Below are 72,089 nucleotides of genomic sequence, written 5' to 3'. Positions count from 1 at the left end.
GGGCCCGAACCCTGCATTAGGCTCTTTGCTGACAGCTCAGAGCCTGAAGCTTGTTTTGGATTCTGTGTCTCCTTCTCTCTCTGCCCTCCCTCATTCATGCTCTGTCATTCTCTCAGTCAAAAATAAACATTAAAATTGTTTTTTAAAAGATGGGGCACCTGGGTAGCTCAGTCAGTTAAGGGTCTGACTTCGGCTAAGGTCATGATCTCATAGCTTGCGAGTTGGAGCCCCACGTCAGGCTCTGTGCCAACAGCTCAGTGCCTACAGCCTGCTTCAGATTCTGTATCTCCCCCTCTCCCTTCCCCTCCCATGCTCATGCTCTGTCTCTGTCCCTCTCAAAAAATAAACAAACATTATTTTTTTAATTTTAGAAAAGAGACTTAAAGTGCACATTTTAACAACTGATCACACCAGTAGATCATTCATTTTTTAATAGTCCATACAGATCTCTATTAGTATCCAGTCACTGTGTTATGAACCGGGGATACAAACTGAAATGATGTCTTCAATATCATTTTTGGGAAGTTCACTGTTTACTGGGAATGGTGAGCTCATATTATATCATATTATAACAAAAAGTTTTAGAAACTAGTAAAACATAATCAGAAAGTTATAGGGGTATTAAAAGTTGTAAAAGCTTTATAGGCAAGGGCAATTTTGTTTACTAGGACACATCCTGAAATAAACTTTGACTTTTGAGTTCTGGAGTAATAAAGTAGGGCAGACATCACTGAAGAGGGGTGAGGATAATCTTTGTATATTTTAGAGAATAAACGGTTTCTGATACATCATGCTATTGAATGAATAGATGAATGAACAAGTGAGTGTATGTTTATGGTTCTAAGCATTATTTGAGAGGTGAACCATGTAGTGTTATAAGTTAATTAAAATTATGCATATGCCTGCCTTACCTAAATAAGTAACTCTGATAAGATTTTTAAAGATATTTGATTAATATCTAAACACAAGTAGCTCTTAACATGCTAATTAGATGTCAATTGTTCTGCAAAAATAAATACAAACATTTGTAATGGTAATTGAAGTTGAACTTGCTGTGATTATTTATTAATTCTAATTTTCAAACATGTTAATTGCTGCAGGTAAGGAAAACCCCCATTCAATATTCAAGAGGTCCCATTAACCCATCTTCACCTGCTGATTATGTACTTCCTGCAAGATAGGCCAGTTTGAGCGTACTTACTGTTTACCATTGGATATGTTTAATGACTTGTTTCCAGAACAGGTAACTGAGTAGATGGCCACTTAGAGAATAGAGTTTTGAAGGAATTAAAATAAAAAGTAATTGAGCAAAGGGTTTTAAATCTACAATCAATAAAACGCTCATTCTAGGAGAATGATCGCTTACACTTCCTTTCACAGCCTCACAGTAAAGCTAATCCTCCATGATGATCCTTAGAGTTTTACCCAATTGGAACTAGCCATTTGCTTTTCTGGACTCCCATAGCAGATTGCTTAGAGTTCAGCCACAGGCTTGTCAGTCATCTCCTGAGTCATCTCCTGATTTCAGGAAGTTAGGCTAATTCAGATTCTTGAATAGAAAAAAAAATTGACATTTGGGTTACACCTTTTTAAGTATATATCTCAATCGTACATAGGGGGAGATAATAACCCGGTTAAAAAGAGGTGTTATTTTTCCAACTCTTTTTATAATATCAGATAAAACTTATCTCTAACCATGATTACATTTTCAATCACACCAAACCTAAAAAGACGTTCCTAATGAGTTACCAAGCCTCACCTACTGTTTTTCAGACACAGCTATTAAAATTGTCAACTCCTTCTCTCTCTCTTTCATGCCAACATCCTTCATTTGTCCAAGTCTGGATTTCCAAAAAGGACATTATCCTGAGTTTACTTCTTGCTATGCCTGGTTTTCCAAAGAGCAATACAGTTAAGAACTTGTATTGGAGTCGATAGAAGAAAAGCTGTTTCAGGCATATATTATCTGTGTAAAATTAGGCAAGTTACAATAATATCTTGAAACCAAATTCACCCATCTATAAAGTGAAGTTGACACTAGCCTTAATTCATAGTACTGACAGGGTTAAAGAGTAGTCATGTGGGGCGCCTGGGTGGCACAATCGGTTAAGCGTCCGACTTCAGCTCAGGTCACGATCTCGCGGTCCGTGAGTTCGAGCCCCGCGTCAGGCTCTGGGCTGATGGCTCAGAGCCTGGAGCCTGCTTCTGATTCTGTGTCTCCTTCTCTCTCTGCCCCTCCCCCCTTCATGCTCTGTCTCTCTCTGTCTCAAAAATAAATAAATGTTAAAAACAAATTAAAAAAAAAAGTATTATAAAAGAGTAGTCATGAAGTCCTTCATCTAAAATTTAGTGTATTATAATAAAGATTCAAAATCAGCCTTTACCACATTCTATACAGTGTATTGTTTTTCTTATATTAAAGACAATTTTACTCCTCACAACGATGTCATCTTAAATTTTTTTTTAACGTTTATTTATTTTTGAGACAGAGAGAGACAGAGCATGAACGGGGGAGGGTCAGAGAGAGAGGGAGACACAGAATCCGAAACAGGCTCCAGGCTCTGAGCAGTCAGCACAGAGTGCGACGCGGGGCTCGAACTCACATACCACGAGATCGTGACCTGAGCCAAAGTCGGACACTCAACCGACTGAGCCACGCAGGCGCCCCCACAATAATGTCATTTTAAAGAAGAGGGAACTAAAACATCTAGGAGCTAGACAGCTTTCCCAAAGTCATACTGATGGTAAGTGGTAGAAATAGGGCTCAAACCCAAAGACTGCATCCAGATTCTTGTTTTTACCTTCATATACTTTACTGCTTCCATTAGGGTCACTTGTGGAGGTTCTTTGTAACAATTAATTCTTGATTGTTTTTTTCTCCAAATACCCCCAACAACACTTTATTATAGCTAAAGTTAACTGTACACACATTCCAGTAAAACAATCAACTTCTGGACTTTGACTAGGTCTTCTTTTTTTAAGTTTATTTATTTATTTGGAATGGGGGGGGAGGGGAAGAGAGACAGAGAGAGAGGATCCCAAGCAGGCTCCATGCTGCCAGCACAGAGTCCAAGGTGGGGCTCAATCCCACGAACCTTGAGAACATCACCACCTGAACAGAAACCAAGAGTCAGATGCTTAACGACTGAGCTACCCAGGCACCCCTACGACTAGGTCTTAAATCCATTTTTTCTGAGGCTCTTGAACACCTGTGTCCCATATACAATAGCCATTAATAAATATTGTGAACAAATACATACATGGTATTCCTGGCAATCTTTACTTATATGCTATAAAGTTATGCTGCATAGTACTTTGTCTGGCACAACCCATGTGTGAAAACTGTCCCTTTGTCATGTGTTGGACTATGAAAAATCCTATAGGTACGTTGATCAAATGAATTATTTCAGAATTATGATGCTGTAAGTAACAGGAAGATCTGAAGCATGCTCAACTGGAAAGGCAGAGGCATATTTCATCCAAGGTAAGAATTACTTTGAGAATTACTCAAGAATTACTCTCACCACATAAGCCTGGAAACTGAGGCTTGAAGAGTTTATGTTATTGTTTCATCTCTATTAAACTATACAACAATAATTGGGACTCAGAGCTCTTTCTCTTTTTTTCCCCTACTTCACATGGAACTGTATGTTATTAAATTTCAAACCCCAGATGAGCCTTAAATTGAGTTTGAATCTGAAAGAGTCCTAAATGGGCATTTAATTTACTTAGTTATATCAAATAAAATAATCTATTTTAATGGTCTTAAAGTTACTTTTATTTTGTATCAGGGTTCACTTTATACTGTGTATTTTGTTGCATGTGCTGTACATGGAAAGGTATGAAACTGTGGAATCCCCAAAGAGTTCTATTTTCACATTAAGATAAGTTAAATGCAAACATAGACATTGTATATATAGGCAGACACAGAGACTATCTAATACAATGCACAAATAACTCTGTTAGATAATTGGATGTATGTAGAAGTCCACACTCCAAGAAAGCAACTACAGATTTCATTGTCTCTAGCTTTCTCTTCTTTGTATTCTTTATTTCTATTTATCGTTAAGTTGACCTACTTGTTCAATGTAGACATGGTCATAATCAGCATGTGGCACCATAATAACTCTCCCAGACTTTTTTAGGTTCTTACAATTACTTAGCAGGATGCTTTGTAATTAATTCACTTCCTCCTTCTTTCTACCTGACCTTTCCTTTCCCAAGAGTTAATACACACTTACAACTAGTAAGTGGATTCATAATTCACCCCCATCCCTAACCCCAAGTGCAAATAAAGCACTTCTTTCTCTAGATAAAAGCACTTCAAATATTATTTTGAAGAACTTTCATCACGTGGCCCAGAGAACTGACTGCTTTAAAACATTTTTTACAGTGTCCTCAATATATATATATAAAGGGATCTTTTATCAACTATCCCTTAAAAGTAAAATACAGCTGTTTTTATGTGTGTACCTTGGGTGTTAAGCACTGTGTTAGGGATTTTACTTATACTATTCCAACTAATCTTCAAAAAGACTGTGATTTTCATGCCCTTCTTACAGATATGTTGATAGGGCCCTACAGTAACCCCCCACTGACTTGTTTGTTTTGTTTCTCCACCTGCTCAGGGGCTAAGTCACAAGTGTCAAGGAGTTAATGGTCTCAGGAGTATGGACAGATGGAAGATTAGGACAGATGGAAGCTGGAAGAAAAACTCTAGCTTCTTTGCCCTTCTGGTGGGACAACACTGAGGGATGTTCTACACTTTCTGTTTCCCAATGGAACTGATCACCAGTTGTACACAACTGTAACCTGATGAGTAATGCATTCTTTGTTAATTTCTTACACTTCTCAGTCTCTCTTATTTACTTCCCTACTGGTACTTTCTGGGATCTCTTTTGCTCAAATCTTTATCTAGTGTCTGCTTCCACTCACCCACTCTAAGACAGATACTAAAAGGCAGAACTCATATACAAATCCAGATCTTCCTGTCTACTATGCCCATACCCACACCCTCTATGATTCCCCAGTACAAATTCAGTGCATGGGTTCTAGCAATTCTCCCTTGGCACAGAACTGGCACTGACAATAAAAGCTGTCATCCTAGAAAGTACTGATGAGATGATAGCATGTTGGAGTTACTTTTTTTTAAAATTAGTTTTGTGCCAGATTCTTGTCCTTGGCAACAAAAGAAAAAAAACTCTTCCCTTGGACAGATACTGAAAGGTCTTCCTTCCAAGATATAAAAAGAACACATATTTGGTTCCCATTTTTTTGCTTCCTGAGGTAACCTCTGTGGAGAGGCACCCAGATGTGTGTGAATGAGGTCTTAGTTGCTCTCTGCTGTGCACTGAAGCCCATACCATGAGAAGAAATGGTCTTTTGGTCGATTTAAATCGGCACTGAGGCAGCAGCAATGAAACTTTGCTAATATTACTATAGTAACATTCACTGGAAGCCAATGTTGCTTTCAAACTTTATGAGTTTGATGGCAAAATATAGACATCCAGGCACGCAGAGATGGAAATAAAGAAACAGAGGTAAGAATACAGGTATTTTCTTTTAGTCATTCATAATGGAGAACCTGCTTTTTAAGTTTCAGGTTATGCATTTAACCTGAAATGCAGGTTAAGCTCATAGAGCACATTTAAAATAGGTAATTTTAAGAATAACAGATAATAAAAATGTCTTTGAAGAACATCTGTGCCCTAACTGTATGTTTCTTAGCACCTAATATGTTTCTTATCACCTAATAGTGATAAACCTGGAGAGGAAACATACATGAGTAATATTTTTAATTGAATCAAAGATGGTGAAGAAAAGTATCAGCTGAGTTTGGGTCTCCCGATGGAGCAGGGGAAGCTGGTCTGGGTGGGAACAGTCTATGGAGAAAGGAAGATACATGGTGTGCCGCACCTACAATAGGGATAATAAGCCTGCAGAGGACAACATAAGATACTTGACCTTATTTTCAAAGGAATTTGAAAACTAGAACTATATAGTAACCATCAAAAGGATAGATTTCAAGACAGAGTGTCCAAATTCAAATTTTGGTAGCGTCATTTATGTACAACCTCTGTAGCCTTGATCCAATTTGCTAACCTCTCTGTGTTCACGTTCTTATTTAAAAATAAAGACAAAAATGCCAATCTCACAAGTAAAATGCCCCCAAAAGTTAAGTGATTTATAAAAACCTCTTCCTGGGGCACCTGGGTGGTTCAATCGGTTGAGCGACCGACTTCGGCTCAGGTCATGATCTCACGGTTTGTGAGTTTGAGCCCCGTGTCAGGCTCTGTGCTGACAGCTCAGAGCCTGGAGCCTGCTTCTGATTCTGTGTCTCCCTCTCTCTCTGCCCCTCCCCCTCTCATGCCCTGTCTTTCTCTGTCTCAGAAATAAACATTAAAAAAATTAAAAACCTCTTCCTTTTGATCTTGTTATTTTTTCCTATAGAGACTCAGACTATTTCCCAAGCTATAATTAATATCATTACTAATGCTAACAATAATGGAGGTAGTAATATACTCCCATTTAGACAATAGGAAATATTCTGTGTGAAAATAACATGAAGTTAATCAGGTAATATTATTAAAATTTTATAGAGCATATGCCCAAAGATCTCAAAAGTATTAAAATGTTCTCAACAGAACTGGATCAACTAGTAAATTGGAAAATGACAGCTGATAGCTACAGGAACTGATATATGCCATTTTCAGTTAAAAGCGACCCTAAGTAAAAGATAGTAAAGTCAAATAAGATGTACCTGGCCTACACCATTCAGGGAATGACAAGTAAATTTGATATGACATTTACTGGTTTCTGCTTGTTTGTTATTGTGTTTTGGGAACATACCGCAATTAAGATAAAAAAAAAAAGATTCTGTAAAGAAAATAGCAGTCAGGGCGCCTGGGTAGCTCAGTTTGTTAAGCATCGGACTCTGGAATTCAGCTCAGGTCATGATCTCAGGGTCCTAAAATTGAGCCCCACATAGGGCTCCATGCTGACAGAGTGGTCTGCTTGGGATTCTCTCTCTCCTCTCTCTCTCTGCCCCTCCCCACTTCTCAAAATAAATTAAATAAACTGAAAAAGTTAAGTAGCAGTGAACATTTTTGATCATTTCCTTTTAGGAATTTTTTTCTGTGTTAGCACACACACACATTTATATATATATATATATATATATATATATATATATATATATATATATAAGACTTTACACTTTGTAATAAACAGTATTTCTCAAATTTAAGTAATGCACAGTCTCTTCCAAAGGAAAATAAATAATTTTCCAAAATATTACTGAAAATATTTCCTTTGGATCCTAGGAACCTACTGTTCAGAAATAGTACCTTGAGAAAGTGAAGTCTTATATAATCAAATCATTTTCAACTGCAAATTATCACTACGTGAGAAATGCCTTTGCTTTATACAGATGAACTATTCAGGTAGTTGTTAGGCAGTCATGAAATGAACATATATACACAAACACACAAAGACTTCTTATAGAACACGAAGGCCATACTACATGGAATGTTTTCTTGTTTCACTTATTTTTAAGTAATTTATAAAATTATACCATTTTTTCAAAAATTTTTATCTTTGAGATTCTTTCTTCAAAATATGTTCTTATACAATGTAAAGAAACATGTACATTTACAAGCAATTTATCACATACTAACACATTTACTTACATAAGTATGGTTTAATACCCTTTGCTCCAGTCTATAGCATTTTACCAGTATCTTCCTCCTTTGGGACATAAAGCCATACTGGTGTAACTACAAGTGTCAAAAGTTGTAATTCAAAGTGCAGTTGTCACAAGAGTCATTTTTGCATCTTTAGAGTTCAATAAAACCACATGACCCTCTTTTGGGCTTGAAGACCAGGACCTTTCAGAGCTGAATACCCTCGTTCAGTGGCTTTCTCATGGTGCTTACCCATAATTTCAAGTCTGTAAACTCCAGGGATAAGTCTTTCCCCTAGAACTCTTATAATGCTCATAAGTCATGTGACAGGTGTGACTTCCTTGGGACACTGCCAACTATCCACTTGGTTTTGTACTGAGAATCACCCCAGAGGCTGAGACCAGTAAGAAACTGCTTCAGGTTTATTCATTTAGATTCCTGGATCAAAACTTGTGCGTTTTAATCTTTGGCAAATAGGTCAAATAGGGAAGAAATTTCCGGTGGAAATCCTGGGTTCCAGTCCTGGCTCTGCCAGTGATTAAGTATATGAACTTGAACAAATCCCTTAGTCTCACTTAGTCTTGACTTCCACATTTGGGACAAGGAATGATTGAAAGCTTTGCTACCCTATAGAATTTTATGACAATCAATACTGTTAGGCCCTTCAGGGCAGAGAACAGGTCAAATTCATCTTCAAAGTGACTGTGCCAAGCTAGTGCCTAGAATAAACCAATAGCTTTTTCTATAGAAATCCTGACGTTTAGTTCCACTAATCATTCAATACACATACATTGATTACCAACTATAGGCCAATTAATGTTTAAGGCACAGAAGATACAACAGTGAACAGGAGAGAAAAATATCACAGCCTTCATGGAATTAACTTTCCAGTAAGAGATCTTTTTTGGGGGAGTAAAGAGGGAAGCATTACATATGTACGTATACATACACACATACACACACATATATACACACACACACATATACATACACATATGTTATGGACTGTATATATTATATGCAATATATACAAATATATAAAATACAGACCATATATTTGAGTGTAATAGAAAGTATTAATATATGATACAATATATTTCTGGAGAATTTTTTATGTTAATACGTAATTTTTTTAATGATTTAAAAATGTTTATTTATTTTTGAGGTAGAAAGAGAGAGCGAGAGAGGAAAGGGCAGAGAAAGAGGGAGACACAGAATCCAAAGCAGGTCCAGGCTCTGAGCTGTCAGCATAGAACCCGACGCAGGACTCAAACTCACGAACTGTAAGATCATGACCTGAGAGGAAGTCAGATGCTTAACCGACTGAGCCAGCCAGGTGCCCCTAATAGGTAATTTTATATTGAATAATACCTAATTGTAATAAATTTGTTAAGTGCAGAAAATTCATTGTAATATTCTTTTAGATTGGAAAAATTCTAGACAATTGACCTTTTAAACATTCACTGATTTTTATTAGCAATTATCTACACATACCAAGGAATTCTTTAGTTAAATATTTAAAACACCCTTAAGGTAATTCTCTTTTCTCCCTATCTTTTTTTTTTTCATTGAAACTGAAATTTCATGGGAGATACTGTACAGAAAATGTCCTTGGTCTTGGTGTTAGTTGTGCTTATGGGGGTGGAAGATTTTTTAGAAGAAAAAATACCCCTATGGCCTTGTATTTTAAATGCTTATAACTGGAAAACGCTGTCATATAGAAAAAAAAAGGTATATATACTGCAATGATTAAACTCTATGTCTCTTCCACACAAGGTATAGGAAAAGGAATGGAAATTTTAAGGGACATCTCAGTTCATAATATTAAAACTAACACTCATTAGCCGTGTGTGTGTGTGTGTGTGTGTGTGTGTGTGTGTGTGTGTGTGCATATGCATGTGGGTGCAGGCACACTAAAAAACGGAAATGGCCACATCAGATGCCATGAGTTCACTGAGAAGTTTTTAAGCATGGAACACTTACTGGATTAGGCTGCTATAAGCAGGCTTTTAAAGTCGATCCAGTGTAGCAGGACAAGGTAATCATGGCTGCTTCATCCAGTTCGAACCTCCAGCCCCATGAAGTCCAACACTTACGGTGCAAAGGCAAATATTTAGTGCTAGAAAGAAAAGTTTGCCACACAGACAATTCAATATCCATTTACTAAGCACACACAACACACTTGGCACTGAGACTGCAGAGATAAAGAGAATCCCCCCTGTCTGTAATAAGATGATAACTAATCAGGAGACTCAGATTTATACAGCAGGAATGATTAAGAAGTCAGGAAGACACGGATTTGAGCGCCAGTCCTACCCTTTATTAATATGTGACCTGGACCTTTTAGTCTATCCCTCAAAGCTTCAGGTTTGCCAAGAGAAAGAGAGCACATTATTCACAGAGACCATTCGACTTACCAGATGCATAGACAGCTCTGTTTGTCTAAATCTGCATTTCTGATAAAGTTCCAGGCTGAGTATTGAAATAGCACCATTTAGAGAGAAACACTGCATTCTACATGTCATTAGTCACAAAACCTGAAACGATTATATATTAGCTACAAGAAACCAAGTGGTTTTCCCAGAACCTCCAACTCCGTATAATATATTGATTTTCTATGTGTCAACTTGTCATTCAGAAATACAGTATACCTAAGGCTGACATAGGCAATGGCAGGAGACTTTATTTATCTTAAGGTTTAAGTTGTGAGAAAGACATGTATTGAACTAGTTTTTTCTTTTCCTATGTGGTAAAACAAACAAAAAACCCTAAAATGAGTAGAGTTTTATTGGAAATAACATAAAATTTTAACAGATTATATCTAATTTCTGCCCATTGCTCAATTAAGGAATGAAGTGAAAATCACTTGGACTCTCCTATGAAGAGTTTCTTTACCTTAAAATTGGGCATCATCCATCTTTTTTACTGGAATATTACATGTGTTACGTGAGATAATCTCCATCAAAAGCACTTTATGAAATATATACACACACATATATTTATGTACCTATCTAGACAGGTATATAGATATATTGATATAGCAGTTACCATAGTATCTGGCACATAACAGGAACTCAAATAAGTTTTGAATGAAGGAATATTTTACTAAATATTATAATTGAAAATTTCCTTCAATTCTTACTTCCAACAAGCAACTTCAGGTTTGGAATACAAGCAGAAGAATGTTTAATCTACCAACTGCTTTCTTGTGCTAGAAGAATTAGTTATTTCTATGTCATTAGACTAGAAATTCAAGTTGGAAATACATTAAGAATGAAGATACTGTAGTAATTGGCAAAATGCTATATTGAAGTTAACTTTCAGATGAAAAACTGAGAGTTTAATAAGTCTGAGAAGTGAAACTCAAAGAACTTCAATATACAGTATTTCAGTAGTATTTCATAGTAACAGTATTTCAATTTTAGTACTGGAGAACAAATCTTTACACACATGGAAAAGCAAGGATTGGGAAGTTTAGGTACGTAACTTGAGATTTACATCGGTGGACAATATCCAAGACATAGAGACAGAAAATGCTATTAATGAGCTAAAGATTGTGTCAATTGTAAGGAAAAATATCTCATAGATGCCAAATCCAGCTATATGGTACACAGAAATGGAAAGTTTTTGTGTAACCAAGAACATTGTCATTTGAGATCATAAAAAATGTACTATTTCACTTTACATATTAGCTTTATAAGTTCCTGGAAAGAAAAGTCTGGTTTAGTGAGAAGTATATAGCAACTGTATAAATTTAGTGAATACTAATTATGCATCAAAGCATGCTGGTGTTTTGCACACATCGTGTCATTTAATTCCCCTTGTAGTCCAATGATATAAGAATTATTATTGCCATTTGACTAAGTAAGCAAATAAGTTAACAAAATGAAATCTGATGCTTTTACAATAACATGTCCAAGATTATGTTGTAGCAAAAGAAAGTACTAAGGTTTGAACTAAGGAAGTCTGGCTCCAAAACATACAGACTTCCTACTTTTTTTAAAACTATTTTTTTAATGTTTATTTATTTATTTTTGAGAGACAGAGAGAGAGAGAGAGAGAGAGAGAGAGAGAGAGAGAGACAGAGAATGAATTAATGAAGACAAGTGGGGGAGGGGCAGAGAGAGTAAAAGGAGACTCAGAATTTTAAACAAGCTCTAGGCTCTGAGATGTTAGCACAGAGCTTGACGAGAGGCTTGGACCCACGAAGTGTGAGATCATGACCTGAGCCGAAGTCACATGCTTAACTGACTGAGCCACCCAGGCACCCCCAGACCTCTTATTTTTATTGAGAATGCTATATTGTCTCTCCACATGCACTTGTAACCAGTCTAGGACTCAAAAAGGAATTAAGATGTGGGATTTTGTTGCTGCTGTTGCTAAAGTAAGTTCACAGTGATATAATGCAAGCCACAGAAGAAAGATAGAGTTGAACACATAACTAAGGCAGGTTGCCAAGGAAACTGTTGGCAAACCAAATGTCATAAAGTCCAAGGACATAAGAACACTTGTCTATGGCCATAATTATTTTCTTGATCAGTCTGCACAGCAAGGACAGCATCTTAGAAAAGCTAAGTCATGTAGTAACATATTTTCATGGCTTAATTTAAATGTGCAGGAATTTAGTGCCTATCCCTTGCCACCTCCTGGAGAAATTGGAAATCGTTAACTGGAACTTTCTTCTGAAATTTTAGAGAAAGCTGCTTTGAGATTTTTAATGTCAAGAATTCTATCAACCTCAAGGCACTCTTATACTCGAAGTCAAAAAAGAACAAGGTTCTGACTCTAACAGGTTCAGATAGGTATGAAAGTGTTTCTTAAAACCTAAGAACAGAATGTATGCAATGACCCAGATACCAGACTCCAGGTACCATTCAGCTGGAAGGAGCCACTGTACTGAAAGTAAAATGTATAGAAGAACCTGAGAAAATTTATTCAGGTTCCCCTTGCTATTTGCTATAGGCAATGCTTGTCTCATCTAGAAATTCCGCGCCCGGCTACATTGACTACAGTGAGATTTTTGCATATTTCTTGTTTGTTCATTGTAAATAGTTTTCTCTAGAAATAAATCAGGACATATCTTTCATGCACCATGTTAAGACTAACACCCAGTGTGATTCTAGTAGTAGCTCCTTATATCATGGAACTTTCAAAAACGTTATCCACCTATAATTATGAAAACATTTCTCTTCTGGGTCTTTTTAGATCTTTAAACTTCCCCTTTAATAACCTGAGACTTTTTTCCCCAGGTAATGCTGTGTGTCTCACTCTCTATTTTAAAGTGGCCTTTCTTTAAGTTAGTATTTATACTGACTGCAGTCAATTCTCAGTCTGTCCTTAGGCAAGTGAGGTGAGCATACATTTCAATTACGCTTAAAGCCAGTTCAGAATGTGAACTATGAGCTGCCCCTATTAGCTACTGTACACAAAGTTCTGGAATATAAAGTTTGTCCTTCTTCATCCTGTGCTTTTGCAGTACAACATTAGTAGTCCTTTTCTTTCTCTGCCACTGTGTTTCAGCTCTCATTTGGTGTTCTGTTTCTCTGAGTACTGAGTGCAGTCTCTGAGTTCTTAAGAGATCAGACACGAACTTTTGGGCTCAGCATTGTTTTCCAGAAGGCCAATTCTCCCCCATTTTTTGGTGACCGATTCTATGAATATTGTTTTTGATTCATTTTTAGCATCTTTCTCAGCTATCGTATCTTTGGATTTCCTGTTTAACTCTTTTACATCCATTTCAGTAAGTGCTTAAAAACAGGCACAATGTAATGGGAAACACAGTCTCCTGGTGGGCGGCATCACAACAGAAAAGGTAGGCAGATAGTACCTAGTTCTCAGATCTTCACAGAATGTGTTTCATAGTGCTTGCTGCACAATTGTGCATGCAAAATCTCATAGCCCAGAGCACATATATCAGCAATAATTTCATGGAAGCAGGCTCTGCCTAATATGTGCAGAGTCTTACATTACTTTATCAAACTGTCTTTGTGTAATTAGTCTGTCTGCAATGCCTGGCGTATAAATTAAGCATCTAATTTATCTTGACTGGCCTTCGGATCACTTGATCAGTCCATTCTGCCTCTGTGGCTCTTTAGTGAATGCCAAATGCAGAGAAGGACCCTCTGGCAGCAGAAGAGAGTAGGAGCAGAAACTCCCTGAGAGGTCACAGGCAATTTCACATTCACTCATCACTGACACCCGGGCAGAGACTATACCATTCCTCCCAATGACAGTGATCTTCACGAGGGGCATAATTGATGTCCCTGGTGGCAGGTTACTTTGTAACATGGCTGGTAAATAATAAATAGCTACAACTCAAGCTGTAAAGTCAGGTTTACTAAATGAAATCAAATTAAAAGTAAATTATATTTTCTTCCCAATTCAACACCATTTCTCATAAGCCACTTATCAATACCACGGCAATCTGTACAACTGTAAGAGACAAGTTACACAGCTATTCAATCCTGATAAAAACAAAATAACTCCTGTAGCCATAATCATTCCTCAAGAGCATTTAATTTGTTGGCTCTTGCATTATTGCTATCAAAACAAAATCTTGCAGCTTTATTGGAATACATAAATCTCTTTGATTTAAGGGTACTTTAGCTCTCTTTTCCTCAGATGAATTTGAAATGGTACAGAGTTAAATTTTTATGGAGTGATTTCTGGGGGGAAAGGCTGACATAATTTTCAACATGGGACAATGTTCTGCTGACAACTCAGAAAGTTTGAAGAAAATGTTTAGCTCACTACATAGTTTTTGTCATAGTGCATTCTCCCTTCTGTAGTTATGGATGAATACCCAGTACAAATATGTGCTCCATTCTATATAAAGGTAAATACAAGGCACACTCAGTACGGATGTATGACCTCTCTTCTGACTATGTGAGCGGATATACAGGAGAAGAGCCAGCGGCCTGGTTTCATGATATAAGACTCTTTTCAGGCCGCTTGTGACTTACTGCTGAGGACTTACTCTGCTTTTGAAAATATTCCATGGTCGTATGTGACTACCATATTTTGCAGTGAATTTATCAGAAGGTGTCTGTTTTTAACTATAACTTTCTTGGAAGATGCATGACTTAAGTGACATCAATCTGAAGCTCCACTGTTCGGCCAGATAATGAGGACGTGACCAGACACTACATGTCAACTCTGGCATTATCTGATTCATATGAGCATAGTAATCCCACAAGCATTTTAAAATATTTTTAATAAAAAACAAAAAATATGCTAGCTCTAAGTATACTCTGATTATATGTCCACTTGGTGGGTGTTTGCAACCACAGAACTGAGAAGATTTTTCTAAATGGAGGTGTGCTGATATTTATGTTGTTTAACCTTCAAATAATAACAGCTTCCCCTTTTAGAGTAACAGACAGAAATGTAGTTTATGTGGAGGGGTTTAAAACTTTTCAGAGGTTATATTGCTCTATTTTACTTATATGTTACAAAGTTCCTAAGAAAGTACATACACTGATACATGCAGGTTAAAAGAGAGGGATTGAAAAAATACAAGAGGATAATTGAAAACCTATAGCCCAATTGGTAACCCTGGCTAAATGACCATTGTCAATAATCAATAATCAATACAAAATCTCTTTATCTCCTGGCTGTATGAGGCAATCACTTATGTTGATGATTAGCCAGGTTCACCTGTAAGTAGCCAGAGCTAATGCAGACCACCGCCAAGCAGGCAAAAAAAGATAAAGATAAACTAAGCGGTTGAGTTCCAGGTTTCATGATGGTAAATCAGGCAAGTATCCGAGACTGCGATGATGTAGAAGGAGAGACATGATAGAATATATGGTTCTGCGTGTAGGGTTCCAAGAGGAGGCAGCAATGTCTGTCATACAGGATTCATGATACAATATAAACTCTCATGGCTTTGATCTTACTATCTCCTCAAAGCTGACAGCTCCCTCCTTCCTTCCCCAGGGAATTAGAGAGTGTTACCTTTGACTGAGGGAATTTATTCCAGTATCTGACAACTTACATGGTTTTCTACTTAGTCTATGGATAATTATTTTTTAACAACCTAACCTTTTACCTAGTAAAAACAGAAGAACACAGTTACCAAAGTAAAAACTCCTTGAGTATCTCAACCAGCTATGAGTAGTCACAAATGATACAAGTGACAAAGATAACTACATATTTTCAGAAATAGGTTTTTAGCATATGGAATTATAGACAAGTATAGACAAATAAGTAGATAACTCCTCTCAATTCATTGGACTACCCTCTTTTTTTGATTTTGGATAATAGGTTTTTCTTTAAGATGTTATTTTTTTAATAAAATTTTTAACGTTTATTTATTTTTGAGAGAGAGAGACAGAGCGCGAGCAGGGGAGGGGCAGAGAAAGAGGGAGACACAGAATCTGAAGCAGGCTCCAGGCTCCGAGCTGTCAGCACAGAGCCTGATGCCAGGCTCAAACCCACAAACCTCAAGACCTGAGCCGAATTTGGATGCTTAACTGACTGAGCCACCCAGATGTCCCTTAAGATTTTATTTTTAAGTAATCTCAACCCAATGTGGAACTTGAACTCATAACAATGAGATCATAATCACATGTTCCACTGACTGATCAAGCCAAGCACCCCTTTGGATGACTGTTTAGATGTGGTACTTTTAAAGTAGAAAAGGAATATATGGGATTTATGTAGTGATTAATTTATTTGGATCAGACAGTTTCAGTTTGTATTATTAGAGATATTCACACACAGGTCACATTCTTAAACTTATCTCCAATTTTTTTAAATATTTCAACCATTTAAAAAATGGTTTCAGAGAAATAGTTGTCATTTATTTTATTGAATAGATTATATACATTCAAAAGTCCTTAAGCACCCAGATCCTCAATTAAGGGTTCCAAATAATGGTTTGATATTTTTCCCAGTCTCAGAAGAGTAATGAGTGCTAATGTGAAATTGTCTGGCACCAAATTTTAACAAAGAAAAATAAAATAATTTCCACACAGGTAGCCCTTTTTCTATCAAGCACACTCCCAAGAAATATTAAATATGATGACATTCTAACTTTATTATAAAGTTACCTTAAAAATACTATTTTGATAGTTGTGCTTTTGTTCCTAACTAGAACAATGTAATAAAATATACAATGTTGTATGAGATAGTTCAATTGAAGAATTGGTTATTTGAGAATTTTTGCTTTGAGCTTCATTCTGTTACTAGTTTAATTACATTAAAGTCTACCCCATCCACTGTCCTAGCACCAAGTCAAAGATCAAGATGCGAACTGTCAATTTCTTAGGAACTTTGTAACATATAAGTACAATAGAGCAATATAGGCTGTGCATCACCGTTCACAGAAATTGCAGCAGCAATAACACCGAGGAGGGAAAAAAGTGCCACTTCAGTTGCAATTAAACCAGGTTTCCATGCGTAGCTTAACATTAAGCAGAGCCATGTGTGGATTCTGCAGGGCAAGCAAAAAAGAAGTGACTGTGAAATATGCTGATTTGGCTACAAAGTAGTTGGGTCAATTTTCACATGCACAACAGCTTCAGTTGGTTAAGAACTTAGACTTGGAACCCCTCCATGACTTATTATCTTGTGGCTCATCTACCAGGGAAGAAATGTTTCAGCCTGTGAAATTTTGTTAGGCTCTGGTGCACAGAGGCTGGCTAACCTTTCTATGGCTCGGATTTCTCAGTTGAGAAGAAAAAAATGTCTCATGTAATGATTGTCAGGATTAAATGAGATGGAGCCTCAAAAATACTTAGAAGACAGCTCTGCACAGAGTACACTTTCAACAATGTTAGTGACTATGAGGCAGAACAGTATTTTAAAATAAATAAATAATAAGAACCTAGAATCTGCAGATACATTTGGGATGCATTGGGGCTAAATTTGTAAGTTTTCTGATGTCCAGCAAATAGTAATAATAAAATGTCTCCTCTATTAAAATCTCCCTTTCCTTTTGGTCCTTATGTAGTCTGTCCTAGCTCTGATAAAATAAAAAGAAACCCATAATAACTTTGAGGTTTGGGTGCCTGGATGGCTCAGTCAGTTGAGTGCTGGGCTCTTGATTTCAGCTCAGGTCATGATTTCATGGTTTCATGGTTTCGAGCTCCATGTCGGGCTCTGCACTGACGGCACATGGAGACTGCTTGGAATCCCTGCTTGTGCTCTCTCCCTCTGAAAATAAGTAAATAAACTTAAAAAAAAAAAAAAGAATAATTTTGTGGTTTTAATACTGCAGCAAATGAACAAAAATGCTTTATTTGATCTAAACTGACACTGAATATACAAACCTCTCTGATTTTACAAACTGAAAGAGTATCTGTAATTCAGTTTGGTATACACTAACATCAGACTATTCCAGGATACTTCCCTATTTAGAAAGACAAATGAATACTGTGATTTATTTTGTTACATAAGCTTTCAATTTTTTAGGTTCGATATATTTCGCTAAGATGTGTGAGGCATGTCAAATAAATATATAAATAATTTTAGGAGCAATTTATTTTTATTTTGAAAAACTATCTTTAATCTTTGAGCTCACCCTGATATAAACACAATGTTCTCCCTTGTATTAGCAGTAGTAACCTTAACATCTTAGCTTCTCTTTTTAAAGTATGAGATTCTAAATATACAGATCTTGACTCATTTAGCCTTTATATCTCTAGGGCCAGAATAAAACATACAGTGTGCTCAGTACTTGTTTGGAGAATGAAAGAGAATGAGAGTTAATGTCAGATATATCACCATGCTCCTCAGCACTCTGCCTTAGTAGATCTGAGGAGTGTGGGAAATTAATGGGTATCAGTATTTCAGAGAGATAATATAAGATGCTTTCAATAGAAACTATGACCCAATTTTTATTAAAGTGCTAACCAATACCACAGAATCAGTAATGTGAAAATATGATATGAAAAAGGGAAAATAAAATCCATGAACTATTAGATAGAGTCTCACTATTCTAGTGGGCTATAAGTCTATTATCTTGGCAAAGGGCAAAATGTTTTCATACTTGAGCTCTGGAGTATATACTCTAACTAGGGTTAAAATAAAGAGTTATAGGACAGTATATTGAAGGAAATTTTATGACTAGTCAGTTAAACTAAAGTTCACAGTCAGTAGTAAAACTTTATAGAGTTGCCATGAACTTATTAATCTAATGTAAGTCACTACACAAATATCTGCTGAATGAATAAATCAATATAGCAAGCAATAAATAGTTATTAAATACATGGTTACTAATAAACCTAGTTGGGTCCGTAGGAGAACACTGCAAAATCCTGAAAAGCTCAGAGGAGTCTGATCACATGTTCAAGTTCACACAAAAAAATTAAGATTCATATACAAGCATCTAGACTTTAAGGCTGGGGATCCTTCAGATACTTCTGAATTTTTTAAGAGTTACTCACTGCCCAAGAGAACTCAGTTATCACTGGGCATTAAAACTGTGTCTTAGTGTTAAAATCAGACTGAGATTTTGTATAATAGCATTGCCCTAGTAATCATGAAGCAACACTCTCCTTGGAGTCATTCAGAGGTTTCCATTAGCGAAAATCAGCAGCAAGGCACTGTTCCCCTGGAGTGGCATTTGCCACAATCATTTTATGCTCTAAGAAGACAAGTTGCATTTCATAACTTTGTAACCCCCTACTCCCCTCATTCTTTTTTGACTTTGAAAATGCCTCTGAATTTATTGCCAAACAAAAACTGCTCCAGGAAAGAACCACCATTGTCTATGAAACAGAGCTAAAGAGAGAGAGAGAGGACAGAATTATACCTCATCATTTTCATGAAAGAATTGATAAAGGCACTTCGATGAACTTTAAAGTGCAGAGATATATAATATATAAATGTAAGGAGTCTTTAGAAGTTGGATTAAGGATTATTTCTTTTGTGCTGGAAAAGAGCAACTAAACTACCATGTTGAAAACCTCCTCTTGCACTACTTACTATACTGTATTCTGAATCTTTTCAATTTCAAATGCAAGGACATGCATTCATACTGAGGCAGACTAAAAGTCTTAAAAATCGCAGAACAATTTTGTGTCTTTTTCCATTTTACAGGTAAACTGAGTATCAATGTGTGTAAACTGGAATTAAGAAAACAGAGATAATGATAAAAAGAGTAATGAAATTACTATTTCATAATCATGACCTTGGTTTGCTTCCAGACACAATCCCAAAAAAACTTCTTCTAAAGGTTCCATTGCATATTGGAAACATTTTATATAAGGTTTGGAAGTAAACTTATTGTAAGGCAAACTAATGACAAATTTGTAATGTCTTATAGTGCAAAAAGCGAACTGATTTCCATGCAACTATGTGCTAATAACTATGACTACTCTTTTTGAATTTTATTAAGTAACACCATTTACATAAGATAATCCATCCAGCATGTGATAATAGCACTAATCAATTCATGTAAATAGACATTAGCTTTGGTTATGGAAGAATAAGAGGAGTGACACCTACATTTGTGAATTCCCTTGCCTTTTCTGCATATATCCTTATTTGAGTGTCTTATAAGGAAATCCTCACTCATGAAGCCAGACCCTTTTTGAACAGTCATACTATTACTAATGGCTAAAATGTCTCTGTCAATACCAAAACTTATTTAAAGTTGATCTAAATCAATGTGTCAAGTCATGGTGACTTTTCTAAATGTCAATTTCACTTAGATTTGTAGAAAAAAATAGAATGCATAATTTAAGTCACACAGAACTGGCATTAACAGGATCTGCTACATTCATGATGACTGCCCTTTCTTATTCCATACTCCTGAAATTCTGTGCTCTATCTCCTATGCTTCTCCATTTAACCCTATTATTATATGGCTCTGAAAGCTATTAAGTAATAGTAGCCAATATTTATGATTATATAGCAAATTACAGTCCTGAGAAGTGGTATATGGATTCCTTTTGAATCTCACAATAATCCTATGATATGGATACCATAATTAGCACTTTGTGCACATGAAGTAATAGGGACTAATGGAGACTTAGTAACCGGTAAATTATGGAGCAATGATACAAAGACCAGAGAAGACTGAAGGTTTTTAGTAGAAGGCTGTAATAAATGCTCCTAAAATGCTCCCATAGGTGGGGGTGGTGGTATGAGGAAGTCCTGTGTAACAAAGTAATTAATATATAAAGATTTAGATATGGCTAGCACATAAGCAGAAAAGTGATTATATTCTTGTTATAGAAATAATACCCCCTCATTTACTTAAGTTCATCAATGTATATTAATTTGAGGTAAATATTAACGTGTAACCATTCCAGGGGGTAGCTCTTACTCAATGAGTTTATCTCAAAGTTCAAAACTGTTGATTGATGGGGATGACTCTAATTCTTTGTTATGTTTTGTGGTTTTAATTAAAACCCAGTACTTTCAGTGAAGGAGATGCTAGTCCCAAACTACTCAGGATGGGTTGACTCACTTATTACTCAATACAATAATAAAATGAAAATAGGTGGCCAGTAAGAAATGACTGGAAGAGAATTAAATCTGAAATTGAGGGTATCTGCTGAACTAGTAGAAATTACTCTGAATGGTTTGGGACATAAAACACACTGAGTTGGGATTGGATGGGAGATGTAAGGAAATTCAACTTTAAAAACCTCTTCGGTGCTATCAAGACCCTTTGTGTTTTGTAGAAAGGGCATCTTAGTTATGTTAACAGACAGGGAGTTATTGAGTTGCTCTTCCTCTCTTATGAGGAAATTTATTTCAAAACTATTTTCAGCAACTCAGAATTAGGTATTGACCTAATTTCAGACCATGATGTCTGAAAATCAAAGAGTTGAATGAGTAGATATGTCATCATTAAGATTTATTTATTTATTTATTTATTTATTATTACCATTATCATTATTTTCATCTTTAAGAAAAAATACAGATTTTTATTTTAGATAAAATTTTAGATGAGGACCCAGCATGGAGCCCAACATGGAGTTTGAACTCATGACCCTCTGAGATCAAGATCTCCAGTGAGATCAAGAGTCAGACACTTAACTGACTGAACCACCCAGGTGCCCCTTAGGAATTACTTAAGGGAAAAGAAAAGTATATGCTGCACCTGCAAATCACTATATATAGTATATAAAATATATAATATATAACTCTTCCAGTATATAAATACATGTATGTGTCATGCCCTCATTGTAATCTCAGAGTAGCATTGTAAACTACACTATATCCATTTTAACAGTCAAAAGATTTTTACATTCAACAATTAAAAAAAAAAAAACATTAAAAAAGGTAACGGGATCAGCATTTAAATTCAGTACACCAAATTGCATAATCTTTCCCAAAAGACCAGAGAAGACTGAAGGTTTAGAGTAGAATGCTGTATTAAATACTTCTAAAAGCACTTTTAACTCTGAAGGCCTAGGACTACCCAGTAGATCAGGCTTAAAATGGATACTGATTATAATACAATCATATTGCCAACACTATCTTCAGGGACTTCCTGAGAAGTCAAATTAGGTAGTTGAACAGAGATGGAGAAAGGGGTTTTGAAAGTTTCCACACACAATGCACCATCTACCTCACTTCTTACTCAGTCACCATCTACCCTGCAATGACCAGGCATTTCTTTTGTTCCTCATTCCTCATCTAAAATACTATTTCAGGGGCACCTGGGTGGCTCAGTCGATTAAGCGTCAAACTCTCGGTTTCAGCTGATCTCATGGCTTCGTGGGTTCAAGCCCTGCATCAGGCTCTGTGCTGGCAGCATGGGGCCTGCTTGGCATTCTGTCTCTCTCCTCTCTCTCTCTGTCCCTCCCCCACTCATGCTGTCTCTGTCTCTCTCAAAATAAACTGAAAAAAAAAAATAAAAATAAAATACTGTTTCAGAACTTACCAAATAAAGTTGCTCTCTTCAGAAAATGCAATTAAACAACATCTTCAGTTGTCATTTTCTTTAATTTCTCAGTAGGCTTTGACATTAATGACAACACCCTTCTTAAGACTGTCATGGCTATTCCCGTGAAGAAGGTCATCTTTTTTTTTTTTTTTTTTTTTTTTTAAATTTTTTTTTTCAACGTTTTTTATTTTTATTTTTGGGACAGAGAGAGACAGAGCATGAACGGGGGAGGGGCAGAGAGAGAGGGAGACACAGAATCGGAAACAGGCTCCAGGCTCCGAGCCATCGGCCCAGAGCCTGACGCGGGGCTCGAACTCACGGACTGCGAGATCGTGACCTGGCTGAAGTCGGACGCTTAACCGACTGCGCCACCCAGGCGCCCCGAAGGTCATCTTAATTTAGATTAATAATGGAAGTATAAAAGTTACAGTGTTAAAGATATCTGATATTATTGTTTCAAAAATGCAGATCAATGGTATTCCTATACCTTCTTAACTTTATTTATTCTGACTCTGGGAAGCTAATTAACATCCCTAAGGCTCAGTTTTCTTTTTGAAAAATGTGATTAACTATAGTGCTTACTTTATAAGGTTGTTGCAAAGAGTAAACAACACTATATATTAAGGGTTTTACCCCTAGAGTGGTTTATGGTTAAGTCTTTTGAATATATAAACTTCTTTTGTAAGAAGGGAAAGATTGAAAGAACCTAAAAATCCCTTAAGACTTTAAAAGACAAAACAATATAATAAAGGGGAGCTGTGATATCTGTGAGAAAATGTACTAACACACTGTTGGGTACATTATAGACCCACAGAAAATGCTCTATATTCACAGAGGAAACAGGAGCTGAGGGAAGTTTTATGGACTTGGCTTTGAATGAGCAGAGATGACAGGGGCAGTATCCAGGTGGCAATCGCAATCACCATACAGAGTCTGTCCTATCTTCTCTTGAACATAAAGATGTAACCTCAAAAGACATTTTTACTTTGAGCTCCAACCAAGTTTGATCTAATGAGGTGAGGTTTTTTCAAATGCTATGTTCATTTTTTTTTTTTTTTTTTTTTTTACCTATCAATTTGCTTTTCAGCAGGGTGCATGTCAGTTCAGTGTAATGTAAAGGTGCAGGAAGACTTCTATGAGTGAAAAGACTAATAATTATTTATTACTATAGCAAATCATTCTAAATGAAACCTGAAAATATTTATTGGGACAAAACAGGTATAATCATGAAGATTTTGTGAAGTTATAGTGAACAGGTGGATACTTGAGAGTATTTGTCTAGTCTGATTTATCTGCCCCATATTTCTCAGTATATGTCATCCCTTACTCCAAATATTTATTAATTCTCACTTATTTAATGACAACTAACCTCCAAATTTCTTCTTCTTATTCTCTTTTTCACCATGCATGACATTGTTTTTCATTAAATACAGTGCCAATCATCCCATTCCCTGGGTTGAAAATGTCATTTGTCTAGTTGTTTTAAATATCTTACCCTGCCATTCCAAGACTTTCCAGATTATAGCCAACAACTGTTCTTTTTGGTCTGTCTTTTCACCAAACACCTGCACAGACCCTGTATTCTAGATCCACACTGTCCAGTTGGGCAGCCATGAGCACATATGGTTATAAGGCATATGAAATATGACTAATCAAACTTGAGATGTGCTGTGAATATATAATACACAACATATTCCAATAACTTAGTATGAATAATATACAACATATCTAATAATTTTGTACTGAGTACATATTTAAATGTTAATATTGTCAATATATTGAGTCAGATAATATATTATTGAAATTAATTTCACCTGTTTTTAAAAATTTTTATGGACTACTAGAAATTTATAATTACATACATGGATAGCATAATATTTATTTTTAGACTGAGTTTTTTTGTGGAGAAAACAACAAATGGACATAACTTGGACACATCTTTGTTTTTGTTTCTACTCTTGGGCTTTGTCTTACATTTTCTACATACATTAAGCAAACATTTATTAAGTACCTGCCAGTTACCAGGCATTTTTCTCAATACTGGGAACACCAAGGTGATCAAGAAAGAGAGACAAGGTCTGTCCCTCTTGGAGCTTAATTTTCATGAAATATACAGAAAATAAATCATGGAAACCAACAAATATAATAATTTCAAATTGTGATCAATAGCATGTGAACAGATAGTTCCTAGAGAGCAGGATTACTTTATAGGGTCACCAAAGAAATCTCTATCAATAGGGACATTTGAATGGAGAAGAGAAGAATGAAAGTATTAGTATTCTCTTAATGTGTTTGAAACACACACACAAACACACACGCACACATCATATATGTGAAAATAACTAGTTTGTAATGTAAGTGTGTACATTATGATCAACTGGTAATGATGGTCCAGAGTGCTTTGCTTGACTAGCCACATCTACTAGGGCCCAAAAGAGCTGAACTGCACATAGTACACCATGTATTTTCCCAGGCAGATGTATAACCATGCATATCATATAAAGAAACTATTCAAAAATGTATTTAGTTAATAATAAATGCATTACCAAGTGAGGGTCTGCTCAAAGATTTAAACTCTATGTTTGGCATCAAAAAAAGGAGAAATATAATCTGGAAACACAGTCTATACATTTTTTTTAAAAGCTAGGTAATTGCACCAAGTGTAAAAATTAATTAGGTCTGCAGACCTTTAATAAGCCATTTCCTGATTATCATATAAGTGGATGAAAATTTTTTAATTGCATTTAATTTTTTTATTCACCCCAACTTTAGCCAATTCTCTTTTTATCAGTTTACTTTGGGGCATCTGGTTGAATCTTGAAACATCTGTGAAGGCAGGTGTTCTGCTTCTGCCTTCCAAAAGGATGCACAAATCAATACAGGATCCAGACCGACAGATGGTGTAAGTTAAAAGAAAATCTAAAAGTAGTGTGTGCAGGTGAAGTTAGTATACTCAGTCTGTAACATGTTATAGCAGATATGTCTCTGAGTGACTTTCTTTCTTTCTTTCTTTCTTTCCATTACTCTGAAAATTGTCAGATTTCTCTCAAGGGCAAATCCCACTAACATTGTTTTTTCATGACATACAGAATCATTGCTGCCATCCAAAAAGAAGTTCCCCCACTAAGTTGTGTGACAGAACTTTCTGAGCCATTAGTTCTACTGTCCCCAGAAAAGCAAAGGTGAGTCTTGGAACTTACGGAGATATTCTCACACTTCTTACATATTTTGGAATCTGTTCATGGCATTTATAAAGAGTTTAATTTCTCTTGCTAATTTGTATGCACATCCTTTTTATAAAATAATAGTTATAATAATTTAATCACTTAAAAGTTTCCTCTTTAGTGTAAATCATTACATAGTCATATATCATTAGAACAGATAAACATGTTTTTTACAATGTTATCAAAAATTAATATACTTAATTTATCAGGCAGACCCTAAGTGCCTCTATGTGTCAGACTCTGTGTTAAATGACAGAGATTGCAGGTTTTGAGAGGCATACCCTTCAAGTAATGGGACGAGGGGGTCTACAAGATGGAAAACATAACAAAGCAAGTATAATATGTAACATGGTTCTATAAAACTATCACAAGCAAAATGTTATGAATACATACAGGATGTGTTTCTTCATTTTGCCTGGGATATTCAGAGAAAACTTTGTGAGGAGATAACTAATGTTTGCATTGAAACAGTAGTAACAGTTTACCAAGAAAGACACTTATAAGGGCATCCCAAGACAGCATTGATAGATTGTTAACTCTAAGATTATTTAAAAGCAAAACCAAAACCAAAACCAAAATAACAATGACAAACAAATCTAAGTTGTTTTGAGACTATTAGACAAGTTGCTGCATGTACAATGATAGGAAATTTAATTGAACAAATACATAAGGCCAAACGGTTAAGGTCACGGTATTTATTGTGTGTTTCTGCTCCCCAGACACTTCAGGTATATATGGTATTATTATTTTACTTAGGAAAATTTTAGCGGGTATTATTTGGCCAGTATTGTCAAGAGCATGAAAACTATATGTTATTGTGCCCAAACTTTATTCAGAAAAGGATCATGTCACCAAGATTCATAAAGTATTAATACATCAGCTCCAGCCTTCTCCAAATTCTGTACCCTTTTCCCCCCCTCAAAATCTATATAACAAAAGGAACAGATGATCTTTCCAATGCTCCTTGTCTAGGAACCTGGTCTCAGCCTTTGATATTCTGAGTTCTTTATGAAACTGTTACATAAATTAGGTAATAATGGCCCATATACATCAGTGCCTAGGTTGGTTGTTTCTTTCTTTCTTGCAGATTCAGGCCCATTAGCTCAGAAGCCTGCAGGTACACAACTCAAAATTTCATATACCCAACGTTAAAACATAACCCAATACATAGATTTTTAGCCTTTTAGAGCCTGCCTGCTTTGCATGCCTCAACCAGCATTGTTGGTTACTGATAAGATAATCCTGTGGTTGAAAGACTCTAAGCCACTCTTGCCCTTCAGAGCTCTCTGACACAGACTCCCTGCCTTGAAGCTGAGCAATATCACCTAAACATAAGATCTTCAATCTTCCTCTCCCCCAGGAGTTCCCTTACCCTCCCTGGGTTCTGGTTCTTTCATAAGCCTTTAGATGATCTCATGTTCTAGAAACTTTGTGTCTCATACATCCTTAAGCAAGCACCACTCAGTAAAGTTCATTGCCTGTTACTATCTCCCTTGGTCCTATCTTTTCCCTTGCTTAGCTCCCTTGTAAAACTTGTATAATCTCAGCTCACCCCAGTAAGCTTGGAAGAGCCCAAGTTCATTCAATGTTACTTCTCAATGTATGAGAATTCTATCAAAGCACTGGGGAAGTTATTGGTATTATGCAGCAACAGAAAAAATAACTACGGGATAAATATTCTGCAAAATTTACCTAAGAATGGCTGATGTTACATTTTGACATTTTCCCCTTTTACAATATGTCTATTTTTTTAAGTTTATTTATTTTGAGAGAGAGAGAGAGAGAGAGAGAGAGAGAGAGAGAGAGTAGGGAAGGGTCACAGAGAGAGAGGGAGAGGGAAAGAGAATACTAAGCAGGCTCTGTGCAAAACCTGACAAATGCTCAAACTCACAAACTGTGAGATCCTGACCTGAGCAAAAGTCAGGCACTTGGCCAAAAGAGCCACCCAGGTGCCCTCTCCTTTAAAAAAAAAAAAAAGTATGTGTGTGTGTGTGTGTGTGTGTGTGTGTGTGTGAGAGAGAGAGAGAGAGAGAGAGAGAGAGAGAGAGAGAGAAAGAGAGAGAGAGAGAGAAAGGGAGAGAGGCGTGCATGCATAGGCATGAGCTGGGGAAGGGCAGAAGAGAGAGAGAGAACCCCAAGCAGGCTCCGCGCTGTCAGCAAAGAGCCTGATGTTGGGCTCAAACTCACAAACCATGAGATCATGACCTGAGCCAAAACCAAGAGTTGGATGATTAACTTACTGAGCCAGCCAGGCACCCCAACAATATTTCTCTTTTAATATGAAATATCTTATCATGAATCTTGTTCATCAGCATCAACGTATAAATGTGTGTGTACAAACATTTATTAAGTCAACAGTAAGAAGGATGGAGTAAAGAGGGAGTTAGGAACGAAAGCTCACTGCTCTCGTGGTGGTAAAAAGTGATTGTGTACAAGAGAAGTGTAGTTGGAAGTAAGAAAACTGTTCTGGGACCAAACCAACATGCAATAGGCAAAAACTTTCTAACTTCCAAATCTTATTTTCTAGCAGAAGACTTTCTGGTCAATACCGAGGGATGACCACAATTCAGAAGACAAATTTAATCCATTTTAAACCCAGTTTGACTCTGGGATGATAGCCTGAAGAATATTTGATTTTTAAAATACCAACACACTACCATTTTACTACAATTGGCTGTCTGAAGATTCTTCAGGAAGGTACCGTGAAGTGGCAAATGAAAAGAACCAAAAAGTAGTGCTCTAGCTTTCTCTATATTGACAGAGCCAAAGAATCACAATATAGGGATCTGAATTCAGTATTACTAAATGCCCAGTTGAGTCATGCACAGGTAAAATAAAGGTATGCCGCTTTGCCACAAAGGACTTTCAAAGATTCTAGTAAATCTCCAAGAATGATCACCACTTTTTGTTTTTTTGGTTTTTGGTTTTTTTTGGTACCTGCTACATCCCCTCACTCTAATCCCATTTACCTACATGTATTGAAGTCTTTCACAAGATTTCTTGCAGGTACCAACTGAGACTTAAGAATTCATCCAAGGTCACATCTATAAAAACAGGACTCAAACTTCATGGCTTTCTAATCCAAATGCTGTCCTTAAAAGAAGCACAGGTCTTGATTTCCTAGCAGGGTCTTTGTCATAACAAGTCAAATGCGCCTCTTGCTCCTTCTTGTACAAACCCAAAAAATCCACTCAAAAATTTAACATGTATTGGCCCAACTGGGGGGAAAAAAAAGTCAGCATCAATATGCAGTCTCAACAAGTCGCTTGACTCTTTTCTTGTTCATCTTCTATTTGTTCTTCTTTTCTTGTTTCCCACCTCTCTTCAATCCCTCCCCTGTAAAACATAGTCAACCATCTCTCCGTGTAACATTCCAGATTTCTTTCTCTCTCATGGCCAGTTCTCTGTTTTATTTCCCATTCTATGGTGAAAATCACTCTCTTAAGTCCTTAGATAAAACCAGATCTGTCACATTAAAAAAATGCATATATAAATAAACTGGAAGAAAAGGAAAGAAGAAAGGAAGGGAGGGAGGGAGGGAGGGAGGGAGGAAGGAAGGAAGGAAGGAAGGAAGGAAGGAAGGAAGGAAGGGAGGGAGGGTGGGAGGGAGGAAGGAAGGAAAGAGGAAGCCTAGAGGGAGGCATGTAATTTGAAAACATCAACAACTGCAGCATTTTATGGTTTTATGATTATTTTTCTATGTTTTCTTATAAAACATACTTAAGAACCATAAATTTATTAAAATAAAAATTTATAAAACAAGCTTATATTGTAATGGAGAAGGGAAGCAGAATCTGTATCCTTTTTTTCACAACTGACATGATTGTTTTAATGGACAGTATTCCCCATTCTACTGCAATCAGACACTGACAATATCCCCCTTTGTTGCGGTGTTGGGAAATTCTATTGGGATAGTGGACTGAAGAGGAGAGTGGCTTAGATATAGGATGGAAAAGAGATGCATTTTGATAATAATGAGACTAAATACTCTCTTGCTCTCCCCAGAACACATACATAGACACATGTGCATGTATGTATGTAAACACACCACAAAGTCTGTACTTTGTCTAAGACAACCTGTACTAGCAAGTCTAATATTTTTTGACTCATCTGTCATAAGTAGGGGAGATTAAGAAACTAATGAATAGAAGCTCCTTTCCTGAGCTTTTAGAAAGGGCAGCCAGAGGAGAGGGGTAGAGAAAGAGCCTCTCTAAGGATCGTCCACCATATTTTAAACCTGACTGAGGAGTCTCCAAAGTGAACAAGTGTCAAGTTAATAAGGTGGTGGTAGGCATTGGAGCTTGAAATTATGGGTCACTTTTGATTAAACATTGCTCACAGAAAATAAGCCCTGGCTTTCGGTTGTACAATCCTCACTATCATATGCAAGAATTTAAATGCCAGCACTTATTAAAACTAGCCTGAGCAATAGCTGGGAACCACCTTGGGGATGGTACATTAGGAAAAAAAAAAAAAAAAAAGACCTATATTTCTCCTCGAAAATAATTAAAGTCCCACCAATTGACAGGGCAATTGATAGAATTTATTTTAGTATTTTCCTGTGTTTGGCAGAGACAGTACAGCTTAGCAGACAGATCACCAAATATCTAAACTCAATCATATTAACCGTGATTTGGCACAGTGAACCACCATTTCTGAGTCTCTACTTCCTCATTCTAAAATGCTCAGCACCACCTGGATTTGCTCTGAGTATTAAATATGATAACTTACGTAAAAGAACTAAATCTCATGCCTGGAACACATCCAATCCTAGGTACGTGGTTCTCAGCAGTAATTTAAGCTTCCATACCAGCACCTGGTATGCAATGAGAACTCAATAAATGGTAGCTACTATTGTTACTTTTTAAGTTATTTATGATTACACTTGTTAGTTATTCTATTATTACTATTCTACTGCTTTACTCAGGATAAGGCAACAGGTTGAGGATTTTTTATAAATGTTATTATAAAGCCCCAAGAAGGAATTGCCTTTGCTCTTGATTCACTTAAATTTTTACATATTTTTATTGATTTTTATATTGAAATTCTCCTCTCAATATGTTTTAACTGTAATCCTTATTTATGGGGCCCAAGACCCTAGCATCTGGTAATAAGTTGGTTATTAAAAGGTGACATGATTTTTTATTAGAAAATCAAAATCAATAAATCATATTTTTTGTCCTTAGCAGAGGTTAAATGAACAAATCATCTACAAAATAAGGTTTTTACACCACTATGAAGCTTATACTTTCAGCAATAAAATGGAGTTTTTTAGCCTTCCACTGTTAGTATATGCTGGAAAACATTATCGGTTTAAATCCAGAGTTGACAAGACGCTATATCAGAATACTGGGGTAATGGCAATTGCAGCATCTTTTGCAAAGAGCTGGAGGCTTCCAGGCACAGGAAGAAGGTCCTACTGGGAGATTTCAAATCCAAGATTTGGGGAGAGCTTCAGACACCAGCGTGGAGAGGAGCTGTTTTATATTCAGCCCCTGTAACACTCCAATTAATTTAATCATTTATTCACTCACTCATGTCTCTTTAATGAGTAGATTCAATGATGAGTGATTGATTCCTTTATATAGAGAGGCCAATAAAGTCAACTTTGTTTTCCCTTCCCTCCTCTGCTCTCTTCTTCCCCCCTCCCCTATTCCATCCTTCCTTCCTTCTTCTGTTCTCTATCCCCATCTCTTTCTTTCTTTCGCCAAGTCCTATACTTGAGATTGTTCAAATAATAAATATTTAAGATGCTTTGAAATCTTATTTTAAAGAAAACTCTATAGTAAATTTTCTCTCATACATATTAGTGAAGTTAATGTTATTGATCACTGAAGCTAAACAGCAATCCCCTGTGTTCATTAAGGGAGGAAAAACAGTGCATAAATCAGGTTACCTTTGGACAAGTGGAACTTGCAGTTGTTGTAGTCGGGACAGTGGGGAAGGGCATTAATCAGGGAAACAGTATGAGTGAACTGTGGAGGATTAACTTATTCATAGACTTGATCCCCAAACAGGTATTAGTGTAATTAACTTGTAAGTAAGTGTGGCAAACCCAAAGTCCTCTGTAACTAGCTGCCATATTCATGGTTCTAACCTGGTGAGATGAGTGGGTAAATCCATCATTAGGATTAGAGGTACTAGTTCTGGAATGCTCAGGGAGAATGCTCAGTTAAAAGCAGAAATGTTGGGGCGCCTGGGTGGCGCAGTCGGTTAAGAGTCCGACTTCAGCCAGGTCACGATCTTGCGGTCCGTGAGTTCGAGCCCCGCGTCAGGCTCTGGGCTGATGGCTCGGAGCCTGGAGCCTGTTTCCGATTCTGTGTCTCCCTCTCTCTCTGCCCCTCCCCCGTTCATGCTCGGTCTCTCTCTGTCCCAAAAATAAATAAAAAACGTTGAAAAAAAAATTTAAAAGCAGAAATGTTGTGGGTATAGAGCCAAGTGCTAGGTATGGGAGAAGGTAAGAAAAAAATAAACAGTTAAGATAAGAAAATACCCACCCCCCCCCCACACACACACACAAGCAAAAGAGTCAGAATTAGCAACAACTGGATTCAAGTTAAATCTCCTCTCATTAGTCCCTGCATGAGTTTAATCATTAGTTAATACTTAGGAGTGTCAGTATCTTCGTCTATAAAATGAAACTAATGTTAATAGCTTCTTATCTGCTTTGTTCAATTTATTTACTAACTACTATGTGCATTTTTCAGAGAGGCCTTTACTATTGTTGGGAAAATGAGATATCTGAACATATACTTAATAATTATATACTGTATAAAAATATGATGTGCCATAAAAGACTATTTGAAAATGACAAAAAAACCCTTAATGTTATTTTCTATACCTTAAATAAATCTCTGCCATTAAGACAAGGTCAATAACCATGCAAGATACATGTATTCTCTCTCTCTCTCTCTCTCTATCTCTCTCTCAATTAACTTAATTCTCAACCTACAATGAAACTTAGGGAAAAACTGAATGGATATAAATAGTCGGGAGTAATTGTAGTTACAAATCTGCATCTAGATTCCTGTGTTGTTTCATTTATTAAAACACTTTGGTCTTTGGTTACGATAGAAAAGACAGAGTTTATTATTTATTTACTTACTTACTTAGAAAGTGTGTGCATGTGAGAGAGAGGGGCAGAGAAAGAGAATATTATTACTCAGGCTCCAGGCTCAGCACAGAACTGGACATGGGGCTAAATCTCATGACCAGGAAATCATGACCTGTGCTGAAATCAAGAGTCAGATGCTTTACCAACTGCATCACCCAGGCACCCCAGTCCTTTTTAAAATTAGAACCAAGTTTGTAGATCTTGGTGGAAATAACTAACAAAATAATTAAGGAAGGTAACGGGAAAATTTTCTACTTTCTGGAGGCAGATCATTTGAGTAAGAGGCTTATTCATCTTGCTACAGTTGCACTACATAATATGAAATTATTTGGCTCAGTATTTTATTCCTGCTTATCTGACATCAGCCACTCTATTTTAAATCCAGTGCTAGTTAATCCCTACAGAAGCTGATATTCTGCTACTCAGATAATGCAAATAAATCCAAACAGCAAATGGTCACCCCATGAAACAGATACATATGCCATGGACTATGACCATGTCATAGTCAAGGTATTTCTAGGCAACTGTTAAGGAAAACACAGAATTTCCTGTATTTCCAATGATCTTCTTAAGCGCAGGAAAAATGTTTTATTCAAAGATATGTACATTTTCCTCCATCAACATCTAGGCACCAAAATGATAGATGGTAACAATGATGGTTAATTGCCTTAAAGAAGAATTGCCAAGTACTGATCTTGTTTGATCCCCACATACAAGGTGAAGGCATCACCCGAAAGACATATGTAAAGTAATTAAGAGTCCAAGAACTCTTGTCTGTCAGCATGACAGGACATGAGACATCAGCAGTTGTTCTGGAGTGAATAAGTGGACAAATCCTTGAGAGGGGCTGAGTTCCTTGTGTATGACAGTCAGTGAATAAGGTGGGCCAGTAAAAGAAAATGGGTTACATAATCAGTGCGTAGCAAAGTGGCATAATAGAGATCACATTATGCAGGGCTATCTCTATATTATTCAGGCTCCTGAGAAAAAATTTAGGGTGAGGTGCATATTTATATAAATAATTTGAACAACCTAAGTTATAGTAGCCCAATCTGATGTGATCTTGTGAAAGAAATACTGTCCAGACAAGCATGAGTGGTATGCTCACCAGATTGTCCTTTAGAACTGCACCTGGTCACGGTTCTAGGACAACTCCACTGATGCCAAGTCCTGGATATCATCAGGGCATCAGGTAAACCTCACTTGGAAGGGGTAGTAAGGGAATGGTTGGGAAGGTTGAAGAATATCTTAAAGGAAGGATATAAACAGAGATCCAAGCATCCATGCATTGTGTTCTGATCTCATCACATCCCACTTAGTGGGCACTGCTGCTCTATCTTCTCTTTAGTAGAAAATGTCCAGGAAGCTTATTCCAAAATCTGAGACCCAGAATTTCAATGCCAGGGATAAGGGTTCAGCCACCCTAGATCTAAGGGTGATACTAGGAAGGAACTGTCTGAAAATGTCCCACACTGAGTTCTTTTGCTGAGGGCATATGATAGGTCACATTTTCAAGCAACAAATTTACACTTTTTTCAGTGAACAGAGTATTAATGATATTCAAAGTAATAGGAGGAGCTGTAGTAGCAACAATGGCAATTGTAGGTATAGTAATAATGATTGGATAATACTTAAAATAGAAATATTAACCACTTTGGATTGCATAATACTTGTGCTATATGTGCATTCATGAATTTAGTATTTTCAAACATCACCTTGTTACTGATAACCAAGACTCAGAGAGACAAATTAACTTCCCCAAAGTCACACAAAATATGTAGTAGAGTACTTTATCATCTCAAATCATCACAAGAAGGGTGTGTATAATACCATAAGGTATTTTGAGAGAGAGACCACATTCACATAACTTTAATTATATTATAATTGTCCTGTTTTATTATTAGTTATCATTGCTAGTCTCTTACAGTACTTAATTTGTGTGTTAAATATTATCATAGCTATGCATATATAGGGGGAAAACATAGTACATGTTGTTATATGGTATATATATATATATATATATACATATATATATATATATATACACACACACACACACACACACACACACATACATACATATATATAACACTAAGTAGGGCTTAGTATTATCTGAGGTTTCAGGCACCCAGTGGGGGTCTTGGAATCTATCCCACGGATAAGGGTGGACTACTATACCGCAGGTGGTGGTCTTGCAATTATTTAATGGGCCCCTGTGTACTCTTCATACAGTTAATAATACCTTCATATGGGATTAAGTCCAACTAGACAAAAAAGACACTTAATCTTGTCTTTAGATATTTCTCTTATTGCACCTCCTGCTGAACTATAATCACACCTTAGGTGTTAAGACCCACTAAATCAAGGGAATTTCCTCCAATAGAATATTTTTCTCTTGCTGTAAACAACGGAAGCATTGCTCCCTGAATCTTTAGTATGTTTGATCCAAATGTTCTCTTGACTATTTTTTAAATTTTGTTTAATGTTTATTTTTTAGACAGATAGAGAGACAGAGTGCAAGTGGGGGAGGGACAGAGACAGACAGAGGCACAGAATATGAAGCAGGCTCCAGGCCCTGAGCTGTCAGCACAGAGCCCAATGCAGGGATTCAAACTCATGAACTGTGAGATCATGACCTGAGCCTTAAGGCTCACTTAAGTGAGCACTTAACTGACTGGGCCACTCAGGCACCCCCACCAACCCTTGACTAACTTCTAATGGTCTCTAAGAACCCACTCAGGAGGGCATTATCACTGCCAGAAAATATTTTCTGAATTTTGTATAATGGGCTAGGTACTCCTTATATTCTTAGCATTTTAGCAACATTCATCAAACTGAATTTTTATTATCAGTTTGCTTATCTTTGCTTTCCACTGGGGTTGAAGTTCCTTGAGGGCAAAGCCTATGTTTCATTCGTTTTCCTATGTCTAAAACGAATCTCTTACTCTCTTTGGAACTCACTCTCTTCATCTGCAAAATGATTGTAATGTTCTTTGCTCCTGACAGCTTAGAGAGTGAGGTGGAAAACGAACCTAAGTCAACAGACATAAAATTGGTATATTAACAATGAAAGATCACCTATGTGAAAGGGACTATATTCCAATTCCTAGCATATGGTAGACTTTCAATAAATGTTGGTTGTTGATAATGCTAAGTGCAGCATAAGCAATATGTGTTTCCTAAGAAGGTTAGTCTCTATTCAGATATTTAGGATTGCTATCTCTAGGTTCTGATAGAATCTATCAAAAGGCCATGCATATTTTGGTCTACAAAATCATCAATAATAAATAAAACATTGTTCTGTTGGCCTGTTGAGGCAATAATTACTCAAAATTAAGAAGTTTCAGCTTGGCTTTCTCCTAAACAGTACAACAACAATTTTGGATCCAAAGATTCTTCTATCATTGTGTTACATATCTCAGTTTTGCATGCATGCATTCACCATTTACTGCGTAATAGACAAGAATCTAAGTCGTGAGGAAACATTTAAAGATCTGAAACTGCCCTTTCTATCAACAGTCCCACTGATACATTGAGGAGATAGGTTGACAAACAACAAAACTAAAAACAAACAAACAAACAAACAAACAACTCACAGGTAATCAGGGCTCCAAGGTGGGTTTTCATTGGGTGGAATTGTAGAAACAAAAGGGAGAATGTTTCAAAAAGCATTGCAGCAGGAGGCCAGAGCAAGGCCTCATAGAAGGATAACACCTTACATGGATTTAAAAAATGATTGAGAAGGTATAGGAAGAATTTTTTTAAGGATAGGGTCAAGGATTCCAGAGAGACTTTTCCAGCATGTCAAAGTAAAGGTGGCAAAGAGAGACTGCATGAAGCATTCAGCATTTAGGAAAGTACATGAGTTTTTGAACCCAGGACCAAGCATCTATAAGAAATTGTTGTTTATGTGGTGAGACTAGAGAGAGTTTCGGATGCCCTTCTATGGTATCCTGTAAGCAAAGAGGGAAGCCTAGCAGACTTCTCAGCAGAGTTATATGAGCAAGCAAATTATTAGATTTTTACTTAATGAGAGTAGTGAGGGGAATGGGGGATCTAGACATAGGTAAAAAGGCTAGTACACCTGAGGCTTAAAGAATATAATAAAAATCAAGGCTCTAGAAGGCTTATAGTGCTTTTTTAAAAATTTTTAATATAAAATGATTAAATTTTCTGTTATTTATTTTATTAAGGAATCATTTTATGAGTTAAATCTTATAATAAGATTTGTGGTATGCCAACTCTAATCTTTGGGGAGAGGTGCCTGCCTCACTGTGTTAAGAAAGATTCTGAGGTTCTAACCAAGCTTCAGGAGAAAAGAAAACTTGATTGAAGGGTAATGTATGTAATGGCCAAGGTAAAAAGGGATGGTGACACAGTGATCCATATATTTACATCTCTGTTTTCCATGTATTTTAAATATAATAAAACAGAGATGTTCATGTGTTAGGCATAATGTAGGAATTTCAGAGTTTTCACTGGTCATTCCTTACTGTTCTACCTTACTCTACCTAATAACATATGCCCAATCACCTCCTAGAATATTTAGGTCTCTGAAAAATATAGCTTGAAAAGTAGCTTAAAAATGCTGTGGGGTGCTTGGGTGCCTCAGCTGAGTAAGTGTCCAACTTCAGTTCAGTTCATGATCTCTGGGTCCCTGAGTTCCAGCCTGGCATCAGGCTTTGTGCTGACAGCCCAGAGCCTTGAGCCTGCTTCAGATTCTTTGTCTCCTCTCTCTACCCCTCCCCTGCTTACACTCTTTCTCTCAAAAATAAAATAAACATTAATTTTTTAATGCCCTTATTTCATAGATGGGAGAACTATCTTCTGATGGTTTAGTTGCAAATAGCTATTTTCATGAAGATTTACTGAAAACTAGGGTTAATGCATTGTTTTTAACAGATTTTGCAATAACAAAGGATACTAGGTGAAGGATTCTCATCTCAATGATTTTAAAAACACAGCTTCTGACTAATGAAATACCTTACAATTTCTAATTGGTTTAGCTGTCCCTAGTCCATCTTAGGTGAATAATATCATTTAAATATTTTCGGTAATTTTCCTTTAACAGGCTTTTAAACTTAATGTTTCTGCCTTGCTTCAGGACAACATCTTTTAATTGCTCTAAATTATCAGTGATGTCTGTAGCATTTTCACTGAACATGGATTGATTTCAATTAACTTTCTCACGCTTTTGCATAAAAGCAGTCTTTTTCAATTTGCCTAATTGGATCACACAACCTCTTACAGCTGAGGAATGACAGTCCTTAAAAGGTTGGAAAAGGAGACACAATCAAGGTTGTTTACTTCCCAATGTCTCCTTTTGGACTTTCCAGTTCTGCTTGATCAAAGAAAGCCATTGGCTAAGAATGTAGGTTAGAAAGTTGAAATAGAGTATCCCACCAATGGAGCCCTTGGTATTTCCCAGATTAATTTTAACTGTACAGGGATGACCAAAAATAATTTGTTATAGTCTGTTCAAACACTTCTGCCATAATTAGAACACTGTCCTTTTTCCATTTTCATCTGCCTGTGCATATGGTAGACACAATAGGCTCTCAATGTCTGTGCTCATCTGTATACATTCCAGGTGGTGGGTAGAAATCTGCTGGTATTTTTACACAGGATGACTCCATTATGACTATTGAGTGTTAAGAGATTGGGGCTGAGAGCACAGTGAAGAGCAATTGTGAAAAAACAGGCAGTACAAAAAAAAAAACAGGAGACCTAGAACCTTGGCCATCACAGGAACTGAAGCAATAGAAGTCAAGGTAGGAAAAAGTAGTTGGTGCAAAACTGAAAGAGTGAATTGAAATGAAAAAAAAGTGAATGTCACAAGGGTAAAGAAAGTTTTTTGTTGTTGTTCAGTTTGGTTTTAGTGGCATGTCTAATGAATTCAAGAGAATCAAATGAAAAAGAAAATACTAAGAATTTAAGGGAGTTAACTCAGAAGACTAGATATAAAATTAGCATGCAAAAACTCAGTTTCTTAAATAAAAAAACAAAGAATAACATAGTGAGGATGAAGACATCTTATTTAACCTCCCATGAAAATATATTACAGTTGTGAGTAAAAAGTGAAAGATTTGTGTGATGCCAAAAAAGAATACTCAAATATGTAAAAAAATGATCATTATTTCGGGGGTAAAACTCAATGTTTCAAAGAAATGAACTTTCCTTAAATCAATCTAAAACTTTAACACAATTGTAGAATAGTTATCAGCAGGACTTGGTAATCAGAAATAAACAAGCTGCTTCTAAATAATAAGCATGTAGGAATAGTGAGATAAACGTGGGAAAAATAAGAACACACCTTGTTTTTTTTTTTTTTTTAATTTTTTTTTTTTTTAACGTTTATTTATTTTTGAGACAGAGAGAGACAGAGCATGAGCAGGGGAGGAGCAGAGAGAGAGGGAGACACAGAATCTGAAACAGGCTCCAGGCTCCGAGCTGTTAGCACAGAGCCCGACGCGGGGCTCGAACCCACGGACCGTGAGATCATGACCTGAGCCGAATTCGGATGCTTAACCGACCAAGCCACCCAGGCGCCCCGAACACACCTTGTTAATAAAAGAGATTTAAAAACTATTATATATGTACACATACATATGCTAGTTGGCTATTTTGTTACCTTCAATTAATCAGTAACTAACAGTTAATTATTGACACATTAAAATTACTTATTAGATTACAACCTGATCAATTAATTATATTATTTAAAATTGTCAACTCATATCCATTCATCTTTATACCCAATAAATTCCAGATTAATCATGGATTTATATTTAACTAAAAATCAAAACATTACTAAAATAATTGTAAATTATGTTCTTCATTACAAATAGAGATTTTCCTAAGTAAGAAATACATCCCTAAAGTCACTCAATAAAGATTGACTGGCTACATAAAAATTCAGCATTTCTGTTTTGAAAGACAAACATACCAACAGAAAAATAAAGCTGAAACCAATGAGAAAGTTAGGAAAGTGTCCTGTGTTTGTTGTTGGTAATATGAAAAGATATATACACCAACTCAAAATTAAAGGAATAAAAACTAAACCAAGAAACAAGATACCATTTTCCCACCTATTTATAAAGATAAACTTTTTCTCGTGCAGGTATGATAAGTATCAACATTAAGTTACATGGAGGCAATAGATCCTATGTATCTAATGCACAGATATGTATTGAAAACCTCACACAGATCATTAATTTCTGTATGTTTGTAAAGGCAAAAGACTGTGTATTATTTTGCTAGGGTTGCCATAAGAAAATACCACAGAGTTGCTTAAACAATATAAATTCATTGTCTCAGTTCTGAAGGCCAGAGGTCCAAGATCAAGATGACAGAGGTTTGGTTTCTTCTGAAGTCTCTCTCTTTGACTTACAGATGACTGCCTTCTCAGTGTACCCCACATGGTCTTGCCTCTGTGTTCCTTGTGTCCCTCTATAGGTCTAAAATCCCACTTCATTTTAACTGAACTGCCTCTTTAAAGCCCCTGTCTCCAAATACAGTAACATTCTGAGGTCCTGGGTGTTAGGGCTTCAGCATGTGAATTTTGGGAAGACACTTCAGCTCATAACAGACTGTATGTAACCTAACTAGTCATCAATATAGTACTATTTAAATAAATCATGGTGCATCTATACAATAAGTACTGTATAGCCATAATAAATAATCTATGCATGCTGACTTCCAGCACTTTGAAAGATGCATAAGGAAATAAGGTAAATAATAAATAAGGAGAGTAAGGTATGGAAAAGTAAAATATGCTAATGTATTATAAAAGCACAGAGCCAAACAGGCCACAAGTCTATCTTTGGTTTGTTCTCTCTCTCGTGCGCGCTCTCTCTCTCTCTCTCTCTCTCTCTCTCTCTCACACACACACACACACACACACACACACACACACACACACACCTTTGTCTTATCCTAGGAAGGCTAGATGAAGGAGTGATTCAGTTGTAGAGATGACACATATTGTGGCTTAGGCGTGGCAGGGAGACTACTTTGTAGGGCTTATTATTTTTTAAAGTGTAGGCAATATTTTAAAAAGAAAGAATGGAAAAAAATGTTTAAGAGATGGAATGATTCTAAGACTTGTAGCCTGTAGAAAAATTGATGGTGATGCCCTTAACTCATAAAATTAATGCAGAATTAAAAAATAAAATAAAATGAATGTGTGGAAGTCAGCAGCCATGACACTCAAGCTCTTCTTTCTAAAGACCTTTGCGATGATATTGTTATGGTGTCATCCTTCTGGTATTTCAAGTAATTAAATCTTCTTCAGTAAGGTCATGCCCATGTAATATTGAACTCCATAGTAACGTCAGTCCTATTATATTGAGCCGCCAATGTGTTACTCCACTTGTGAGACCATATTCCGCTAGACTACACTACAGACACATTAAAATACGAGTGGAATATTAATTTGACCATCACTCCACTACAGAATATGTCATCTGTATCTATTGTAATGCATTGTGGCTTTCTTCAGGGGCCTAGAAAACTTTTTGGTATTGTTAATAAGTTTCTGCCGTCTCTTTGATGTTGGTAGATATTTAATTTAATTATCAGGGTTGAATGAATTTGGTGCTGCTGAGTGATAGCTAGCTACTCTGTGGAACTGCAGCAGTCCACAAACAAATTAGTTCCCCAGATGTGGAGACTTATAAATAACCACACCAGTGCTGTCTCGGAATAAAGAGAAGACAGGCGCTGTATGCAGTAACTGAGTATTTTCTGAAATGGTGGGAATGGCATTTGGAGGCAGAGAACAGTTTAAGTTTTGCATTTAGAGGGATACTCCTCAAGTAACTTTCTATTTTTAGCCTACTGGCTAATCAGTCATTAATTTGGTAATTTAACTGCATTCAACTCTTCGATATGCCTTGTGTCCATTCTCCAACTCATGGCAAATGCCCTTGTTCAAATAGTTCCTTAACTAACATCTTCCCTATTCCAGACTCATCCATTGAAATCCTGCTACTAGATTAAAATTTTGTAACAAAATACATCTAATCTTGTACTTCCTTTGCCCAAAGTTACTTCAAGGTTTCCTGTTGGCTAACGGAAAAAAACTCAACTCCTCTGATTCCTTTAACAAACACTTCATAATCTGGTTCGTGTTTTTCTATTATCACCCCCATGCATTTCCTCCTTTGTATTTTATACTCTGGCAGGCCTAAAATATTCTCAGTGTTCTATCTGCATCAAATATATTTTTAGACTACAGAGATCCTGAAGGAACTGTGTTTCAATCGAAGTACCTAACAAACTCTCCCATACTAACTCGATATTTTTTCATTTATTTTTTTCTCTTAAATTTTAACTACTAAAATATGAAAAACTCCAGCCATTAATAACTTAAGAAAATATCTGCAACATTTTACCAAAAGGATACCTACTACAGAAGGAAAGGCATATACAATGGAAGACTAGGTCTCGCTTGGGTTAGCATAATTATACTGTTAGCAGCCTAACTAATGTCACCCTCTTGTCACACTGCCATACTGTCATAGTTGCTGACAGAGCTGACATTCAAGCCTTGGAACATAGGAAAACAAAGTGAGAAAGCTGTTGTATTAATTTTGAGCATAGTGACTCGCGTTGTTTATTTGTTAGGATCTGATTAATGTTTCTGCAGATACAGAAAGTTGTTTTCTTTGGTTTTCCTTAAACTAAAAATGACATTGGCTTCCCATTTATTGACAATCCAGATGTAGGATACCACAGTGATTCAACTATTATCAAGCCCAGGTGGAGTGAAGGAGTCAACTATTGCCTGGAGGCTGGATGAGTTTCCTGTATGCAAATAGTCAATGCCTTTTGCTCCATTTTCCGGCATTAAAAGTGGCCATGGTAATGAGAGAGGGAATAAGATCACTACAACTTAGGTGTGGTATATATGATATTTCTCTTCTCTAGAGTTTGCTGAAAAGGGTTCTAAATTCTATTTGGACTAAGAAAAGAGTTTCCCTGGTTACAAATCTAGGGTGTTTAAGTGTCATAGAGGCATTTAGAGTGACAGATGTCAAGAATATTTGTGCAGTCTTTTGTGAGACAGATTTGAAACAGAAGGTTATAAAATACCAGTTGGGCTTCAGAGCTCCCCATTTCTTCTTGATTATCTGTATGCTATTTTACTTGTGTGCAATAGCCACTCCTGTTTCGATCCTGACACATTTCTAGTAAGCCTTTGAGCATCAGCGGAACTACTTTCTTTACAAAGCCTCCATTCACTCCCCTACAAAGACATTGTTTTATCATCCACTATGTCCTTATAGCATCAAAAGATCAATCATCTTATTGCTTATCTTTACATTTGGAGGGGTTTGCATAGTTTCCTGGCATGTCGCAGCTACTCAATGTGCACATTAAATAAAATCTAGAATCACTCAATACACAAGTGAGTTAAAGAATAAATTAGTGAAGATGAGTGAAAACAATTTCTCCTGCTCTAGTGCTATGCTGAAGAGAAGGCAATTACCATAAATACATACAAATGTTGACTAAGTTTGTCAGAGGTAACTGGGATCTCCCTAATCAATGTTTAATTGTTTAGCAATAAGTAACTGAACACTTAAAGTAAATAAAATAAGCAGAAGAGAAGCACAGAGAGAGTAACCAATATAATCTCCAATTGTCAGTCTCTGGGTGGTCTTGAACAAAATGTTTCTGAGCTTACCTCAGGTCTTGTTCTAGGTTATTGGCTATGCACAAGGATAATACAAGAGAAAATACAGAGTATACAGGGTTTCTGTGCTGGAGAGGTAGGTAAGGTTCAGATCTAATTAAGAATAGGAGGGAATAAGTGAGGTGTTAAATCAAGATTCATTCACGTATGTATTTCTGGGATGTTTCCACCAGCCAAGGAGTACAAACCCCTGAAATGAAGTAATAAAATCAGAGACAGATGAAATGAAGGGACCGAGAAATGAGACCCTGAGAACTAAACTAAGAGCCAAACAACTTATTTCTGGCACGTAGAGTTTTGCTAACTTCTTATTTAAGGCACTCAGTAAGTGCCTCCCTAGTTTTTTCTGTAGAGTATCCCATAGAAGCTTCTAGCTTTAAAAATAATAGATTTGCTAACAATTTTAGTTTCAAAATCAGGCAGAGCAGATGGACTCAGTGGCAGAAGAGTTTTATTATTGATTATACAAGTTACTGAATTTTCTCCTTTGAAAAAATTTCATCCCACTAAAACTCATTAACTTCACCTGAAAAAGACAGGGTAGTGTGATCAGATTAGATTATAGCAATGATTAATGATAGTAATCACAGCTAGTATTTATTTGGGGTTTCCTAAGTGACAAGGACTATACTAAGAGTTTCACATTCATTACTTAAAATATTCCTTAGCATAACCCTTTGAATCTGGACCTGATTTAGTATGGCCATTTTATAGATGAAGAAACTGAAGTTAAGGGTAATGTTGGAATTTTAGCTATAAGGAGTTCTTAACTTTGGAGCCCACATCTTTCTTCAGGATCTATTCTGAAAACACCAACCATATATTTTGTGTTTCTTAAAAAAAATCCTGTTCAATTATTCTGATTCATTATCCACATCAATATGTTTTTTATCCTCTGTCTTGATTTTTAACTTGTTCTTGTTTTAAAAGTAGGGCCTCTACATATACCTTTCTGTATGAGTATAAGCAGCTACTGACTTCTCAGAAGTTAACACTGAAAAACGCCAACTTCAATGGCTTGATAACAAAGTTTTTACATTCTTGGTATATTTACAAATTTTGCTAAAATCTATTTTTAGCTAAACAAAGAAATTATTCATAAATATATTAATTATACCATCAAATAATAGAAGCATGAAGATTTTAACCCAGGCATATTTTTCCCAATATAATGTAAATATGTTTTTCAATATCTCAAAAATTATACATTATGCACTGGTGCCTGGGTGTATCAGGAGGTTAAGTGTCTGGCTTTTGGCTTCTGCTCAGGTCATGATCTCACAGTTCCTAGGATGGAGCCCTGCATAAGGCCAGGGGCCGACAGTGCAGAGCCTGCTCGGGATTCTCTCTCTCCCTCTATCTCTGCCAGTCCCCTGCTTGCTCACTTGCTCTCTCTCTCTCTCTCAAAATAAACTTAAAAAAAATTGTACATTATCCAAAAAAGAATAATTTGCATCATTGGAGCGCAGACAACTAAGTTTATGGTATTTAATACCAAGGCAAACAGGCAGCAGAAATGAGACTTTTTTCTTTTTTAATGTTTATTTATTTTTGAGAAAGAGACAGAACTCGAGAGGGGAAGGGCCAGAGAGAGAGTGAGACACAGAATCTGAAGCAGGCTCCAGGCTCCAAGCTGTCAACACAGAGCCCGACATGGGGCTCAAACTCACAGACCATGAGATCATGACCTGAGCTGAAGTCAGATGCTTAACCGACTGAGCCACCCAGGCGCCCCAAAAACTAGAGTCTTAATCAAAGGTCTTCCAAAAGATTGGTTCTATTCCAGGCCTACTTCTGGTTCAGAAACTTCAAATGTCGACTTCCAGGAATGAATTAGAAAGAAAACTATTTAAGTCAGAGGAAACTCATCCATTCTGGATGTCTGAGCCAAATCTGCTTGGCATTCAGAAGACAGATAGCAAAATGGTGACGGTGTTTGGAAAACCAAGTCCTTTGAGGAATTATCAGAGGAAGTGTAAGTTTCTACCTCCCAGGAAGAGATAGAAGTGTTGAAGTTGCTCTGGAAAACCAGACACAGAAAATAATATGGAAATTTGTGCACTGCACGATGCATCGCATCAGAGGGTGGTTTTTCAAACTTAGTATCACTGATATTTGGAGCCAGAAAATTCTTTGTTGTAGGTGCTGTCCTCTTTAGCAGCAACCCTGCCTCTACCCACTAGATGCCAATAGCACCCCACACCCAGCTGTGACAGCACTTTGCCAAATTTCACTACAGGGCAAAGTCTTTCACGGTGCTGCCAATTTAGAGGCTGAATTTCTGACTCCTCTCTAATTCCAAAGCAACACATGTCAATATGTTAAATTTGGTATGATGTATGGGATTTGTTTCAAACTAATAATGTGCTTCCTTTACTATTCTCTCTCCTTTCATGTTTTTTTTTAAATATTCCATAATAAAAACTGGCATTCATTTTAATCCGTTTATAAAACTGTCTCAACAACTGCAAAATAATCGATTCAGAACAGAATGTACTTTGTGTAATCCTTAACAAAGTAACACTAATATAATTAGCAATAAAAAATGGGATGTGGGTAAAATGTTTCTGAGTGCTAATTATCTTATTTGCATAAAAGGGAGTCAATCCATGCTGCCTTAAACATGTAGGGAAAATAATGAGTCTAACCTCTTAATGATTTTAATAATGTATTTTCTTAATTTCTTAGGGATTTTTAAATAAATTAGATTCCTTAATGTGAAAAAAAAATCTTAAGTGTAGCAATACTTTTAGTTTTTCTTCAGATTTTTTTCTTTTAAATTCAAGTAGAACAAGTGAAGTTCATTAATTTAAAATCCCAGTGGGAGTAAATATCTATTTAGTTATTTTTGCATACATCCATACATTTTTCTATCTTCCTTTTTGTCCTTCCAATCACCCATCCATCATTTTTCTTTTCTTTTCTTTTTTAATGTTTATTTATTTTTGAAAGAGAGACAGGGCATGAGCAGGGGGAGGACAGAGAGAGAGAGGGAGACACAAAATCTGAAGCAGGCTCTAGGCTCTGAGCTGTCAGCACAGAGCTGGACCTGGGGCTCGAACTCGTGAACCACAAGATCATGACCTGAGTGGAAGTTGGATGCTTAGCCAACTGAGCCACCCAGTCGCCCCTAACATTTTTCTTTTTAACCATCCATCCACCCACCCACATTTTTGGTAATATAGATGCTTATATACAACTCTCATTCTTCTCTCTTAGCCTATGCCCCGAAATCCCATATTTCCTATCACATCAAAAGCCAGAAACACATTTGGATGCCCATATCCTCTCTTAAAGTTCCTCACTCCATATATTCTAGGCTTTGCAACTTGACACACTCATATTGCCCCATTTAAGTTTGGCTTTCTGGATACATTTTTATCTCCTGATTTTGAAGAAGTTTACAAAGTTAAAGGTAGAAAATAATCTTAAGGATTATTTAAGTACCAGACCATGACATTCCAGACCTGGCCTTTCAAATATAACAAGCTGCTACCAATCCCTTGAGGGTGGACATTTTGCACTTAGGAGGTACAAATCACTGAGTAAAAGAGTGTGGAAGTGCATAAATGGATATATATTTTATGCATTTATTATGTATGTTCTGTCTCACAGCCAAAGTGATTTGAGGCAGCCTCTGTGTCTGGCTGATAGGCACGGAAAAAGGAAAAACTAATTTTAGACATCTCCTCTTTTAAGGATTGCATCTAACATTGGCCTGTATCAATTAAACTCTGGATGTGTGGGAAATTGTGGAAGAGAGTCCCTTAAGAAATTCTTCATTTAATCACTTAGACAAAAAAAAAAAAAAAAAAAAAAAAAAAAAGATTTTTTAATGGGAGTTAATATTGGTAGTTAACTCATATTATTTTTCCCAGATGGTCATACCATATGAGGCATATCTAACAGGGAGACCTCAAAGTATATGGCATCTGATGGCTTTCTTCCTTCATTTCAGTATGTAACCAAGTTTACCCTTATTGTATTTCCTTTGGACATTTCAGTTGGCTTTTATTGGGTGGAAGCAATGTATTCCAGCCCTCCTCGTTCCCTCTTTTATAAAGCTCATTCTCCTTGTGGATGAGAAAAAGTAGAAAAATAAATATGGGATTTAGGTTTTATAGGGATAGACAAGTTAGATCAACATGATAGGAGCAAACCCTTCCTAAATATCTGTCCTATCCAAACGGAGGATTACTTCAGTCAGAGCTTGAGTGGTATGCCATACACAGGGAAGCATTGTGGTATCACAGTAGCAAATAGAGTATCAGGATGCCTCCATTTATGCAAACTACCTTGAAAAAACAATTTACTCTTCATGATGGAGTACCCTGGCCATAGGCAACACACACACACACACACACACACACACACACACACACACACGCCAAAGAAAAAAACCTGCCTGCATAAGGAAATTGTGCAATCAGTGTCTGCTATAGACAGAAGAAAAACAAGAGAGGAATCTGACAAGAAAAGAAGCAAATTAGCATTTTGGAAGTCTGGAATCAATAGACTTGACGAGTAAAAATTTTCCAGGGCCAGGTGGTCTCAAAATATTAGAAACAGGAATGTCTATTATTTTGTTTTTACATTTTTAGTCTTGTAATATAAACTGATTCTAATGTTCCCAAACCTTCAAGAGAAGGTCCTTACACACAAAGTACTCAATGGCAGAATCATTAGGGGTAAAGAAAAGAGTTGCTTTCTTGAGGAGCAAAGCAGTGCTAAAAATGGGACAGTCACGTACAAAAAAAAAAAAAAAAGAATTTCTCTCATTCAGTTGAAGAAAGAAATTAGAAGGATGAATGCGAAGGAAAAATTCAATCAAATCCATAAATTTTCAGAGATGGACAGACACAGAAATTCTTCGAAAGGAAGGTAACACCCCAATCCTGTTTTGGTTCAATATCAAAGGACTGTTTGAGGTAACTGATCTCTGAATTATACACTGAGCATCATATAAATCTTTTATAAATGTAAATGAGAGAAAAACTAGATTGTCATACTGAATTAGAAACATTACTGGATGAGATTTAGAAAGCATGGATTTTAATTGAGACCCTGCCACCAATTTTCTCATTGACTTTGGCAAAGTTATGTATCTTTCATGATCTCCAGCTGTAAAATGGGACCATCCAACTAGGTATTCCTTCAAGTCTTTTGAATTCCTACAGGCATTCTGGAATGTGTCAACTGTAGTTAACCCTTAATATGACACAATCAATCTGCCATTGACAGGTTACTACTCCCTCTCAATAGTTCATAAATATTTTCTGTGTTATTTATAGTACTAATATTCATAAAAGAGCTGTCATGAAACACGTGTTGTGAAAAAATAATGTTTTTCTCTTATAGTAGCAATGGATCGGGCTATAAAAGTGATCTCTAAATGAGCAAATCTGATAAAAAGGCATATACTTCTGTATGCTTCATGATCTCCTAGCCATCATACCTATGTGGGGGTTGATTAAGTTTTTTGGACAACGGCCAGCCTCAGAGTTTGGAAGCTGAACAGCTTGCCTCTATTTTAAAGACATCTCACTAGGACACATGTCTGGATGATACCCTTTCCTCTTTTACAGCTACAACTGTCTAATAACGTGGCACTTTCTGTAGGCTAGCTCAGCAAATTCTGCTCATTTAAAAAACATCAATCTCCTGGCTGGATTTACCTTTCTTTCAAAGACTGTAATTTGATTGTTTTCATGCTGTGAATTGATAGAGGAAGCATTCAGAGGGGCACTGGGATTCTTAATGCAAGTAGAAGACTCTATGGTCCTGTCTTTGTCTGACAGGAGAAAACTATTAATTAGGTTGCTTTCTTTTCCATCGTGGTTTCTTTTTCTGATCTCCTAAGAAGCTCAAAAATGGTAAACAGATGCAATATCTGTATCTAGACTATGTCTTAGAGTTCATTGCTTGCTAAAAAGCAGTACCATGGAATGGTCAAGGCAGGAACAAAAAAATTTGGCATCATACAAATGTAGTTTACATCTGGTTCTGCTGCCAGCTGTGTGACCTTGGGCAAACGCTTAACCTCTTAAACCAAGTTTCTAGAGCAGCAAATCAGATACAATGATAGCACTCGCTTCACAGTGTAGTTTAGAATATCAGATAATATATGAACAGTGTTCAGAACAGTGCCTGCCACAGCATGACCCTCAATTAACACTAGTTACCATAATTGTTTTTCTTTCTGGCTTTATGTGGATACCACCATCTTACACAGGTGGATTCAAAATGTCTGACATATAGATACCCTTCAATATATTCTACGTTCCCTTAGCATGGCCATCTTATTTCCTGTCCCCTAGTCAGTTAGCTACCCTAAGGTGAGTCAGGAACTTACTGCTTAGAGTCAATTACATGCTTGACATTAAATTTCTGACTTTCCAACATGCAAGTCTTACAGAAGTATTTATTCACATGCACAAATCCTAGTCCATATAATTTAGTATAAAATGTAGATCTCTCCAAATGCATTTTTGATCTATCCAAATCCAACCAGTATCTATTGTATTATCATCTGAATGGCACACTTTAAGTAAATAAAATATTTCGTGTGCCTAAATACTGTCATTAAAACTTCTCAGTTCCGGGGCGCCTGGGTGGCTCAGTCGGTTGAGCGTCCAACTTCGGCTCAGGTCATGATCTCACAGTTCATGGGTTTGAGCCCTGTGTCTGGCTCCGTGCTGACAGCTCAGAGACTGGAGCCTGCTTCCGATTCTGTGTCTCCCTCTCTCTCTCTGCCCCTCCCCCACTCACACTCTGTCTCTCTCTCCTTCAAAAATAAACATTAAAAAAAATTTAAAAAACAAAAAAAACAAAAAAAACAAAAAACTTCTCAGTTCCTATAACAAACTAATTGGTCCTCTCAGATATTATTTCGCTATTTCAATAATTATACTTATTGCATTTTATTGAAACTGTGTCTTTAACAAGTTTGTCTGGTCTTGGTATTCTTCAAATCATGAGTGATGCTCTATTATCCTTGAATCATCTGTGCCAGTAGCTTAATATAGGTCTCCCCAGCTATCTGAAAGTAGATCACTCCTATGAAAACTTTTATAAACTGAAATGGCATCAAGTGAAAAAGCACTTACCATTAGTTTATAGGGATAAATTTTTGAGGGTTCCCAGATCCAAAAAATAACCTCTCTTAGGCTCTTCTGATACCTTAGGACACATCTCGCTAACAGACACACAAAATAAATTGAGATAAGGCACACATGCTCACAGACACAGTGCAAAGGTATGGCAGCTTGATACTGAGATGCTGAGCATGGTTCCCGGGGAAGGAGCTTAGCAGTGCAGCTCTCATTGCTCAAAGCATCTCTATAATGGCTCTCTGCAAAACCAGACGTTAAATGACAATAAATTATTTTTGCTTTTTGCCTTTTCCTGTAAAAGCAAAAATCCTCTTTGGATTTGTGTTGTTAGCAAAAACAGGTACTAATACAGGTCTTTCGTAAAAATGAAGTGGCATAACGAAAACTTTTGAAAAGAGGGGATATCTATATATTAGAGGTGAAATAAACCTAGCTATAAAAATCTTAACTCAGAAACCTCAAGTCTCAGAGTTTTCATTCAATTTACTACTTCCCTCTAGGCCCTTTTTGTTTTTCATAGTGTGATTAAAGAAAAGACACTGTAGATGATTTTTGTTTGGAGAGGAAATCAACATGATTATGTGTGTAACTGGTCATGTCCAAAACATTCTATGGATGTGATTCATCACGGCTATTACAGATACCCTCAGCATAGGAAGCAAGATTATTGAACCACAGAATTCTTGGGCAGGAAGATACCTTACATTTTGCTTTTCCCAGTAGTTCTCATACTAATAATAGTAGAATCAAGTACTACTGGGATCACAGTATATTTATCTAAGGCCCAAGAATGTGCATTTTAACATGTTCCCTCAGTGATTCCTTATGCAAAATAAGTTAGAGAAGTACTTATCTTCCACATACTCATGATACAAAGACATGAATGAGATCCAGGAGAGAGAAGATGCTTGGCTAAGATTTCCTTCCCTAAACTCTTTATTCCAAGAACTATTTGTTTTCCTTTCTTTTCTTTTTTTTTCTTAATTTGAATTACAGTTTACATACAATGCTATATTCATTTTTTGTGTACAACATACTGATTTGGCAATTCTTTACATTACAAAATGTTCACCACATAAGTGTAGTCCCCATCTGTCACCATACAATGTTATTAGAATACTATTGACTATATTCTCTATGCTATACTTTTCAACTTCATGACTTATTTATTTATTTTTAATTTTTTTTTAATGTTTTCATTTATTTTTGAGACAGAGACAGAGCATGAGCAGGGGAGGAGCACACAGAATCTGAAGCAGACACAGAATCTGAAGCAGGCTCCAGGCTCTGAGCTGTCAGCACAGAGACCAACGCGGGGCTCGAACTCACAGAGTGTGAGATCATGACCTGAGCTGAAGTCAGAGGCTCAACCGACTGAGCCACCCAGGCGCCCCATGACTTATTTATTTTTTAACTGGATGTTTGTTTATACCTCTTACTCCCCTTCACCAATTTCATCCATCCTCCTCTGGCCTCCTTCTGGCAACCACCACTATGTTCTCAGTATTTATGAAGGTATTTCTGTGTGTGTGTGTGTGTGTGTGTGTGTGTGTGTGTGTGTGTGTGTTTTAGATTCCACATATAAGCGAAATCACTTGGTATTTGTCTTTCTCTATCTGACTTATTTCACTTAGCATTATAATACCCTCTAGGCCCATCCATGTTGTCACAAATGGCAAAATCTCATTCTTTTTTATGGTTGAATAATATTCCGTGTGTGTGTGTGTGTGTGTGTGTGTGTGTGTGTGATCCATCCATCTACAGATGGATACTTGAGTTGGTTCCATATCTTGGCTACTGTAAATAATGCTGTAATAAACACAGGGGTGCATATATGTTTTTGAATTTAGTGTTTCCATTTAAATTTTTTTTTTAATTTTTATTCATTTTTTGAAAGATGGAGAGAGAGACAGGAGACACAGAATCTGAAGCAGGTTAGCAGCACAGAGCCTGATGCAGGGCTCAAACTCGCAAATGGCAAGATCATGACCTGAGCTGAATTATGACACTTAACCGACTGAGCCACCCAGGCACCCCTTGTGTTTTCATTTTTGAGGTCAATAACCAGCAGTGGAATTGCTGTATCATGTGGTATTTCTATTTTTAGTTTTTTGAGGAAACTCCAAAATGTTTACTACAGTGGATGCACCAATTTATATGCCCAGCACTATTTGGAAAGAACTTGGCCAATAGGAAACATAAACTGTTCCACCTTGTCCTGTCAATTGCTTAGTGTGAGCTGATCAGTCAGATCACATGGTCTGTACCTAAAACATCAGGGAAGACTTCTCATTTATTCTTTCCTAGGATGTAAATTCAAACACAGAATTCAGCATTTTATAATTACTTGGTTAGCCTTAGAATCGATATCTTTAAGAGGAACACACACACACACACACACACACACACACACACACTTTAAAGTTTGGGAAACAAAGCAAAATTTTGTTATTGGATTATGTCCTGTCTTTATCAGTCAGAACAATTTGCTCATAAATCTTTGGATAATTGGCTCTGCTGTGTCCTAACTCTGTGAAACCCAGCTCTCTGCAGAGATGCTTTATACAATGTGACCTCCCTAAGGACATTTCTCTGAGTTTTGGTCTTACATGTTCTCTAAAACTTTTCAGCCTAAAAATAATTATAAGAACTGATGGCTAGTCAGAAAATGTGGACTTGAACTGCTCATCATAAAACCATGTTTTAAAGGAACAGTTCTTTTGATTGCAAGGTTGAAATAGCACACTGAAAATTGATGAGTACCAAATACACATTTCAGATTCAGACTTCTTCCCAGACCTGTCTCCAGGATATCTAAACCCCGGGGCAGAGAAGACATTATCTCTCCTTCAAGACTTTATTAATTTTACTTGGCAGAGTCATTTTCAAAAACACATATGCGATCTGCCTTCTTCCTTTCCTTTCCTCTTTCCCCCCTCTTTCTCCCTCTTTTCCTCTTTTTCTTCACGTTTCTTTATGCTTTCTTCCTTTCAGTGTTCCCTATAATTTTAAGCATGAGGTTTAAACTTTTCATTTTTATTATTATTGAGGGAAAATTCATAGAATATAAAATAAACCATTTAAAGTGAACAATGTAGTGGCATTTAGTATATCCACAATATCGTGTAAATACTACCTCTAACTCCAACATATTTACATCACTCAGAAAGGAAACAATATGCCCATTAAACAATTATTCCCTATTAACCCTCTCACTCCAGCCCCTGCAGACAGCAATCTGTCTTCCCTATGGACTTATCTATTATAGACCTTTCAAATAAATGGAAGCACATTCTATAGGACCTTCTCTGCCTGAATTCTTTTATCTAGTATAATATTTTTTATATTTATTTATACTGTAACCATATATCTGTATTCTGTTCCCTTTTTATGGCTGAATAATATTCCTCTGTATGTACATGCTACGATTTGTTTACCTATTCATCTGTTGATGGATATTTGAGTTGTTCCCACATTTTGACTATTATGAGTAGTACAACTACGAACATGGGCATGCACCTCTTTGAGTATCTGTTTTCAATGACTTTGAGTCTATACTTAACAGTGGAATTGCTGGATTATGTGGTAATTTTGTGTTTAACTCTTTGATGAACTGCCAAACTGTTTTCCATAGCAGATGAACCATATTCTACTCCCACCAGCAAAGTACAGGTATTCAAATTTCTCCACATCCTCCCCATGTTATTTGTTCCTTCCCTTCTTTCTTTCTCTTTCCTTTACTTTCCTTTTTCTTCTTTCTTTCCTTCCCTTCCTTTTCTCCCCCTTAATTCCTTTCCTTCCTTTCCTTTCCTCCTTCCCTTAATTTCCCTTCCTTCTCTGTCTCTCTTCTTTCCTTCCTTCCTTGCTTTCTCTAGTGTAACCACCCTAGGTTGTTTCCTCTGCCTGGGGCATATTTGCTTATATTTCCCCTGACAGTTATTAGTTCTTGGAGATTGATCTCCGATATCAACTTATTTTACATCTTCTCTTTTAGGTTTGGATTGGTTTTCTTTCGAGAAATTATGATATCTCCCTTTATTTAATCATATAATCTTGTTTATGCCATTCTGCATTGTTTTCGTTATATTCTTCTCTACTTCCTCTCTCCATTTGATTTTAAACTTCTAAAGGGAAAAATCATCCTCTTTCCTTTATGGAACCACACTTCCCAAATTTGATCATGGTACAGTCATCTTTAGTACTCTAAGTGTTTACATAACATTTACAGGATGTTCAAAATTTGAACATGGCTTACAACACTCTGTTCTAGCCCTGCATCCCTTACCCTTTCCCACATTCACACAATTCCCATTTTCTTTCCTTGCCTTCTTTTTCTTTCTTTTTCTAATTTTCCATTTGCCCTCTCTTCTATCCTCTCTTCTCTGAGTCTTAGCCTGCCATCACTCACTCTTGTCACCTCACTCAGTGGTTCTCTCTTGTGCAATCTCTCATCCTCTCTGCAACATACACTCCCTTTTAGTTCTTCCAGTGCCCTTTTGCCCTTTGTCCCTCTGTTCACCCCTATTTCCTAAACTAAGAAAGCCATCTCCCATCCCACCTCCTACACAGTTGACTATTTAGCATACTGCACATCTCAGCATGTGCTATCTAAGGGATGCCTCTTCTGAAATCTTAGACAAATTCCTTTCTGATATTCTTTCTCAAAGTTGTGCATCAACTCATTTTTAAGATCCGCTCTTGAGAAAAATCTATAAGTTAGGCTTCAGCCAAATTGTGAAGGGGTACACAGTTTTCTTTCCTATAAGGCAAATGCGTTGTGGGATTCGGGGTACAACACTGAACATACTGAAATAAAACAATAACCAAATGATATAAGGCACCTCAAACGTGCTCTGCAAAGGAGTAAGGTGAATGCCAGATTTTACGTCATTATCTCTTGACTCTGTTCATCCAATTATTCTTCACAGGTACATGGTAAAGTTAGTGTCACTTCAATGGTAGCATGGGGGATATACCATTAATTCAATAATAAGGTTAAAAATCCTAATTTCTTTTCATTTGACCTCTATTACACCTATCACCAACTATTTATGGAGGGTTCTAAAGAGAAACCAGAAGAAATGTGTACTTATTTAAGAGTTAAAGGTTTAGTACGTCAGTGATACCATTCAAATAACTTTTGAAAAACAGTTTTGTCTAAGAAGTCATTCATTTAACTTATGATCCTTATGACACACACAATAAGAAACACTTACAGAAACTATTAACCAAACAATAAAAGAGACATTTATACTAAGGGTCTAGGAAACAATAATCCGAAAACAGACAGACCCAAGAGGTACATACGGTTCACCATCCCTCCCTCTCCCTCCATCCCTCCCTCCCTCTGGGTACTGCCCTAAGTCTATACCAGCAGCAACTGGGGATAAGATCAAAGTCACTCGCAAGCAGAAAATTGCATCAAGTTTTTGTTCCACAGACCTGGTGGCATTCCAAAAGTCATTTGTCTCCATACTGGTTATTCCTGTCCTAGCTGTCACATTGGCATTGGAAGGTGACAAAAAACAAACTAAAACATCATGTGTTTTTGCCCTTTATGCAGTTGATTCTTTATTATTTTTATTTATTATTTTTTAATGATTATTTCCAGTCTGTTAGTTTACCCCAAAACAAACAGCGCTACCTCTCAGTGACAATGAATACAGAAAATTATAGGAACTCAGGCAGACCAAACTTTTCTCCCAGATTATACTAAAACTGCCTACAGAAGGAAGTATTTATACACTATTCACTTGCTGTATGCAGACATCATTGATGGTGAAGTCATTTACAATGTTCCATTCAAACTTCACAATAAGTCTATAAGGTATAAACCATGCCTTATATTTACATGAGTGTTTAAGGTGAACTTTAGGTAAGTTATAACAGCACAAAGTTAACATAGCTCCATCTAACTCCCAAGCATGCCATACTGGAGAGTCCCATAAAGTCATTAAATAAACTTCATTCGCTGAAAAAAATCTAAAGTTATTATTCTGAAACAGGATTATAGTTACTTTAAGTGATAGCAAGACTTTTAAAGTAAACAGGTGATTAACAAGGGTGCTGGCTATGTATTTTTCTTTTTTTTTAAATTATTTTTTAATGTTTATTTATTTTTGAAAGAGAGAGACAGAGACAGAGACAGAGTGTGAGTGGGGAAGGGGCAGAGGGAGAGAAGGAGACACAGAATCCAAAGCAGGCTCCAGGCTTCGAGCCATCAGCACAGAGCCTGATGCAGGGCTCAAACCCACATGCCGTGACATCATGACCTGAGCTGAAGTGGACACTTAACCGATTGAGCCACCCAGGCGCCCCGATGTATTTATTTTCTGATCCACTGCCATATACATCTCCGATATTAAAGGAGTCAGCAATATGGAGCTACAATATTACAACCTAGTGACAAAAACAAATTACACTTAAACTATGCACATCACTTTACCATCCAATGACATAATATTTAGGGAGTTACCATTAAGTAAGTGTCTTTGGAATAAATTCCAGACAATTTTCACTTTCCCATTATGCCACTAAGAAGAGGCACTGGTTCTTGAATTTAATATACTGGGATATTTTCTAAGGTTTAGTTTCATTTCAGAAAGACAACATGCCAACAATTCACCAAAATACTTGATTCATTGTGTCTTGCAAGTAGGCGTGCAACGCTCATTTGGGGGAAAACAAACAAACAAACAAAAAGTCTTCACGGTAATGTGTTTGGATCCATCATAAAGCAAACAGATATAAAACTGGGTGGCTGTGGATACCTTTTTATTGGATTAAAACAATGCAAACTGCACACTGTGTCTAAATGTTTAATATAAACATTTACACTGAATATATTTGCAGATCAACAGCTGCTCAAACAAAAGCAGCAAATCTAATGGATTTCATAGTTGAAACCCCCAATCAGAATGGAGTTCACATTCACCACTCATGGCTTACTCAGTTGTGCTTCTGTATTGCCCTTTGGAACACAATGATTATCTAATTTTAATCACCTTCCAAGGAGCAATCAAAGCCAAGATACTTGCTCATGTTTCCAGACCAAATGAAGTGCAGGGCAATTAGTTTTATTCTCCAAACTCCAATTATTACTACTGATATGAAATAATGCTTTACTGTCATAATGCAATTATGCTATGTGTTCCCATTTTGAATGAATATATACCAAAACATTTCAAAGGCATCTGAATTCTCTATTCCTGTTCTAGGTACAATTGAAAGCATTTCAACTAAGGACACTTATAAACCTTTAATCATAAATTGAACATCTTCTTTTGTGAAAGATCAAGAACTCCATGAACTAAACTGATTTATAATTTTAGCGGAACTTTAATCTCAGACAAGGAAGCTGGTGTGTGGGAGCCAGTCACTTAGTAAGTACAGATAGCACATGTATCTCAGTTCAGCTATGTTACGTTTTACTATTCATTGTGCACATAATAATCTTGGGAAAGCGGTGATAACCAAGTTTCTTTGTAAAAAATGATAAACATCAAAAGAAAATCAAGATATCTCCATAAGTAACAATACTCCAATAAGAAATAGTAGTACCTTTACCCTCAGCAACCTACCTCGTCCCACTACAACAGGGGAAACCATAAATTATCGCAGTATTAAGTTAGTTATTTGTAAAGGTAGTATATTCCTCATAAATGGCAAAGCTATAATAAATGAGGTTAAATGAAGCTATAATTATTCAGTTTTATAGAACACCCCTTTGAGGATGATTTTTGGATCTGGCTAGTCTTACGGCCTCGTCAAAGAAGAAGGACATTAAGTTAGACTCTTATAGAAGGCACAGTGCAGTAACTCTTTTGTGTTTCCTCAGTATTTTTAAGTTGGAAGACTTAATATGTTAGAAATGACTAATCTTGGGGCGCCTAGGTGGCTCAGTCGGTTCAGCGTCCGACTTCAGCGCAGGTCGTGATCTTGTGGTCCATGAGTTTGAGCCCCGCATCAGGCTCTGTGCTGACAGCTCAGAGCCTGGAGCCTGTTTCAGATTCTGTGTGTCTCTCTCTCTGACCCTCCCCCGTTCATGTTCTGTCTCTCTCTGTCTCAAAAATAAATAAAGGTTAAAAAAAAAATTAAAAAAAAAAAAGACTAATCTTACTCACTTGGGTTTCACTTACATTCCATCTTATTCCAAATGTAGTTAGTGCATTTACCCCAAAATAAAATATTTTGACTTCTTTTCTTTATTTGATCTATGGACAAAGCACTGTGTTTCTTGGGATAAATACTGACATAAACAGTCTAAATAATAAACATATACAACTTTATAAATACTTATATAAACAGTCTAAATAATAAACATGTACAACTTTACGATGCCTTTCTTCTCATCCTGGAAATTAAGAAATTCCACAGCTACCCTGCTGCCGAAATTCTTTTATTTTACACACGTATATTTTTTGATAAAGTATTCTTACAAATACTCCTACAACTTCTGTATCTTTATGTTCAATCCCCTTGTCCACTTTCCGTCTCCCTTTCAAAATGCTGACAAAATATTTCTCCCAGAATATCATTTTTTTTATCATGGAATTTCCCAGCTCACAAATTTTAATGGCCCTATAATGTTGACTCTCAGAAATTCAAGCAGTTTATTGTTGTTATTTGCTTTGCTTTAAATAAAAATCAATCTCTTTAAATTATTTAAGCACAAATGTCATCACCACTAAGAAGGGGGGAGTATCAGAAACTGCACTTCATATACACCTCCTCACTCCTTGGAGCTGTGCCAAATGCCTTAGAGATACCATCACATCATCTTCCCAATAACCCTGAGATGTGGAGGAGGGAGATAAGACATAGCCAATTTACCTGTTAAGTGTCAACATTTTGGTTTCAGCTAGTCCCTTAGACTCCAAAAGTGGTGTGTTTATGTGAATGAGAGCAAAGGAAAAAAAGAAAAAGTTGTATGGAGATTCATGGATAAGGTAAGTTGGTGGGAGTACAAAACCCTGATGTTCTATTCTCCCATACTAATACAACAGAGGCCTTGTGGATTGTTACTGTTTAAAGACCACTGATGCAGGGGCTCCTGGGTGGCTCAGCTGGTTGAGCATCTGACTTCGGCTCAGGTCATGATCTCACAGTTTGTGAGTTTGAGCCCCGCGTTGGGCTTTGTGCTGACAGCTTGGAGCCTGGAAATGGCTTCAGATTCTGTGTCTCCCTCTCTCTCTCTGCCCCTAACCCAGTCACATTCTGTCTCTGTCTCTCTCAAAAAATAAAATAAACATTAAAAAAATTAAAAAAAAAAAAAAAAAAAAAAAAGACCACTGATGCAATGCCATGCCTACTCACACACATGACTCTGAGTTTCATTTTCAGCTTATGTCAAGCCCAGTCCTACCATATCTCTTGGAGTGTAGGCCTCAGACTGCTGGCTAACTCTGGATTGCCAATAACTCCCAGAGACTTGGCCTGTGTCCAAAAAGCAGGTGCTATTGAGAGCAACTAGTATTACTTCAGAGATCGCTGCATATTGGTATTCTAAATAAATATCTGCTACTGACTTTTTTATAGATTATGTTTACTCAGATCCTTGTCTAGACATGACAACCAGAAAGAAAGTAATTTCATAGTATGTATTTATAGATATTAGTCATTATTTCGTTTTTAACAAACATTTAAATTGATACCACATGGCAGGATATTTTCAATAAGCTTGGGGCTCTAAAGGTGAGACACATTCCCTACACCAAATATTTCATCACAATAATTGAAATTAGTGATTTTGAAGGCATTCTCCTGGGAGTATTAGAGGTTCACCAAAATGCCTTGATCTTTGTCCTTTGCTTTTTTTTTAATTTATAAATATCAAAGATTTAAATATACCAAATGGAAATAAAGACAAAGATAAATGGAACTATATCTATGGGATGGAAAATTATGTAATCATGACTAATGCTCACAAAATTCTCATAATATGGGAATTTGTATGCATTAAGTTAATGTTATTAAAATATATAATTATATTTCTATATACATAAATTTTATATATCAACATATGCATAAAAGGAAATTATACATAAACTATATGAAATTATTAAAAATTATTCTGTGATAGACCATGAATGAATTACTTATAGTTATTTTTATGAATTTTTCAAATTCCAGAAATAATGATATATTTACTTTCTGAAAAAGAAAAATTATAAAAATATAACAATAATGAAAATAAACTATCCTACCTTCTTGTGTACACCAACTGTCACTATTATTTTTCTAAATATTTTACGTATTTATTTTGAGAGGGAGAGAGAGGGAAGGGCAGAGAAAGAGGAGAGAAAGAGAATCCCAAGTAGGCTCCATGCTGTCAGCACAGAGCCCTATGTGGGGCTCAGTCCCACAAACCATGAGATAAAGACTTGAACCAAAATGAAGAATCAGACATTTAATTGACTCAGCCACCCAGAATCCCAATTAGATCTCAGTTAGGGTTCTCAGCCACCCATTAGATCCCAACAAGTCTGCTTCCTTTGAATAATATCTCCCCATTTCTCCCTGGCAACCACCATTCTGACTATTTCAACTTTTTTAGATCTCAAATATTGCTGAGACCATACAGTATTTGTCTTTCTCTGGCTTATTTTACTTAGCATAATGCCCTCAAAGTTCATCCATGTTATTGCAAACAGCAGAATTTCCTTTTTCTCATGACTGAGTAACATTCCATGGCTTATATATATCACATCTTCTCTATCCATTCATCCATCAATGGACAGTTACGATGTTTCCATATCTTGAGTATTATGAGTAACACTGCAATAAACATGAGAGTGTACATATCTCTTTGAGATTCTGTTTCCAATTCCTAGATCATATTGTGTTTTTTTGATGGTTTCTTTTATTGTATTGAAGCTTTTTACTTTGATATAGCCCCACTTGTTTATTTTTGCTCTTGTAGCCTGTGCTTTTGGCATCATAACCAAAAAATAATTTCCAAGACAAATGTCAAACTTTCCCAAAGTCTCTTTGAGGAACTTTATGCTTTAGCATCTTTCATTTAAGTATTTGAGGAAGATTTTTTGAGTTGTGTAAGATAAGGTCCATTCATCTTCATATTTTTGCTTGTGATTATAGTTTTCCCAATACCTTTTATTGAAGAGATTATGCTTTCCCCATTGTGTATTCTTGATCTTGCTAAAGATCAGTTGATCACATATAAGGGAGTTTATTTCTGGGCTCTCTATTCTCTCCCAATGATCTATGAGTCTGTTTTATGCCAGTACCATACCATTCTAATTACTACCGCTTTAAAGTATAGTTTGAAATCAGGAAGTGTGATGCCTCCAGATTTGTTCTTCTTTCTCAAGAATGCTTTGGCTATTCAGGGTCTTTTGTGATTCCATACCAACTTTTTTGTTTTTGTTTTTGTTTTTCCTAGTTTTGAGAAAATTGTCCTTGGGATTTTGATTGGGACAGCATTAACTCTGTAGATCACTTTTGGTTGTATGGGCATTTTCAGAGTACAAATTCTTCTAGTATATGAATACAGGGTATCATTCAATTTATTTGTGTCTTCAATTTCTTTCATCAATGTTTTATACTTTCATTGTATACATCTTTCACTTCCTTGGGTAAATGTATTCCTAAGTATTTTATTCTTTTCAATGCCCTTATAAGTAGGAATGTTCCCTTAATTTCTTTTACAGATAGCTTGCTGTCCATGTATAGAAATACAACTTATTTCTTTATGTTGATTTTCTATCCTGTAACTTTACTGAATTCATTTATTAGGTCTCTCTGGTAGGGTAATGCCACTGGTTGGACTCTGAAATTGAGTGGATCCATAGGTTGGAATCCACAATCACTCAGTCAAGTGGAGCCCCAGGCTATGCTTTCCAGAGGTCTGTGGCTGCTGGCTGGGATTTGCCTTCAGGCAAGGCTGCAGGGTGGTCCCTGCAATTGATTAGAGCCACAGGCTATTCCCTATATAGTCCATCAGGATCACTCCTTGGATTCTCCTCCCAGGCAGTGCTACTGGCTGTTCTCCCTCCTAGGTTCAGGTTACTACCAGGCTGTCAGTTTAGGCAGGTCAGTTGGGCAGGGTTGCTGATAGACTGGAATCTGTATCTTTCAGTTGGGTGGTAGTAGGGGCTGGGCTCCATGATCTGAATGATCAGGTGGGGTTACCGTCTGGGCTCTCTGGCCCCTCAAAACTTTGGAATGTGCTTCTTAGTTTGGCGGGTTCACAGTTAGCTCTCTGCCTAAGCAGAGCCTTAGGCTGAGATCTGCAATAGGACAGGGTTGCTGTCTGAATGGGCTATACGTTCTACAGCTGGGCAGGGTCTCTGGCTTGGCTCCCTGCATGGGTGGGACCAGCAGCTGTACTCTGCTGCTGGGCTGGACTGCTGGCTGGAAATCCCAGCCAGGCAGAACTGCCAACTGTGCTCTTTAGCAAAACAGGACCGCAGGCTTGGCTCCATGGGTGGGCCAAATGGCTGGGTGGGCTCAATGGCCAGGTGACACTGCCAGCAGGGATGCAGTGTGACTACTGGTCACTGTGAGTCTTGCCCCCCACTTCTTTGTTCTTAGCTCAACCTAGATATTCTAGCCTTACCACTTCCTCCTTGATCCCCATGAGAAAGAACTGGACAGTTCTTGGAAGCTACTTCTTAGGAAGTAGCTTGAAATGCTGTGGAAGCTGGATATCCACTGGGTGCTCTCTGTTCTCCGCTGGAAAACCGTTGGCCCAGAGAGTCCCTCTTAGTGTGGCTTTGTTTCAGCCTCAGGAAGGGGTGATGCCAAGTGAAACTGTTCCTTGTACCCTTCTAATGAGGCTTTTCTTGTATTTTGTGGTCCAAAGGGATCCTTTACCTTCACCCTGGGTTCTGGGATTTTTAAAAAGTCATTATTTTGTGCATAATTGCTTGTTGCTCTTTCTATGGCTGGTGGCTATAGCCAGGGACCTCCTATTCTACCACCTTACTGACATCTCAGTCAACATGTATATTTTAGTTGGATACATAGCCAAGCGGACATTATCATTATGACTATAATGGAAATACAGAAAAGTATTTGTAGTCAAACACAGAAAAGGCAGCATTAGCAGAAACATCAGAGATAAGTATTTTTTTGAGGGGAAATGTATAGAATTTATTATTTTCAAGCAACCAAGAATCTCTTAAAGAAAAAGCAAGCAAAATTTAGGCCAGTTCTTTAAGAACGTGATGGAAATGGTGAAGAAACGACTGAAGCTTATCAACCTATTAAGAAAAATGGAGGAAGACACTGTCTTCCACTGTGCACTTGTCAGAGCTCATCACTCATGACATACTCAACAGCAAACTAAAGACAACCAGAGCATGCGAGATTTGCAGAATGCCTTTATTCATGCATGGCTTCTATAGCAGTTACTAAGAGTAAGTTATTGGAAGTAGTAGGCCACCCCCTTCCCCTTGTCAGCCCTAATAGTTTAACAGTGGATGGACAGGATTTTAAAGATTTCTTTAAGACAGTGAACGAATTGACCTTCTGTTAAGTAATAAAGGAGATGATCATGGATGAAGTAAAATACCCTGAAGCAGTCTTAAAGATAACTTGCAGGCCTGGCAAAGGTAAAGTGCTTCCTCCTTGTAGTTTGTTAACACAGTTCTCAAGACACGACCAAAGCACCAGCCACCTTTTATATACGCAGGCTCTGCTCTACTGTACTTGCCCAGGGACAGAAAGGCGATTTTCCAGGGCATCACAGACAGTAGCCATTTGGAAGTGCTGCCAGGAAAAGAAAGGGGTCTAACTGACAAAGGATAGCACATGTCCTCAGAGTTTTATGCTTATAAGACATTGCTCTAGGTAAACTATGCAAACTCATTATTTCCAGTTCTTCGTCTAATAATTTTAGATGTGGCTTAATTAGTCTAGATTTGAGGAGATGTTCCATTATAACATCCTAAAGTAAATCTTTATTCCTTCATGTCAAAGGTGACGTTAAAAACATTGATTGAAAACCTATTATGTGTCAGAGTTTTACGAGTTTGCTCTTTCCAGCCTCACAACCATTCCTTGGGGTTCACATTATTTTAAAGAAAAATGGCATCCAGGGAGAGGACCTGAGGATCACAAACATGTCACATGTAGATCTTACAGGTGAGATATGAAACCAGTTGCCTCTGATGCTAAACTGAATAGGCTTTCAAGCATATTACACTTCCAGAGTCAGGTTTACATGTGTGCTGCAAGAATAATTAATTCATTTAAATAATTGTTTTTAATGTTTATTTTATTTTTGAGAGAGACAGAGACAGAATGTGAGTGGGTTAAGGGCAGAGAGAGAGGGAGAGACATAGAAGCAGAAGCAGGCTCCAGGCTCCGAGCTGTCAGCACAGAGCCTGACGTGGGGCTCGAACTCACGAGCTGTGAGATCATGACCTGAGCTGAAGTCAGACGCTCAACTGACTGAGCCACCCAGGCGCCCCTATAATTAATTTATTTTAAAATAAACTCTCATGTGTGAATTATATTAATTTTACACTATCAAAACATGTTTTTTTATACTGGCATTTTAATGTGAACTTTCTCAATTCATCAAATAATTAACATCTTACAGACGCAAGCCAACTGTAGACAGAACATTGAGCACATCTTATCTGTAATTTATATGGTTTATTTAAGGTATCAGGAACCATAAAACCATATTTACATTCAAGTTCTCCTTGATTATAGAAACAGTTATCAAAAAAAAAAAAAAAAGAATAATGATACTGCTTTATTTATGAGACAATCAAACTAAAGTAAACCTGATCAGAGGAGATGATGTAGGAGGTATTAGATTATCATACTAATGTTCTGGACTTAGTATCAATCACATAGGTTTGAAATTCATCTTTACCACTAATTGGGTATCCTCAGAAGACTCAGTTAAGCTTCCTGAGCTTCAGTTTCCTCATCTGAAAAGTAGAGGTAATAATGGCTAACTTGCAAGGTTGTTACAAATGAAAAAAAAAAAAAATGTGTAGCAGAATAAAGGATTCACAACAGGAGCATAACTTGTGTTAATAATTAATGCGAAGTTCAGTTAAAAATCCATGAAAATCTTCCTTGACTATGCCTTTCTGTGTTTCACTCATTCAACACATTTTTGTTGACTGTCTACATTTATGAAGCATATTAGTCTACCAGAGCTTCCAGCACAAAATACCACAGACTTAGTGGCTTAAACAACAAAATTTTATTTCTCATAGTTCTAGAGGTAGAACCAAAATTAATATTTTGGCTGGTTTGGTTTCTCCTGAGACCTCTCTCCTTGATTTGCAAATGTTTGCCTTCCCTCTGTGTCCTCCCATGGTCTTTCCTCTGTGCACACCTATCTGGTGTCTCCTTCTCTTTTTATAAGGACACGAGTCATATTGGATCAGGGTCCATTTAATTTTAATCACCATTTTAAAGTCCCCATCTCCATACAGTCACATTCTGAGATACTGAAGGTTAAGACGTCAACCTCTGAATTTTGCAGGGACACAATTTGACCCATAACACCAAGCATTAGGGTAGAGGATTGAAGAAATTATGTACAAAATGGATGTGTTATTCTCCCTCATGGAATTTTAGTTTGGTTCAAGTACAGATGAACTAAAAGGCCATTATAACACGATATGATACATTTCTGTAGGGGAATCACATGTTGAGTGAAAGCAGTGAGTTGGACCACTTTGCTTAGATTTGTGGGTCAAGAGAAGACAGCTATGGAATTTCTCCTACATTGATAATATATATAGAAATAGAAGTCAGCTTTGCAAAGGTAAGAAGGATAAAGGGTATTCCTGGCACAGATGACAATGAGTACAAAGCCCCCGAATTGAGAATATGCATTTGAGAAGCTGAAGGGAGACAGAAGGTTAAGGGAAGAGAAAAGAAGAGTAGGCAGAGATAAAAAACATGGCACAGTCGTAATAGTCCTTTCAAGCTAAATCAGGGCTTTTGACTTTATCCTAAGGGCACTGACAACCTCGTAAAAATATATGAGATAAGAGGAACACATTACCAGGTTTGTATTTTAGAAAATGGGACTGAGAGACAAAAATGAAATCAGAGGCCAGTTATGAAATTGTTCCAGTAAGCCAACCACAATGACCTAGCACATGGAAATATCAAAAGGTATGAAACAAGTTGATAAATTTGTGAGCTATGTATAAGAATTCATACTTGGATTGGGTCGGAGGTGGTGGTGAGAGAGACTTCGTAAGAATCTGAGATGTGTGTCAAGATCTGGACTTGAACACATCAGTGGGTAGTAGTCATATTGCCTGCAAGGGAGTACTGAAATGAATGTCATAGGAATGACACATTTTGTTTGAGATGTACCATTTTTCAAATGGATACCTAATTGAAGATGACAAAGATACATTAGGTTCTCCGGGGTGGGGTTGCTGCTATGTGTACTTTACTAGACCACTTTCAACCAAATTCAGCTCTATCATTTCTAAGGTAAAAGTCATTTATGTCAACTCTTAATTTTTCTAAGACACAACTAACTACCACTAGCTTTCTTTTACCTTCTTTAGAGAAATGTTGGATGATAAGAGGCAACGAGTTTGACCTTTTTGACCATTATTTCATTGTTTTATGAATTAATCTTCAAGTAATAGTTCAGTTCAGCTTAAAATATGTCATGGGCCAGAGTATATGGCCCATGTTATGGACCCATCAATGGATGAATGGATCAGCAATGGATGAATGGATCAGCAATGGATGAATGGATAAACAAAATGTGGTATATACCTATCATGGAATAGCGTTCAGCCTTAAATAGCAATGCAATTTTGATACATGCTGTAATAGGGATGAACCCTGAAGACACTATGCTAACTGAAATAAACTAATCACAAAAGGACAAATACTGCATGATTCCACTACAAAAGGTATCTAGAGTAGTCAAATTCATAAGACACAGAAAATAGAATGACTGTTTTAAGAAGCAGGGGAGAAAGAGAGGAATGGGGCTTTATCGTTTAATGGTTAAAGAATTTCACTTTTGCAAGATGAGAAAAATTCTGGAGATGGATGGTGGTAATGGCTGCACAGCAATGAGAGTATATTTCAAGTCAGTGAAATGTACACTTAAACACGGTTAAGATGGTCAATTTGAAGTTAAGTATATTTTCCTACAATTAAAAAATTTAAAAAAGTAACTGTATAGGATTTCCTTATAGATTAAATTAAAAAGCAAAAGTGATGGGGCGCCTCGGTGGCTCGGTCGGTTACGCATCCGACTTCGGCTCAGGTCATGATCTCACAGTCCGTGAGTTCGAGCCCTGCGTCGGGCTCTGGGCTGATGGCTTGGAGCCTGGAGCCTGCTTCGGATTCTGTGTCTCTCTCTCTCTCTGCCCCTCCCCCGTTCATGCTCTGTCTCTCTCTGTCTCAAAAATAAATAAAAATAAATAAATAAAAATAAATAAAAAGCAAAAGTGTCAGTATGGCATAGGGCAAGTACGTGACATCAACACTCCATAATGCAATCAGCAACCGGGAATGTTATCAATATATAAAAAGGTCACATTATCTTGCATGCACACAATTTGCACTTCTTTGGTTTTTTTGACAAAAACAATATTATGCAACAAATGTCAACTTTCCAGCACAGATGGAGAGTTATAAACCCTGAGATCTTCTCCCTGTCCCCACTAAGAGAAGCACAACAATTAGATGCTGAGATTAGAGTTTACTAAGATTTGGGTGCAGGAAAAAGAAAAAAGAATAAAATAAAAGTCAATTTATAAACAGTATTGTTATGTCTGTAATTTATATAAATATTTCAGAGGATACTTAGAAAAAGCCCTTTGGTAATGAGTTTCAATACATCAAAGCAGAAATAAACACATATGTTCACAGTGTCTCAGAGAATAATACAAATAAATTATTACAAAATGAGAAAAAGATTGATTGGACTGATACTCTTTGAGGCTGCTGTTTCTTTTTGGTTAACTCAATTTATTACATGAAGTTGCTTGAAACTTCTTAAAAAGTCTGCTTAATATTAGCTTGTTAAATATTGTCATAAATGTTTTAGAGTTTGGTTATTGCTTTCTTCAGATCCATAACCTTGCTTTAATAACCCACATATATTCACATCCACTTAGCAGACACATTACATTGTGTCATTAAGTTACACAATGAGTATAATTGCTTTACTTCCTACGGATTCTCTCCTAGGTCTAAGTCATCAGAAAAGAACATTCTCTCAGAGCCTTACAGTCTGAAAGCCCCTGGCATCTGAAGGGATCAAGCAGGTGAGAGCCACCATATCTCTCCCAACACCTTAATTATTTATCACCTAGCTCTAGGCAGGTCAGGGTTTTTCTGGAGACACTGTCAATCTGACTTGAATTAGAAAAAAAAAAAAAAAAAAAAAAAAAAAAAAAAAAAAAAAAATCTCAGAGCTCTCTCTCTCAGTTACAGGAGGCCAAATGCCCAATGGCTGATAAGAACTCCTAGGACCTTCACATCCTCATTAGGGTATAAATGAGATTTCCTGATCCAAATTTGCATACAAAAAGTCAACTCAACTCACTTAAAAAAAAAAAAAAAAAAGTCTCTTCCTGATTAGATGCTTCAAACCCTTTGAATTCATCCCTGTTCTCTATTTCTTGCTCCTTCTGGACATCTGGCTGTGTCCATTTTCACAAATTCTTAGCATGTCCTTAAGAGACCAAAGGGAAAAGATAATGTGAAGCTCAAATGATTGTTCTGGTCCTTAGCTGTTCTGGTCCTTAAATGTGAGCAAAACTTGAAACTGTTGGCAAAATGATAATTTCTGAGCATCACTAATTTCAGTTGCTTTGACACCCCCTCAGCCAGTTGGACTGAAACATCTGCATTCCCTTTGTTACTTGTTAAAAGTGATCTTTTCTTTGAGGTATAAATGGTCTCCGTGAGACTTGAAATGTCCGCTTGGGAATGCAGGCAGGGTTATCTGGGGATGAGGGGTGACAAAAACATTAGTGAATCCATTGGTTATTATATCAAGTAAAGTAACTTAATTTCATTCTCAGGAGACCTGTGAAGGATTATGTGACTTCGGACAAGCTTTCTAAGCTCTCTCGTCTCATTTCCCTCATCCATAACATCGAAATCTTCAAGAATTTCCCAAATTTTGTCTTCCATTCAGTGCTGGAAAAGGTGTGCCCAGTGTTTGACTGCGTTAAGACTTCAGTGTGAGGTCTCACACAGGTGACAGTCTAGACGCAGAGATCCTCAAACTTTTATAGGCATAAATGTCCCTGGGGAACTTACTATACATGAATATTCTTGCAGAAACACAGTTACAGAACTTCTGATCTAGGGATGCTTGAAAGAGCTGATTTCTCTTACAATAAAAAAATTGAAGTCTTTTATTCATTAAACAACTTGTTTTGGCCAATGTCTACTACTACAAGTAAATGCCTGACAATAACTTTAGGCCAGCCCTATTTTGCATTGTCATGCTATGACTAAGGCAGTGGGAAAATTCCCATTAAGCATTCCCTGCTTAACCTAAAAATGAAAGCTGACTCAATTTGCCATAGCCACATGCCTACCATTTATAGCAATGGTATACATTGGTGATTACTGGAATCAAAGATGGCACTTTTAATTTTTATCTTCTTCAGAGACTTCCTTTTCTGTGAATACTGACTGGAGGAAGTATATTTTTCTCTCCAAATTGTACATGCCTTACAATGCCTTTTCTGGAAGTCCCTTAGTCACTACCCAATTACTACTGCAATGGTTTTCAAATATTGGCTACGGAGGATTCTCAGAACATACAAGGCAGAAAAATGGTTAGGGTTAAATGTTTAGTTTTGCCAATCCCTCTTCTTCTACGAAAACATAAGTAAAAAATGGCATTTTCAAATCTGGTTTGCTTACTCAATTTTCAGAGAAAGTTTTGGTTGGGTTTCAGAGCTAATCAAGGCAGAACCAAATCATCAGATTTGTTCTCTCTGATGTGAAACACACATTCTAGTATCACTGGCTGTAAACATCTTCTTAGGTTTGTCTCTCCCTATTTCTCTATGTATCCACCTTCAGGGAATTCCTTGAAATTCCTTGAATGTGCCACACTTTAAAAAATGTGATCCTGTTCTTCTTCCTGTGTTGTACTTGCTAGCTCACTCCTATGCATCTGCCAGGACTCGGAAACATTTTGAGGGCTACATCTGGGGCACTGTTTCTGTGTTTCTACAGAATTTTGTGGATAATTTTGTCATAATCCAAATTTCAGAGTATACTAATCATAGATTTACCTATCTTTCATGGGAAAGAGTCCTTTGAGGGCAGATACAATGACTGTTGTGTTTTGTTTTTATTTTTAATTCCCAATGCCTAACACCTTGGTGGGTACATGATGTGTGCTAGTACTTGTTTATAGGATGGATGGATGGATGGATGGATACATAGAAATATGTCAATTTCTTTTTTAGTTACTCTTCTAATGTGTTATTGATGTTTCTACCATTTTTTTTCTGTTTCTCAAATTAAAAAAAAAAGATGAAAGCAAAACAATTCATTCAAACAACTTCAGAACACTACCTGGATTTTGTTACAGTTAAAATAGAGAAATTAGATCAAATAACATGCATGTCTTTGAAAGTATCTGGCAATACTTCAGATTCTCTATACTGAGAGGGTTTTCTGTTTGGTTGGTTGGTTTGGTTTTTACAGCTATTTAGACAAGAGGTAGAGGATATGTTTTTAGCTTAATGTCCAATAGTTCCCTACTACCCTCAAGATAAAAATGAATGTTTTCCTGTCTAGAAAGTCAGCTCTTTAACATTGAGATCTTTCCCCATTCAAGTCCCACCTGATTCTACATCCTACAAACTTAAAATCTACACATAAAATATTAATTGCCTCTTCTTTCCTTTTAAATTAAAATTAAAATTAGTTAACATATAGTGTCCTCTTTGGCTTCAGGAGTAGAACCCAGTGATTCATTCATTCATGCCCAGTGATCATCCCCAAAAGTGCTCTCCTTAACTCTACCCATTTATCCCATCCTCCCACCCAACTCCTCTCCAGCAACCCTCAATTTATTCTCTGTATTTTTTTCAGATTTTTAAATTTTTTTTAAATTTATTTTTGAGAGAGAGAGGGAGAGAAAGAATTCCAAGCAGGCTATACATTGTTAACACAGAGCCCGACCCGGGGCTCATTCTCACAAACTGTGAGATCATGACCTAAGCTGAAATCAAGAGTTGGACACTCAACCAACTGAGCCACCCAGGTGCTCCTGTCCTCTGTATTTGAGTCTCTTATGGGGCACCTATGTGGCTCAGTCAGTTACATGTCTGACTTCAGATCAGGTCATCACCTCTTGGCTCCTGAGTTCAAGCCCCAGGTTTGGCTCTGTGCTGACAGCTCAGAGCCTGGAGCCTGCTTCAGATTCTGTGTGTATCTCTCTACCACCTTCCCTGCTC

The sequence above is a fragment of the Neofelis nebulosa genome, chromosome 17 (genome assembly GCF_028018385.1).
Source record: "Neofelis nebulosa isolate mNeoNeb1 chromosome 17, mNeoNeb1.pri, whole genome shotgun sequence".
In the NCBI taxonomy this organism is placed as follows: Eukaryota; Metazoa; Chordata; class Mammalia; order Carnivora; family Felidae; genus Neofelis; species Neofelis nebulosa.
The sequence above is the reverse complement of the archived record's forward strand: the minus strand, read 5'-3'. Positions refer to the sequence as shown.